This window comes from Helianthus annuus, chromosome 16 (assembly GCF_002127325.2).
Source record: "Helianthus annuus cultivar XRQ/B chromosome 16, HanXRQr2.0-SUNRISE, whole genome shotgun sequence".
In the NCBI taxonomy this organism is placed as follows: domain Eukaryota; kingdom Viridiplantae; phylum Streptophyta; class Magnoliopsida; order Asterales; family Asteraceae; genus Helianthus; species Helianthus annuus.
The window spans coordinates 20,763,588-20,835,676 of NC_035448.2; the positions used below are offsets into that span (position 1 = coordinate 20,763,588).

The 72,089-nt window shown below is 39.4% G+C and overlaps 1 protein-coding gene across 2 annotated transcripts; it reads right to left on the reverse strand.

Annotated features, from left to right (window-relative positions):
* Window positions 1–39,899: 39,899 nt before the first annotated feature.
* On the reverse strand, window positions 39,900–41,644 carry LOC110915925 (transcription factor HHO5). 2 transcript variants are annotated; one of them, XM_022160674.1, is made up of 5 exons: window positions 41,182–41,644; window positions 40,866–41,086; window positions 40,557–40,779; window positions 40,379–40,455; window positions 39,900–40,282 (listed from the first exon to the last, which is right to left on the reverse strand). In XM_022160674.1, exons 1-5 carry the CDS (start codon window positions 41,381–41,383, stop codon window positions 40,085–40,087), a joined length of 921 nt encoding a protein of 306 aa, XP_022016366.1. In that variant the 5' UTR covers window positions 41,384–41,644; the 3' UTR covers window positions 39,900–40,084. The 2 variants fall into 2 exon arrangements, with proteins under 2 accessions (XP_022016366.1, XP_035841981.1); XM_035986088.1 differs by having other exon boundaries at window positions 40,097–40,282; window positions 40,375–40,455.
* Between the last annotated feature and the right edge of the window lie 30,445 nt (window positions 41,645–72,089).

Sequence of the window (72,089 nt, forward strand, 5' to 3'; positions counted from 1 at the left end):
TTTAATAAGTTTCCTTTTTACACTTTATCAATTAACAAGTTTCCAACTAATCATACAACACATAATAGATCAAACATGCATAATCCAATGTTTTCTCAAGAACCCTAACCGAACCATACATGAACACAACTTATTAACATTAAATCGAATTAAACCTGATCATCAATCCGAGTTCTACTATCTCACAGCCGGTTACTTCAAGCATCAAGTGATTAACAACTCTAAATCTATCTATAATACTGTACATGTGAGCCGATTTCATGACAAGTAAACATGTATCAATCAATCAACATAATCAATCATGTTAAACAAGAACCCTATCACAGCCGATTGCTTATTTATTCGGTAATATCACAAGGTCATCAATTCTTATGTTAATCATACATGACATTATGCGAGCCGATTAGTAAGAACATCAACAACAATCAAACATTATCAATCCGCAAGCAAGGCATAGCAACATCAAATCGGTTCTAGCTTAATATCACATATACAATCCTGATCGGTTTTGTCTAGCATGGTATCATATCAACATTTAACAAGGAAACAATAACAAAATACTAACCGATTGGGAGGTAACAAAGGTGGTTCGAGCTATAAGAATCTTCGGTTAGAAAGAGGTGTTTTGCCGTCGGCTTCCAGAGGATGAAAGACTAGGGTTTGTGTGTTTGTAATGTTTGCAAATAATGGAGAAACAAAACCCTCAATGAGGTTTTTCTGCGGTATAAATATGAGAGTGGCCGAACCCCTAATGGGCTGCCAATGTGTTCCGAGTACAAGCAATACGGCCCAAGGGCTTGTGCGATTGGTTGTGTAGTGTTGTGCGGTTCGGGTTTGATTGTATACATACACGTAATACACATTGCACATAACATACACATATACACAATAGCATTCAATACATCAAAGTTCCTAAGTTCACATGATCACATATCATTCACATACGTTACACAAAGTAGGTTCGAAATACGAGTTGTCACAATATCATCTTCATAGAGTAGGTGGAATAGAATTGGAAAAAAAAAGAAACACATAAGATAGAAGAGAAACATGGCAACAAAAAAACACCGTAACATATGCTTGTACATTAAGCATACCAAGTAGCTCTTTTAGTTACAGTAAAGATCACTCGCAAAATTTCCAAATTTATAAAAAAAAAAAACTAATATAATAAAAATTATATAATAGACTCACTATGAGATTTTGTAGAATTTAAACTTCTTTTGTCAAAGTGGACATTCGCATCAGTTTAGGCTTAGATGGATGGGTGGTTGTTTGTCTTAAAGCATCTCAATTGCCAAGAAAAATATGACTTTGTATGATTTCATTTTTTTTTGTCAAAAACATTAGCATCACTTTAGGCTCAGATTGAACTAATTGTTTGTCTTAAAGCATCTCAGTTGCGACACCAAAAGTTTCGCATCTGGCCAAAGAACATTAAATGAAGGTTGCGGCAAAGGACCCTCAGCAACAGTTTAGGCTCAGATACATAGGTGGTTGGTTGTTGTAAAGCATCTCAGTTGCGATGCCAAGAATCTAGAGATTGCCTTACCAAGCGACATATAAGCTCTTAGAGTTTTCCAACTCCGAGATTACATCATCACAGCGTTAAACACTTCATCAAACATCTCACGTGCACACTTTCTTAGCCAACAGGTATTGACTATAGAAGTCTAGGCTTTCAGGATATAGCCTTTGAAACTGACCTACATACGAAAAGCATTTTGTCAAACAACTTACGTACACAGTTCATAAGTCTAAGATATTCACAACAGAGGGCTCAAGAAACCATCATAGCCCTTCAGGATCAGCCATGCATCATCAATTTGTTCCCAATCATCACAACCTCAGACATTTCATCAAATACTGCGTGTGCAAGGTTTCTTAGCCAACATGTTAACAGGCAATGTCAAAGTAATGACAACATCTACACATGAAAAGCATTTCATCGAGCAACTTACATGCATGGTTGTTAAGCTAACACATACTCACAATAGAAGGCTCAAGACACAGTGATAGCCCTTGAAGCTCAGCCAAGCATCATCGCTTCGTTCCCAAACTAAATCTGAAAGACACAACAAAAGAGCAAATAAAGAAACCAGATATCACCGTCCTTACCGGAAATCAAATCACAACACCCATAAAAACTTCAGTTATATTCACCAAGTCTTTCATCGTAAAATAAAGTTTTGAGTAACTCCGATTTGTAGTTGCCAGCTGCAACTGCAACTGGACAAAAACCCTAATAAACAAATCTAAAAACAAAATCGTATAATCCTGTATTCCGTTGATCATTAATATGCAATTAGGTCAAATAATTAATAACACTCAAACCTAGGGTTGCAACTCATAATGGTATAAACTACTGAACCTTGGTCTCCATCGATTGCATCAACGGTGAATCAACAGGTCCATTCGTAACTCCGGCACTGATGCTACTTGGCCAGAACACGTTGTCTAACCCTGGATATGCACACCGTCACACCACAAAAATAACGTCAACGCCACCGCCATAGTGTGACAACGTCGGCGTTTTCATCGGAGGAGAAGGTGGATTATGAGCGAGGTGAACTGACGCCTGGGTGGATTTGGAAATGCATCAGAGGATTACAGGAGGGTTTGGTTATAAAAAAGCACAAACATAGTGTCATGAAAGAGGTACAAACATTATAACTTAAGGTACTACATCAGATGCTAAGAACACCAATTAAACTTGTGTTATAACACCATATTGCCAAATTATACTATATATAAATGGTTCTAATAAACTTATCGTCACTTATTTTTTAGAACTACCTAAAATATACAAAGTGATTTATATATATTAGCTAAATTGATTTTTTAGTTCTTCCCTTCAAATCTCCCAATTAGTTTTGTAAAAATAAATGATGGAAGATAAATATGGGAAATAAAGCCATAAGTTACAGTGAAAAAAATCAAATTTTATTATTATTATTATTATTATTATTATTATTATTATTATTATTATTATTATTAATTCGGTATTATATCAGGTTGTGCTAAAGAAGACTCAAGAATAGTATAGGAAGGTTTTGGGCTGATATAAATGTGAGCCACTGGGTCGGAAGTAGACCTAATTCCAATTCTCAAGTCCCAACTATTTGGTAAAGATAGCTCAAAGCTCGCTCGAAAAAGCATAACTCGCTTGAAATCCACTTGGTTGTGAATGAGTTGGCTTGGCTTAGGGATGAGCTCAGTACCAATGGGTAGTGGTATCGAAAATCCCAAAAAACAGGTACCGGTACCGAAAATATCCAGTACGATATGGTACCGGTATTTGAAGGAAAAAAACCGGTAAATACTGGTACCGTACCGAATCGATACCGAAAAAAACACAAAATTTCGGTACGAAATTGGTACCAAAAACACAAAATGTCGGAACCAAATCGGTACCGAAAATGAACTAGTTCGGAAATTCGGTACCGGTTCCGAACTGGTACCCGATACCATTTGCTCATCCCTAGTTTGGCTCGGCTCAGTTTGTAAACAAACGAAGTTCAAGCTGAGCCTGGCTCAGAGTCATATGGATCGTTTAAGTTAAACCACAATTATAATCTTTATCCCTATCCACTCTTACTCTTTCTCGTCCACATTTTCCAACTCAAGTACCAAAACCAAAATTTACAGCTCAAGTGCCCAACCCCATACTTATAATAGTTTTGCCGGTTATTGGTGTAACGCTTCGCATTTCTGTACTTTCCATATTTAGAAAGTTGTATTCGTATTTCTTTTTTTTAAACTTGTATTTGTATTTCATTTCCAATCTACGTAGTCTCGAGACTTTGATCATAATGGGAAAACATTTTTATTCATGCTTATTTATGCATAAATACATGGTACTTAATCAATATCGAATACGTGCTTTTTATACGAAACCGAGTTATACTTATTGTTTAATTTTATTCGGAATCATACTCATATACATTCTTGATACTCACACACGTATATATCCCTTAAAGTGCCCAAAAAACACTAACCGTAGCCTACAGCCTACCAGCCGTAGCCTACGGTACTGGGCGGACAGATTGTTAAAAAAAGCACGAATTTCACCTCTTTTCCACCTCCCTTCTCCTCCAATCACCTTCCAACCTTCTTTTAACCCAAACCCTAATCCCCAACTATATATACATCACTTCCACAACTCCTCTACACTTTACAAACTCTCTAAACTCTCTCGAAGTGCAAGAAAAATCTGTTTTAGGCAGAATACTATCTTGTGTTCAAAGTGAGTTCTAACTCACCTTTTCTACTTTTCTTGTTATTTTCTTGTATCAATATACTTAGATGACCTTCAAGGATGTTACCCAAGATTCACCAAGGTGTAACAAGGTGGTACATCACTTGCATAAGGCTTCAAAGTCAGATTTGAATTCTGATTTATAAAAACTTTTACAAACTTGTCTCATTTCATTGTTCATCTTATGGACTCTTGTACCAACTTTGTCCTCAATAAAACTCATGGTTGTGGGGATTGTGTACGGTTGATTTCCAGAAGATTAGAGGCTCAAAAACCTCAAGAACCTAATACCCTAAAGGTTTCCAAACAACCTACAAAGTGTTGAAACCATCCAAGATTTTAACCTTCAATATTGAAAGACTTGTGTTTTGGTGAAGGTGTGAACAATGGAAGCCTTGGCTTTCCAACCATGATTCCACCTACCTCACTTGTTTTAGTGGCAAAAATACCTAAGTAACTTCCAAGAATCAAAGTAAGATAGTCCCACCTCGCCTCCAACATTTTCCATGTTGGGTATGACACGCCCGGGTTGTTCTTACTTGGATACTTAGCAACTTAGTTAGTTGTATCTTTTGTACTTTATTCATGACCTACCAAGTCATCAACTACGTTGATGAGTTTGTGCTTTGGTGAATCATATAAAGAGCTTTAATGAATGTTCATCATCCTACCTCCTTGCATGACCATTTTCATGGTTCCTTACTTTATATTCATCCATTATATATATATATATATATATATATATATATAAATCATGTGTTAAATTCTAAATCTAATCCGTTAACAAAAACCGCAACTCACACACCTTCGTTTCCCTTTAGGGTAACTTCGGCGTTCCAAAATCAAGAAACTCATCCAACTCACTTTGTGGAATTGCTATGCAAACCGTGAGTATACATGACCCTCTTTCCGTTTTCACACTTTTTGGTGCAATATATATACTGTATTAAAACTCACACTAACACTCATACGCAATTACATTATTCATATAAACGAATCCGTTAGTACATGCTTTATATGTTTATACTCTAGAAATACATGCATGCTAGAAGCCATTCTTGCACTATACTTTGTCATTAACTTCTTACAAGCCTCCCTTAACATATATAGCGCTATAGGAGTAGCACACCGCCCGTATTCTTGTGGTCATGTTAACTAATACAAAAACGGTCTTGTCGTTGCGACGACAAGATTACGTTAGTGGAACCTTTAGGTTGACACGTATGTGATGCATGCTAGTTCATGTTATGTTATGCCTTAGTATACGTTATTGCGTTGTGGATTTCATTAAATACGTTTTATACATATGCTAGTACACCAAAATTGTATGCTCACCAATGCTTTTGTGTTGACATGTTACTTAACATGTATTGTAGGAGCTTGATGTTGATGTGTTGAAAACGAAATCTAGTAGGATGGACTAGATACGCACTTAGTTAAAATTATGTTTTTGTTGTTTAAATTGTTGTGTTCTAATTGTTGTAATTTCCTTTGAAACAATGCATTTCTTTTAGTATGAAATGAAAATCGTTACTTTAAATACTTGTCATAAATAGTCATTATGAAGTCTCTTGCAATCTCATTTTCATCTCACTCCGATGTTTCCACCATCAGATAGGGTGTAACATATTGATATCAGAGCTATAACTATAGGGAATTAGGAAAATTACCACGATTTGACCTAGTCTATAGTTTAAGAACCCATACTTGACCGTTCTTGATTTTCATGCTTAAAATACTTGAATTCTCCCTAATTGTTTCTTATCTATTTCTTTTTGGTCTCAAATATACATGTCTTTCCTAAGACTAACCATAATACACACATAAAGACGTGAAGACACTCATATATCACAAACGAGTCGATCTTACCAAAGAGGCGTGAAAACCCTCACTTTTGGTGAAATCCCTCAAACTGCATATATCGATTTTCACGAAATTGTACCATCAAGTTAGGAGTGATATCCACACCTTGATGGAGAATTTCTCAATCCTATTCTAGTGGACCATTAACAACGAGTCGGAATTAGTTCCTTAGCTCATACGGTAAGTACTAACCACACATAGGGTACGATGTTGTCAAGTTAGGGTTGAAGCCCGCATCTTAATAACTAGTCCCACTCTTCGATTTTCAATCTCGCCAAAGTCTCAAACTTTCGTTTGACTTGGGACGTGTAGTAACCAGAAGGGTGAATACCGTTAACCGAAATTTCGGCGAGAGTATTCTACCTATTATGCGAAAACATCTTTCCGAAACTCAAAAGGATTGTTGACCACTTTGGAATAGTCTTAGCTTCGTTCCTAGACACTCCAAATTTTACATTGAATCTCTTTTATGACTAACGTGATGCAATCGTGGGTATAATTTTTAATATATTTTTAAGCACTTTTACTCGTTTATCAAGCTTTAAATTTATAAAACACGATATAACACAATCACTCTCTACAACACGCTAGGGAAAGTGCACCCATTGTTGGCGTAGTCTAGTGATGGTAAGATACCGAGGTCGTACAAGGACACAAGAGCTTTTAATACTGGGATATCATCAACGTCTAATCTGAACAATTTTTTAGGAAAAAGATGTTTTAGTAATTAAAAACAACAAAGGAAGAAACTAAAATATTAAAAAGAAACAAATAGACAAGATATAATCACTTGGTTCCGACTCTTCTTTTACGTATCCTGTGATGATTTCCGCACTTTGGGTTTTTAAGAGATTATCTTAGTTATAGTGGCATGTCCCTCTTTTAGAGGCAATGCTACCCTCGACCATATTGGTCTGAGTCAGCAGGGATACAGTCCCGCAAGGCCGGAATATTGAAAGATAATTAAGTAAGTTATTAATGCAAAATGTGGCATGCCCCTCTTTTGGAGGCAACGCTACCCTCGGCCATATTGGTCCGAGTCACCAGGGATACAGTCCTGCAAGGCCGGTTTAAAGTTTTAATAGTAGTTTATATATAAGGGATTCAAGTCGTTCTTACCTCCCTCGATTTGATGCTATCTGCCTCAAGAGAAGTCTTAATAAGCTTGAATCAAATCCTTGCAGAATCTATACACTGAACGAGGCAAGAACTTTACCCAAAACACCCTTCTAACCCCCTTCCAGGCAGTTAACGTGCTTTATATAGACCGTAAAGATACGAATTAGTGAATCAACAAAACATGAAGAGATGATAGAATAAAGTTCACTTTCAATAAAAAAAACTAGTTATTAAAGTCATTAATACATACCCAACTAAAAAGTTAACCAAAGCTTGGAAATAAAAAATAAGACATAAAAGATTTGTCTTCACCAAGTGATGTAAGAGATTAGTCAAGCATGGCCTTTGTTTGACAAAAAACTCTTACGATCAATCTTGGATCCCGAGACTACTACACACACTCTAAAGGTCGATGACGGAGGAATGTGGCGGATGATGGTGGTATTGTGGTAGTGGAGTGGTGACAGGTGTGAGAGAAGTGGTTTTCCAAGTGATGGTTTGCAAATGAACCAAGCATCCTTATTTATAGTTGGAAACATGCCTTTCACACGGCCCCGTGCCCAAGGGGCACAACCCCGTGTTTTCTTCTTCTCTATCTTCATTTAATGAGCTGTGTCAGTTCGTATGCACACACGGCCCGTGTTGTCAGAGGCACGACCCAGTGGTCTTGTACTTGTTGTACTATAGGAGATTTTTCATATCTAAGAGTTGACCACGGCCCATGTCTACGGGACACGACCCCGTGTCTCTTATCTGCTTCTGTTTGTCTTGAATTGCATGGACTATGGAGTGGAGGCATGGCCCCATGCCTTGGTGGCACGGCCCCGGGCTTGTCTTCTGATTTGTTGTTTTGGTCTTGGGGTGAAGCTTGGAGGGTTGGTATGGCACGTCAATTTCTCTTCTTTTGTATTTATGTTGGTTTTTGCCGTTAATAATTGGAACTGTCAGTGGTTATTTTTAAAGTTGAGACTGATGAGACCAACGACGAATAGTTGTGATTATTAAAATCCAATATTCCTATATAATAGAAGAGAACACCAATACTGAAGCATTATGAATGCACTAGCTAGGTTTGCTAACATGAGCCGACTGTTAATATATATGTGGTTTTTTTTCCTTTTGGTCAGTTTTTTAATATTAATTGTTTTATGTTCACAAAATCAATTTATTGAAACAATTAAATAGTTAAATTAGTATTTACAAAATATATTAAATAGGTTATATTAGTTATAACTTAGAGACTATGTTTGTCAAAATTTATATGTAAATAACATTTATTGTAATTATAATTATTATAATTGGAGTTAGGATTAGATTAGTTTTTTTTTTATTAAATTTGAATAACAAAATTGAATGAAGTTTCATAAACGATAAATGCATGTGCAAATATCATAACAAACCAATATGGATCGAATGGTGCGACCACGTGGCAACGCACGACCTACGTAACTCTAAGCATGTTTACTATCTCACGTTTTAGCGCAACAAATGACGCCCGCCTAACTAGCCGTCCTTACTATCACACACTGTGGCAAAACAAGTGATGCCCGCAACGAAACACGAGGTACTAAAAAAAGAGTTAATTACGTCGTTAGTCTCTATGGTTTGTGGAAAGTAACAACCTAGAGTACTAATAGTTTAAAGTAATATTCTAAGGTATTAACCTTTCACTTTGTAACAAGCTAGGACACTAAGACTTAACCCAATTTAATTTTAACCGAGTTCAAGGTTAATTATGTTCTTTTGCATTCTCCATTTATCAAAACTAATTAAAATAATGGAAAACATTATGGACTTATGCTATATTCGCATATATGTCTCTCGACTTTATTTTTGCATGATTAAATGAAATCCGCAAACTTTATTATAAGGACTTTGTTGCTGTATATAACCGTAAACTTTATTATAGCATCCGTGGGGGCGTTTTATAACGGGGAAGAGGGCCATGGCGCCCCATAGCATCACCCAACGCCGAAACAGGGGGCGCTATAGGGGTGCTTTTTGAAGTCAGTGGGATACATATAACGACGTGAAGGATCTGCACATTGTTTCCCCCACTCACACACAGATATATATATACATACATATGTATGTATAAGGGGGTAGAGGTGGTCATCACTCATCACTCACTCACAACTTCCAATCAAGTTCCGTCATATCATCAACCATTATTCCATCACTAGTGATGGATTTTAGTGGAAGTGGTCATCACTTGTGATGAAATTCCATCACTCACAACCTTTTTTATTTTTTTTTAAATTATAAATTAACAATAAAACACTAAAATTATAAATTTTAAATTTCATTTAAATAAAACCTAAATTACATACTAAAATAAAAAAAAAGAGTGAATTGCAAGTTTTGTCCTTTATCTTTATACCCAATTGCAGGCGCTGTCCTTTATCTTTAAAATTGACGAGTTTTGTACTTAATTTTTAAAAATCCTGCATGTTATGTCCTTTGTCCCTAACCCAGTTAGATTTTTCTGTTAAATCAAACAACACAAGGGCAATTTAGTCTTTTTACCTATATCCTTAAAATGATTTTAATAAAAAATCAAAAATAAACTCTTTTATAATATTTATATTACATATTTATCTTTTCACCCTTCATCCTCTCTCCCTGCCCACCTCTCTCATTTTACACTAAACCACCAGCCACCACCGCCTCCACAGCCATGCCCTTGTATGCTCGAAATCGGCTGATTCAGGGGCATAGCAGCAGCATCTAAGTTCAAGGCAACATTTGGAGCTTTCATAGCAGTTCCAACTGTTTGTTCGACCTCCATAGCAGCTTCATCTTCCAAGGATTGGGGTTTTAACAGCGAGGGGGCAAGGGTTTTCGGATCCGGCAGATTGGGGGGCGCCGCCTCTTGAGCAAAGTGTTGTACGTTAAGATTGGCGAGCGGCAGGCGAGTTCTATCAGCTTTTGAATGTTTAAGGTTACCTTTAGAGACGGGAATTGAGAAGCCTGATGATGATTTCCCATTAGTTCCATCCCCAACTTCATTATTCTTCAACGAACTAGACCTGGTAGACACACGACGATTCACAGAATCTCCACCCACAATAGAACCAGCTGAAGTAACTGGCGATGAATTTGGATCCGGTGGGGAATTCCCACCGGTTGAAGGACTCATTTTTGGATCAGAACAACAATGAGAAAGACATAAAGAAGAAACCAGAGGCTTGGTTGGTATAGTTTTAATTTTTGCTTATTATTTTTTTTTAGTTTGATTCTATTCGTTGCTTGGTTGGTATAGTTTTAATTTTTGGGGTTATTTTTTAACTTTGTAAATTGGGTTATTTGGTGTTCAATATGGTGTTTAATGTTTGGGTATTTAATCTATTTACATGTTTAGTCCTTAGAGAGATGAAATGACAAAGATACCCTCACATGTAAGTCACATGATCAGATTTAACAGAAAAGTCTAACTGGGTTAGCACTAAAGGACATAACATGCAGGATTTTAATACACTAAGTACAAAACTCGTCAATTTTAAATATAAAGGACAACGCCTGCAATTGGTATAAAGATAAAGGACAAAACTTGCAATTCACTCAAAAAAAAAAAAAAAAAACTAAACATTGCAAATAAAAAACCTAAAAAATATAAGGCATTTCCCATCCCAATTTTCACATATCTCACGTTTTTGTTGAATTATGACCGACTTAAACGGTTCGTCGAGATTTGTGTGCGGCTCTAACAAGATTTTTAAATCATTATGTTTTTCTTTTGTGTTCAATTGTCGAATATACACCTCCTCGCGTTGAAGTTTTGCCGTCACAGGTTTTTCTCTTCTATCAATGGCTTTGGTTATTTCCACCAATTTTGCCTCTTTGATTTCGGAGAGCGACCCCACCACCGATTCCTTTTCTTTACTTGACGAATCACCACTTTTCTTGCGGCGCGACCTTGTAGGTGTATCTTCTTCAATGGGTTTGTCAACGGGTTGATTGGGTTCGTCAACGGGGTCGTCGTTCAAATTTATTTGGGGCAAGTTATCCGGCGCAGAAGTCATGTAGTTCCCCGAGTCGGAGGTCTTTGATCTTTTGAGACCTCCTCTTTTTTTTGGAGCCATCGGCCCACCCATGTCGACCAAGTCAACCGGTACCCACTTCGGGTGATATCTTGAAACCTCTCATGCCGCCACGTGTGGAAAACTCCTCTTTTTGTATACCCGGCAATACTTGGCGGTGGCGGTTTGCATGATAGTCGCCTCACTCGCTCCACTTTGTGGATTTCGGTTCTACAAAAAATAAAAAAAATTATTTAAAACTGTTTTTCTGTTTCTTTTAAAACAGTCTTCTGTTTTTTTCTTTTAAAAACTGTTTTTCTGGTTTTGAAAAAAACTGCTTTTCTATTTTTTTTATAAAAACTGTTTTCTGTTTTTTTATAAAACCAGGTTTATGTTTTTTTAAACTGTTTTTTTATAAAAAAAATTCTATTTTTTATAAAACTGTTTTTCTGTTTTTTTTAACAAACAGTTTTCTGTTTTTTATAAGCAAACAGTTTTCTGTTTTTTTATAAAATCCGGATTTCTGTTTTTTTATAAAAACTGTTTTCTGTTTTTAAAATAAAAAAAAATAGATTTAAACTTATAAAAAAATGTACCACTTGAATGAAACAACCGTTGAATTTACTAATTTTCCGGTTCAAATCGCCCCACTTCGACGCCATGTGATTCGTGTTTCGATCCGTTGAACCAGGAAGTTGGCTAAAATGAGCCATGACTCGTCTCCAAAACATGTCTTTTCTTTGCTCGTTGGAATATTTCTTGTTTTCGGAGGTGTGCAAGTACGCCTTGACCAAGGAAACCTCCTCCTCGCTCATCCATGGTCTCCGAACGGATGTCGGGACAACTTCTTGAACGTCTTCGTCTTCTTCTTCTTCTTTTTCTTCTTCTTCTTTTTCTTCTTCTTCTTCTACTTCTTGAACGTCATCCTCATCTTTATCGTCATCGATATTTTGTTGTGGTTCGCGGTACGCACGTGCAAAATGATGGATGAGGGTGTCATCTTCTAGTGGGTCGACTTGGTGGGATTGGGTTTGAAAGAGTGGAAATAGTTGGGGTTGAAATTGGTGAGTTTGAAACGGTGGAACGAATGGTTGGTTTTGATACGGTTGTGATTGAAAAGGTGGAAATTGTTGGGTTTGAAAGGGTGGAAATTGTTGGGTTTGAAAATGTGGGATTTGGTCGGGTTCGTCTTGCAACTAAAAGCGCGTCGGCTCGCCAAGATTCGCTCGAACCTTGGGTCGTACGGGATTTTTCTTCGAACCCGAACCTCTTTTGCTCGAACCCGAACCTCTCTTGCTTGAACCTTCCATCTTTGTATTGAATTTTTTTGAATTTGGAAGAATGTTTGAATTTGAAGGAAGAATGTTTGGATTGAGTTGGAAAATTATTTGGATTTTAAAATATTGTGTATATATAAAAAAGTAGGCCTGTAAACGAACCGAACGAACACAAACACAGGTAAGTTCGTGTTCGTTCATTTAACTTTAACCGAACACGAACACAAACATGTAATCGAACACATTTTTTTGTTCGTGTTTGTTCATTAAGAAATCGGCATGTTCGTGTTCGTTTATGTTCGTTCGTTTAAAGCCTAAACAAACAGTTCACGAACATAAACGAACACAAACGAACATAAACGAACACAAACGAACATAAACAAACATAAATTAACATGATTGAACAAACATAAACGAACACAAATGAACGTGATTGAACAAATATAAACAAACACGATTTAACATTACTGAACACAAACAAACAAGTCTTATATATTATAGTTTATCCGCAAACACATCTAAATTTGGGTTCATAGATGCTAAAATTAAGTAGGATTTTATATAAATATTAAGTAAGGGATTAGTTACGATCTACGAAAAGTTTAACATTTCATTTTTTTACAAGAAAACTTAATTACTAATTAGTTATATTTATATAAGTAGTTAAAAAAGCTAATATTCATTTAAATATAACTAATTATGTATTTACTAAAATGTAAACGAACATAAACGAACGTTCACGAACATAAACGAACGAACACAAGGTGTGTTCATGTTCGTTCATTTAATTAAACAAACAAAATTTTGTGTTCGTGTTCGTTCGTTTATTAAATAAACGAACATAAACGAACTTCCCGCCGAACAAGTTCACGAACAATTCATGAACGTTCGGTTCGTTTATAGGCCTATAAAAAAGTTTCAAACGGTCAAATTGAGGTGGCAACGGTCAAGCCCAACGTTCGTTTTTTTTTTTTATTTTTCACACGTGATATGCTTAACGCGTTTTAAATTTAACGCGTGAAAAATTAAGGTGGCGGTTGTCTTCTCTTAAACATCACGCGTGATGGGGTGGTATAACGGACCACCCCGGGTGCCCTAATTAAAGGGTTATATAACCCCCTTATCACTACACCCCTTGTGATATAAAACCCCATAAAGCCCATCTCTTACGCATTTCGCCACTTGTCGCATAACGCCTCCAAAAGGGCTTTATGACTAGACAAGGCCTTATAAGGCTACACGGTATGGTGATGGTCCTCCCTTGGAGGATGATCCGCCACATAAGCGTCACGTAGGATGGGCGTGAGGATGGGGCAAAGAGGATGGAGGTAAGGAAATGGGGGATGATCCTAATATGCATATATATAAGTTGTATGTATAGGTGTGTGAGAGAGGGGGAGGAACGGCTCAAACGGCCGCAGGGGGACGGGGAGGACGTCGGGAAGGGGGGCGAAATGGCTGGAGGAGCGGCGCCGGCGGGGGATGATCCAAAGCCAATCCCCATACCGAGCAGCCTAAGGACTTTGTTGTTGTATTTGAAAATTCTAGAGGTTCATGTAAAATGAAAATTCCAAGAACCTGTATAATTTTGAGTTTTAATCATTTTGGCGGTTGCCATTTTTATAATAATCTTTTTTTAGTTTTTATGAGTTTTAACTGTGTTTTATTTGTATAAGCGTACATGTAAATGTATAATTTTTTTTATTAAATAACGTATAAAGTAGGGATAAAGTTATATAAAAGTAAGTAAATATAATATTAGAACTCATATAAAGTCTCATTTCATTTCTATAGGCCAATAAAACAGGGTCATTAAATTAATGACCCACACCATTACAATAAGTTATACCTACCTAATATATGCAATTAGTTAGCAGATTAACAATTTATCAAATTTGAGAGGGTAAGGTCCCAAAAACCTTGCTTTAGGTACTTAAGACCATACCACAACCTTGTCTTTAAGCCTTCTTAAATAGACCTTGCGCGGCCGCGCACTGGTTCTACAAAAAGAACTTAGGACGAAAATCATGTTTAACTCTACGCGCCAAAAGGAAACTAACAAATCCTTGCGCCGACCTCCATAGCAGATAGGATAAAAATCCTAGCAAACACTTTCGCATAAATAATATCCAGACTTGGATAAAAATAACTTCTCCGTTACCATGGAATTAACGTGAGGAAGAGTCACACAGGATTACAGTTGTATCCTTCTAGAAGACTCTATCATGCACCACTATTCGGTTATAACCGAATGGCCACATGGCATCATCCCAGGCTCCCACAAAGTCACGATGATGGCACGAAATTGAAGAAAGATCTACACTTGCCCACTTTCCACGTGGCAACACCCTAACTGTTGATCAAAATCACGATCCGTGTGCATACCCAAATCGTTAGAGATTAACGGGAGGGAAAAATAACCGCTCACAGAGAAGGCACTTTCCGTCAACCTTTCATCAACAAATTTTCCCGCCCAAACTCCGGCTATAAATAGAAGGATAATTCAGGTATAATTGGAAAGTTACAATTCACTTTACTTTCACTTCTTCTTCTTCATCAAAACCTGTACTTAGTCTCACGCCGGAGGGTGGTCACGGAGAGAACCTCCATTCTCCCCGTGGCGAGTCTAACGGCTGTTGTTTTGCAGTGATTGCTAGAGAAAGAAGATCATTCACGAATCGAACGAGAAGATTTAACCCCTTTTATGCAGATTCGAACCCCCTGGTTCAGTTGATTCTGGTCAATTAAACCAGTGTTTTTTCATGGGCGCCCACCGATTTCTCAGTTTTATTCATCTCTTTTCGTTTCGATTAACTTTTTCATCTTCGTTTTAAATGGAGGAAACCCCGACAAACCGTCAATCCGGCCCTCGGCCAAATTTTGCTCACAATACCCAAGTCGAAGGGATTGTGGAAGAGGCTTCGGATGATAACGAAGTTCAATATAATGATAATCATCCGAACGTTCCTGTCACTCCAGGAATTCAGCCTGAAATTCCAATAAGCTCAATTTTACCTCCCGGAGAAACCCCTATCTCCTGGTATGCCAGATCCCAAGGAGCAATAAATGCCGTATATGCACAACTCTGTGCACAGACTGCTCTTCCCACTCAATCACGAAGACCTACATCTCGCACATGAGCACCATCTGTGCCTCATGTTTCCCATCATGAAGCACCATCACGAGTTCAGTAGAAGACACGGAAGTTTACTCTAGATCTCCCGCAAGGTATGAGTCCACTCATTCCGAAAATCGACGAAGAGAGTATCACGATGAATCTCACTCTCACCGAAGGCAATCGATTCACTCCCGGTTGGGTCCACATTCCTATCAGAGGCGGGACACCCACACCAACGAGTATGACAGAACATACCACTAGGGAGATAGTACAAGTGTGTTCAGCTGGTTGCAACCGGATCACAAAAGTTATAAACCTCACACGGTTTATAATCCAGAAGCAGAACACGATTACAATTTAATCTACCGCCCGGCGGAGGCAGCGGAGAATTCCAAGTTAATCAGTGAGATTGCTTTAGCTCCCTTGGAAAAAGCAAAACTCCCATCCAATGTTGGCAAATTCAATGGCATGACAGATCCGGATGATCACCTTCGTTTTTTCGCTAGTGCAGGTCTGGTAGGAGGATGGACCTTGCCAATGTGGTGTCATCTATTCATCCAGACTCTCACAGGTGCCGCGCGGCTATGGTTCGATAACCTACCTGTCGGGAAGATAACATCATGGGTAGATCTGTGAGAGAAATTTCTAGTACATTTTAGCCAACAGCGGAGGTCCATAAGAGACACGGTGGACGTGATGAATCTAGTTGGAGGCGTGATGACGAGCGCCTAGAAGATTTTATCACATGCTACAACAAGGAGGTGCTCGAGATCAGAGATGTCCATGAACACTTGATTAGAGCACAGTTCAAGTATGTTTTCTGCTGCGATGCATGATCAAGGTTTTGTCCTGAACAGAAGGGCTACCAAAGAGCTGGGAGAAGCTAATGGCGGCAGCCAAAGTGTACGCCCAGACAGAGAAAAACCTCAGCACTAACAGACCACCACCACTGCACAGTCACCCATAAGATATGAAAGCGAGCAGCGGAAAAAAGTTCAAAAAGACTTGGCGCGACTCAAATTCTGGAACGTAATCATTTGAAGACGCGCGAGCTACCATAAACAAGCTCGCAGCACAAAGGGAGACAAAGCAAGAGAATAGAGAGCGGCAATGGACCCCCCTAACGAAACTCCGGTGGAGGTGCTCAGCACAGAAGACTATCAGTTTAAAACCCCTCCGCCAATGAAGAATAAGAGGGGTCAAGATCCGAATCAATATTGTGACTATCACAAGGATAATGGTCACACTACAAACAATTGTATCTCTCTCCGCACCGAGATTGAAAAAGTGCTCAAAAGTGGTGAACTCACCCACTTATTACAGAACGTGCGGAAGGATATAAAGCAAATTACTCGCGGCGAAGAAAGCCCGAGTAAGAAGGCAAAGAACTAAGTAACGGAAGAACCAAGTAGCATACAAAAGTCTCCTCACATGTTGGTCAAGTCCTTTAGCATACCAATCCATGGCAAGGACTATAGTATGAGTAAGTTAAGTTTCATTTAATTATCCTAAATAGACGACTTTGTACCGCGGCCTCTGCGCCCTATCATGAATCAAAACAAAGTTCTATTATTTCTGTGTTATTACAAAGTGCATGTAATTCCTTTTGGTAAGCGCAAAAACATTATGGTAAATACAACACAAGTCTCATGAGCGGTCAGCGATCACACACATCGCGCAAGGCCTTACGTTCACACAAGAGCTTAATACCACCTCTATTCGCCTTACCTAATCAAAGCAATTGTACTCATGCAAAATATTGTAAGTCAAAACACATTTCATACTAGTTACTGGCGCACCACACGCCTTAACAAAAAATTATAAACATACACGGCAGTGTATTAAACAAAGTTACTTGCGCATTAACAAGCAGGGATCCACATCCCAAAACCTAAAGTTAATCATCCATTGTTCATACAACCACAACGAAAACCTAAGTTAGGTCTTCATCTTCTTCTCTGACCGGGAAGATCTCTTTCAACTGTGTGACATGGTCTTCAGACTGCAACGCGACATTAATAAGATCCATAACTGGGAGCTGTAAATTATTAAATTGCATCTTCGCAGCAGCAAGAGCAGCTTCAGTATTAACACCATGAGTAGCAGACTTGCTAGTGTCCCAGTCAACCTTTAAAGCGTTAACCACATGGTGAGAACACTCCGCATACCCTTGGGCATAACCATCATTACGCGCAGCAACCAACAAATGCGCAACCGATCTATCTAGTTTTTCAAAATTAAGCACTGACTCGGCAACCTGTACAAAAGAAAAAGCAAAGTAAGAAGACGTGCAAACGTCTCCAAAAATTACCAAAGAAAGATAAACTTACACTTTGTAACACCTCGAAATTTTGTGTCCAATAATGTGTTAACACGTGTCATTAGTTTACACGTGGCATTAAATATAAATAAAGGACTAAAGTTGACAAACCTTGAAAGTATGTAAATTCGAGGGTTATAAATGTCAACAAAGGGTAATTATACTGTATAGTAACCCTAAACGATGCTCGTACCTTCAAACGAATAAATCATGGATCGTACGGAGCGAAACGCGGAAGAAAGTGAGAGATTACAAGCTACAGGGGTTAACTGTGTCAACATGTTTAATTATACCTCTAAGTGACCCTTTGACGAACCCGAGGCTTTGTAACAGTAAAATATACTCACTAGAATATACTATATAAATTTCGCGAAGTTCCGTTTTAAAACGAGAAAGTTAAGATCAAATTCGTACGAGAGGGGTTAAAAGCGTCAACAACGAAAGCTAAGGCTTTTCGGATAATAATTAAACTAACCGGGGACTTAATAATGCGAGTAAAGGTCACGAGGCCCTTAACGGTAAATAATCGAGGGCCAAATCGCAAAGTTACCCCTTCAAAACCGAAAGGTTAGGTTATTAATTACCAAAGATTTAGAAATCTTGAAAATTTAGTCTAATGCGGGCCGCGTAAAGGTTATGCATGAGTTGATGCGGGCTGCGAGCCACCTGCAAACACGCGTTCTGACTTGAGGATTCAGGCGGCCCGCGTACAAGTTGCCTGATCTCTCATGCGGGCCGCGTGAAAGTCCCAGATGCAGAAACTTTGGACAGACTTGTTGTTTGAAGTTGTGAACGACCATTTGAGCAATAAATGAAGCATGGGCGCCCTCTACATGACCCCTAGCACCCAGGGCCACCTGCTGAACATCCATGCTCCATGGTAGGGTGATGTGCAATGATCTTAAGCCCACTTTTTCACTATAAAAGGCAAGGCATTGTGCATAAGTGAAACACACCTCAAAACCTGCTTTCTGATCATTCTTGGAGCTCTCAAGCTTTCTTCTAACATCCTAAGTCTTGCACCAAGCTTCTGTAAGTTGCCTAACCCTTTGTGGTTTCGTTTTTCCATAGTTTTAGCCTAAAAGTCAATCCGTCGTAACTAACGGTTGACTTTGCGATAAATCACGAATGGTCCAGTGGTTTGTCGAGTCGAAGATAGTTATATGATGGTAATCATGTGGGCATTAAACCCCTAAAAGGGCACCCTCTGATTCCCACTCTAAGTAGATCAAATATCGAGTCAAACGTGCTTAGAAAAAGTCAACAGAAATGTCATTTTGCGATTTCTTGCATAATCTGTAATGTAGATGATATGTAACCTGTTTGAACACTCATAAAACATGATAATAAGTATATAAACTAGTCTAAGCTTGTTTGATCCGACCAATTATTGTTTTGACCCGGTTCGGAGCCGAAAGTCGCAAAAGTTTGACTTTTGCATTGACTTCAGTTCTGACTCGTTAAAGTTTGATTTAGATATGCCTTAGGACTCTCTTAGGACCAGGTTACATGATGGTATAACCCTCTGTAACCAGTTCGTTGTTTGTCCGAGTCTTTTGCACATTTCCGTTAAATGCTTAAAAGTTGACCGTAACGCCCTTTTTAAATTAAAACGAGAATTTCGGACAAGTGAAAGGATCATAACCTTGGTTACTGATTTCTAAGCATGTCCCTAAAATTTCATGTCAATCCACGGTCCAGAATAGGAGTTATGCTAAATAGCGCAAATTGCGAAACTTTAGTAATTAAATAGCGCAATTAGCATAACGCCTATCTAAACCCGGATTTCGACACCAAACCTTTTACTCACTGATGTAAAATAATATTTTGTGATTTTTAAAGATTTTTAATTATTTTTAACCTGCACATAACCTGCGGTTATGGCAACGGTTCGGTAAATACCGAATATACCCTTTTCGGCCATAACTTGAGTTCTACAAGGTCTTTTGACCCAATTCCAGTTGCCACTGATTTTAAATAATAAATAAAGTATTTTAGACTTTATAAACTGTTCGGGAAACTCAGATTTCCTGTAGAACTTAGAAACCTTGTTTATAATCTTTAAAAAGACCGAAATACCCCTACGGGGCATAATATGAACTTAAACTCGTTACGGGCATTATGGAAGGTATCCTACTGATACCACAACCTCTTTAAAGAATGTTGACTTAGGAAAACAGTGTAGGACTCTTACGGTTACCCATTGCGCCTTTTGCGCGCACGGTTCGGCTTATGTAACTAGTTTACATAAATTAGTCGAAACGGGTCAAACCATATTGTTTTGACCCCAAAATCCAGAGTATGATTATTATACCCATATAAAACAAGTCTTCAAACTTGTTGGGTCAAAGTCACACTCCATTCACGGTTTTCGCCTTTCACGCGATTAAACCATAACTATCCTTCGAAACTGACCGGTCTAGGCTACGGCTAAATTAAAGACCCGTTAGGATTCTAATAGGTTAATTTAAACCTTCGTTCCAGATTAAGGGACCAGTAAAAGCTATCTGCAATTTATTTCAATTTAAGGAATTATACTTGCAAAGGTAAATACTTTTAACTTATTTTCCGTTATACGGGCTTGGGTTACGGTATCTAAAATACCGCTTGGTCGGGCAATTGACCCCAACTCATTAGTAGTTGGGTATTATCAATGTGACCCGTTTAAAAACTTGTTTTGTTGGCTTTACGTCTTTGGGGGCTTAATGACCATGTCCCGGATATCCTTGGCAGCATTTACGAATGGCCACGACCTTGACATCCTGGTGGCGTACACCCGGCATTATGTCCATGATTATAAAAGTGTAGCCGTTGGTTACCCGCCACGGTTTTATGCTATGTTGTGGTGTGTCTATTAAACTTTAACCCGGCACGACCCGGGCGACCGAACGCATAGTAACATGTAATTCTTTACAAGATTTGATTATAAATTATCCCAAGTTATAAAGAGTTTGTGCCTTGAGCATTTAAACCAATTTTATTAAACGTTTTACAAAAGTGTCAGTTGAATGTATTTACCAGTGTAAACTGACGTATTTTCCCCAAAAAGACTAAATGCAGGTACTATACGTAATTGGCTGGGATTTCTCCTTAGCATCATTAGAAGTCTCGCAAGCTTAAGATGCCTGAAGTCTGTTGAACAATACTTTTGTTATTATTATTGATCCCCTGTGGATTATTATTTCAACAATGATGATACATTGATATTACACTAAATGTTGAAATATATTATCTTTATGCTTCCGCTGTGCATTCATTTATATTGTGTGGTTTGACTATAATGTTGCCAACTACGTCACGGTAATCCCCCACCGGGCCCACCGGTGAGACACGTGGAAATCGGGGTGTGACAGGTTGGTATAAGAGCCAATACTGGCCTTTGTGTTTAATCTCAGTTACACAATTGCACATACTTGAGTCTAGACAAGAACATAGGACAAATTCGAATTGTTATTCCAGTTTGTCTTTTTATTGTTTATTGTTATTTAAAGTTTTAAAAGAAGGAATATGCCACCTGCAATCAGACGAGGAAGGGGAGGAAGAGGCAGAGGAACGATCATTACTTACAATGATCACGAAGCTGGACCTTCAACCACGCGAGCTCCTTCCAGTACAAGAAGTGAGGAACCACAGAGACAAAGAAGAAACCTTTTTGAACCTGCGAGACATTCTACCTCGCATAGCTCAACACCCTCATACCGCCATTCATTTGGACCAGATTCGGAAAATAATCCCAATAACCCTCAACCATCCTTTTTACCTCTACAGCGATCTACTTCGCACCGTTCATACGGCGATCCATCACCTTTCTTCATAGGACAGTTTAACCCGGCGGATTATGTCCAAGAGACAATGGGGTATAACCCTCTAGGACCAGAGGATCACTTTTCTGAAGATAATGCAGTGGATATGGACGAGGATACAGACCCCGTCGAGCCTACAAGGGGTACTCCCAATCATCCAATCGAGATCTCGGATGGGTCATCCTTCCATGGAACGCCCTATCAAGGTCCCGATAGTTACCAGGCGAGGTTCGACCAATGTAATTGGTACTTTACACCTTCACAACATTACTCGCCTCATGATCAACAGCAACAATAGGATCCTTCTGAGGATTCGCGGTTTGTGGCAGTTACGCCACCGCCACCGCCACCGGTTCAACCAGTAATTCCAGATCCGCCAAGGCGTAGAAGGTCAGGCGCACGGATGTCTACCCGAGGAGGGGAATTCCATTTCAGCACCCCTCGCCACTCGAGTGCTAGTCATTTTCCGTCAGTACCTGAGGAAGAACCACAATTAGGGGAACCTTCTGGTCACCCTGCAGAGGTGAATTCTACACCAGTTGCACCACCTCCGCCACCATTCGGATATGACAATCCGATACCAGCGTACGGTGCTTCCACGGCGTACAATCCGTTTGAGCAGCCGACTCACACGCACTACAACTATAACTATAATGCCGATCCATATGTGGTAGCGGCAAATTATAATGCCCTTCATGGAACCTCTTGGAGACCAGATTACTCAGCTCATGGGTATCCAATACCTCCTAGACCTCCGGTTCAGCAACCGGCGCAGCAGCCACGTTTTTCTCCACCGGAGCAAGAAGAAATACTCCACCGTTTAAACCGTGTGGAACGAGACTTCGAACAAGAACGCAAGAGTAATCGTGGATTTCTCAAAGGCCTTGCAAACCTACTGAAGGGAAGGAAGAAACGAGACCATTAGTCTCCTTATGTAATGTTGTATTTGCAATTTAGTCCCTGCGTGGACATTTATCGTATTTCAGTCCCTACGTGGACTTATCTTTATGGTCCCTGTGCGGACATCTATCTTGTGTTGATCCCTGCGTGGACTTATTTTTCTATAAACCTCTGCGTAGGTACTTATTTAATTAAAAGTCCCGTTTAGGGCAGCGTGTAATCGTATTTGAAGTTTATGGAATGTTATGTTATAGAATTCATTTTTGTTATTACTATATATGAAATAAATCAAAATCATTCCTTTTAAATTAAATCTGCCTAAATAAAGAATCTTAAGAGTGAAACCTAGCCAGGTGTCTTTTTAGACCCGACCAAGATGGTAAGACCTGATTAAAAGATTCAGAATTACAGTTAACCTCTGTAATCATGTTAACGTTCATGGAAGATGTGATTCGTTAAAATCGCACGCGTCATTCTTATATAAGAATCCTTCTAAGGATTTCAAAGCCCAAATTAATGATTTAGTAAATCATGGGTTAAATCATCAATAAAGATGATCATTTATTAAACATCCATTAGTGATGTAGTGCCTACGGGCCGAATTATTAAGCATCCATTAGTGATGTAATGCCTATGGGCCATAATGATTGTCATATAAGACAAAAGACAGTGGTGGTCTATGACTCCCTGTCAGAAAGGGTAAAAGGACTACGGTTCAAACCTTCATACCTTGATTCTCTGTAATCTCGGCTAATATTATAAAAACGTCCTCGTGACTAGGCTGTTGTGCCAATAACAATATTACTTGTAATTAGGATAAGTATGTTCAAATCCTAAATAAAAGTGAGTAACAAATTAACCAGATATGGTCTCTGTTACCATGGTTAATGAATTGCCATAAAAGACAATTTCATAATAAACTCCTAAATAAAATTTTCATTATCTTCTGTAACAGATTCAAGTTACCATGGCTGATCCTAGTGGAGAAAATAGCCACTCGAAGGAAGACGAATATGATAACGCCCAAGTTCATCTGACGGGCGCAGAGTTCAAAGCTCTTGTTGATAATGCTGTCAAGGCAGCTCTGGATCGACAATATGAGGAATATACTGAATCTCGGAGCCGAACCATATCCAAACCACACTCCAAGCCGAAAACCCACTCAAAATCACACAGCAAGCCACCGTCCAAGCCTAAAAAGGACGATGATAATCACTCGTCCAATGAAAACAGTGTCCGTCAAGAGAGAGTGTATACTGATGCGTCTCGCGCCAGGGGCTGTACCTACAAGTATTTTGTATCTTGTAAACCCCGAGACTTCACTGGGGAGAAAGGCGCAGTTGACTGCATGACGTGGCTAGACGAGATGGACACCGTGGTAGACATCAGCGGCTGTGCAGAAAAAGATGTGGTAAAGTATGTGTCGCAATCATTCAAGGGCGAGGCCTTGGCTTGGTGGAGAGCGTTGGTTCAGGCCTCGGGAAAGGCTGTTCTATACAACATGACATAGGAGGAATTCATTTCTCTCATCAAGGAGAATTACTGCCCTCAACATGAGGTGGAAACGATAGAATCCGATTTTCTATCATTGGTGATGACAAACCTTGACTGCCAAGCTTACCTAACGAGCTTCAACACGATGTCCCGGTTGGTTCCATATCTGGTAACCCCGGAGCCAAAGAGAATCGCTCGTTTCATCGGTGGGTTAGCCCCCGAAATAAAGGCAAGCGTGAAGGCCTCTCGGCCAGCGACCTTTCGATCTGTAGCTGATATATCTTTGTCCCTTACTCTGGATGCGGTTCGACAAAGATCGCTAAGGAACAAAGAAGCTGAAAAGAGAAAGCGTGAAGATGAAACTTCACGGAGGTTGAGCAAGAAACACCATGGAAACGGTGATAACAAGAGGGGGTTGGAGTCAAGGAAGGATGGGCAACAGACTGGTGAGAAGCCCAAGTGCAAGACCTGCAAGAGACATCACTTTGGAAAGTGTAGGCTCAAATCCAACTCGCAGGCTCAGTCAAAGTCGTATGCTTGCGGGTTGTGCAAATCCAAGGACCACAAGACTGTGGACTGCAAGAAGATAAAAGATGCAACCTGCTATAACTGCAACGAGAAGGGGCACATTAAAAACAACTGCCCTAAATATGCCAAGAAGCCTGAAGAGGCCAAGAAGAACAATGCTAGAGTCTTCAGGATGGAGGCGAAAGAAGCAGTGCTGGATGATAACGTGATCACAGGTACTTTTCTCGTAAATGATATTTTTGAAAGAGTACTTTTTGATTCAGGCGCTGATAAGTCTTTCGTAGATCATAAATTTTGCAAATTGCTGAATTTGCCTGTCAAAACCTTAAATGTGAATTACGAGGTAGAGCTAGCAGATGGCACCATAGAAACCGTCTCCACTGTGTTAGATGGATGTGTGATATCCATTAAGAACCACTCTTTTCCCCTATCTCTACTTCCCTTTAAATTGGCCGGTTTTGACCTAGTGTCGGGTATGGACTGGTTATCTCACAACCAGGCTCAAATCGTCTGCAACAGAAAGCAAGTGGTGATAAAGACTCCATCTGGTGAATCGCTTACCATTCGGGGAGACACCCAGTACGGATTGCCTGAGCAAGTAACTATGCTCAAGGCTTCAAAATGTCTAAAGAAGGATTGTGTCATCTACATGGCACAGGTGATTATTGAAGAGCCTAAACCGAAGATAGAAGACATTCCCGTCATTTCGGAATATCCAGAAGTTTTCCCTGAAGATCTACCTGGTTTGCCACCAGATAGACAAGTGGAATTCAGAATTGATATCATCCCTGGAGCAGCACCTATTGCTAGAGCACCTTACAGGCTAGCACCAACCGAAATGAAGGAGTTAAGGACCCAGCTGGATGAACTACTGGCTAAAGGTTTCATCAAACCTAGTTCGTCTCCCTGGGGAGCACCTGTCCTGTTTGTTAAGAAGAAGGACGAATCGATGCGTCTGTGCATCGATTATCGCAAGCTTAATAAGGTCACGATAAAGAATAGATATCCTTTGCCGAGGATCGACGATTTGTTCGATCAGCTACAAGGGGCAAGTTACTTTTCGAAGATTGATTTGAGGTCAGGCTACCATCAACTGAAAGTCAGAGATGAAGACGTACATAAAACCGCATTTAGGACTCGTTACGGTCACTACGAGTTCCTAGTGATGCCTTTTGGGCTCACAAATGCACCGGCTGCGTTCATGGATCTCATGAATCGCGTCTGCAAGCCGTACTTGGACAAATTCGTCATCGTTTTCATCGACGACATTCTTATATACTCGAAGAACCGAGCTGATCATGAGAAACACCTTCGCTGTATTCTCAAACTTCTACTTCATGAGAAACTCTATGCCAAATTCTCCAAGTGCGAATTCTGGCTACGAGCAGTCCAATTTCTAGGACACGTTGTCAGCGAGCGTGGTATCCAGGTGGATCCCGCTAAAGTAGAAGCTGTCATGAATTGGCAAGAGCCAAAGACGCCTACTAAGATTCGTAGTTTCCTGGGGTTAGCAGGATACTACCGGCGATTCATTGAAAATTTTTCAAGGATTGCTGCGCCTTTAACTTCCCTGACCAAGAAGAAGATAAAATTTGTTTGGGGCCCTAAGTAGCAAGAGTCCTTTGATATTCTGAAGCAGAAGCTGAGCAACGCCCCTGTGCTGACATTACCTGAAGGTACTGAAGAGTTCGTAGTTTACTGCGACGCATCACACACTGGCATGGGATGTGTGCTCATGCAGAAAGGCAAGGTTATTGCCTATGCTTCGAGACAGTTAAAGGTGCACGAGAAGAATTACACCACCCATGACTTGGAGCTGGGTGCCGTTGTGTTCGCACTAAAACTGTGGAGGCATTACCTGTATGGTATCAAGTTTGTGATCTATTCGGATCACAAAAGCCTTCAACACCTGTTTAATCAGAAGGAGTTAAACATGAGGCAACGCCGTTGGATGGAAACTTTAAATGATTATGATTGTGAAATCACATATCATCCCGGCAAGGCGAATGTAGTCGCTGATGCCTTGAGTAGAAAGGAAAGGGTGAAACCTATCCGAATCAATGCCAAGAGCATTGAAGTGAAGAATAATTTAATTGAAAGGGTGTTAGCTGCACAGAGAGAAGCTGTGTTGGAAGCTAACTATCCTAAAGAGAAGTTAGGAGTAACCGAGGAGCAGTTAACTCTTAGCAAGGACGGAATTTTACGATTGAATGGACGAATATGGGTTCCGATTTATGGAGGACTACGAGATGTTATCCTCCAGGAAGCCCATAGTTCCAAGTATTCTGTTCACCCGGGAGCTGATAAGATGTATCAGGATCTAAAGGCAAATTATTGGTGGATAGGCTTGAAAAAGTCTGTAGCCTCTTATGTAGCAAAATGCTTAACTTGTGCGCAAATCAAGGCTGAGCATCAAAAGCCATCTGGCTTGCTACAACAGCCTGAACTTCCTGAATGGAAGTGGGAATGCGTAACTATGGATTTTATTACCAAGTTACCCAAGACAAGGAAAGGAAATGACACAATATGGGTTATCGTTGATAGGCTGACTAAGTCCGCTCATTTCTTACCCATCAAGGAGACTTATAGCTCCGACATGTTAGCCCAGTTATACGTTGATAAGATTGTAGCCTTGCATGGCATACCTGTGTCTATTATCTCTGACAGGGATACTAGATACACGTCGCATTTCTGGAAGAGTTTCCAGCAATCTTTGGGCACACGTTTGAATTTTAGTACGGCTTACCACCCTCAGACAGACGGTCAGAGTGAGCGTACTATTCAGACATTGGAAGACATGCTGCGTGCATGTGCTATCGATTTGGGTGGTAGTTGGGATAAGAACCTACCACTAATCGAATTCTCCTACAACAATAGCTACCATACCAACATAAAGGCTGCGCCTTTCGAGGCATTATACGGTAGAAAGTGTAGATCGCCTGTTTGTTGGGCGGAAGTTGGAGATGTCCAACTGTCTGGACCAGAGATAGTTTTCGAAACGACGGACAAGATTGTCCAGATTCGAGACCGTCTCAAAGCTGCCCGAGATAGGCAGAAGAGTTACGCAGATCCAAAGCGTAAAGATTTTCACTTCGAAGTAGGTGAAAAAGTGTTGCTTAAAGTATCACCCTGGAAGGGGGTGATGTGTTTCGGTAAGAAAGGCAAACTAAGCCTGAGATACATAGGACCTTTCGAGGTTATTGAACGGGTCAGGTCAGTTGCCTATAAGTTAAACTTACCGGAGGAGCTCAATGGAATTCACAATGTGTTCCACATCTGCAATCTAAAGAAGTGCTTCGCTGATGAATCATTGGTGATCCCACACACAGATGTGCATATAGATGAGAGCTTGAAATTCGTGGAGAAACCTTTGTCGATTGAAGATCGACAGGTAAAGAAGCTTCGAAGGAAGCATGTGCCTATAGTGAAGGTCAAGTGGGATGCCCGTAGAGGTCCCGAATTCACGTGGGAGGTTGAAGCCACGATGAAAGAGAAATACCCTTATTTGTTTGAGTAAATCTCGGGTCGAGATTTATTTTAAGGGGGTGAGGATGTAACACCTCGAAATTTTGTGTCCAATAATGTGTTAACACGTGTCATTAGTTTACACATGGCATTAAATAATAAATAAAGGACTAAAGTTGACAAACCTTGAAAGTATGTAAATTCGAGCGTTATAAATGTCAACAAAGGGTAATTATATTGTATAGTAACCCTAAACGATGCTCGTACCTTCAAACGAATAAATCATGGATCGTACGGAGCGAAACGCGGAAGAAAGTGAGAGATTACAAGCTACAAGGGTTAACTGTGTCAACATGTTTAATTATACCTCTGATTGACCCTTTGACGAACCCGAGGCTTTGTAACAGTAAAATATACTCACTAGAATATACTATATAAATTTCGCGAAGTTCCGTTTTAAAACGAGAAAGTTATGATCAAATTCGTACGAGAGGGGTTAAAAGCGTCAACAATGAAAGCTAAGGCTTTTCGGATAATAATTAAACTAACCGGGGACTTAATAATGCGAGTAAAGGTCACGAGGCCCTTAACGGTAAATAATCGAGGGCCAAATCGCAAAGTTACCCCTTCAAAACCGAAAGGTTAGGTTATTAATTACCAAAGATTTGGTTAATGATTACAAAAGATTTAGAAATCTTGAAAATTTAGTCTAATGCGGGCCGCGAGCCACCTGCAAACACGCGTTCTGACTTGAGGATTCAGGCGGCCCGCGTACAAGTTGCCTGATCTCTCATGCGGGCCGCGTGAAAGTCCTAGATGCAGAAACTTTGGACAGACTTGTTGTTGAACGACCATTTGAGCAATAAATGAAGCATGGGCGCCCTCTACATGACCCCTAGCACCCAGGGCCACCTGGTGAACATCCATGCTCCATGGTAGGGTGATGTGCAATGATCTTAAGCCCACTTTTTCACTATAAAAGGCAAGGCATTGTGCATAAGTGAAACACACCTCAAAACCTGCTTTCTGATCATTCTTGGAGCTCTCAAGCTTTCTTCTAACATCCTAAGTCTTGCACCAAGCTTCTGTAAGTTGCCTAACCCTTTGTGGTTTCGTTTTTCCATAGTTTTAGCCTAAAAGTCAATCCGTCGTAACTAACGGTTGACTTTGCGATAAATCACGAATGGTCCAGTGGTTTGTCGAGTCAAAGATAGTTATATGATGGTAATCATTTGGGCATTAAACCCCTAAAAGGGCACCTTCTGATTCCCACTCTAACTAGATCAAATATCGAGTCAAACGTGCTTAGAAAAAGTCAACAGAAATGTCATTTTGCGATTTTTTGCATAATTTGTAATGTAGATGATATGTAGCCTGTTTGAACACTCATAAAACATGATAATAAGTATATAAACTAGTCTAAGCTTGTTTGATCCGACCAATTATTGTTTTGACCCGGTTCGGAGCCGAAAGTCGCAAAAGTTTGACTTTTGCATTGACTTCAGCTCTGACCCGTTAAAGTTTGATTTAGATATGCCTTAGGACTCTCTTAGGACCAGGTTACATGATGGTATAACCCTCTGTGACCGGTTCGTTGTTTGTCCGAGTCTTTTACACATTTCCGTTAAATGCTTAAAAGTTGACCGTAACGCCCTTTTTAAATTAAAACAAGAATTTCGGACAAGTGAAAGGATCATAACCTTGGTTACTGATTTCTAAGCATGTCCCTAAAATTTCATGTCAATCCACGGTCCAGAATAGGAGTTATGCTAAATAGCGCAAATTGCGAAACTTTAGTAATTAAATAGCGCAATTAGCATAACGCCTATCTAAACCCGGATTTCGACACCAAACCTTTTACTCACTGATGTAAAATAATATTTTGGGATTTTTAAAGATTTTTAATTATTTTTAACCTGCTCATAACCTGCGGTTATGGCAACGGTTCGGTAAATACCGAATATACCCTTTTCGGCCATAACTTGAGTTCTACAAGGTCTTTTGACCCGATTCCAGTTGCCACTGATTTTAAATAATAAATAAAGTATTTTAGACTTTATAAACTGTTCGGGAAACTCACATTTCCTGTAGAACTCAGAAACCTCTTTTATAATCTTTAAAAAGACCGAAATACCCCTACGGGGCATAATATGAACTTAAACTCGTTACGGACATTATGGAAGGTATCCTACTGATACCACAACCTCTTTAAAGCATGTTGACTTAGGAAAACAGTGTAGGACTCTTACGGTTACCCGTTGCGCCTTTTGCGCGCACGGTTCGGCTTATGTAACTAGTTTACATAAATTAGTCGAAACGGGTCAAACCATATTGTTTTGACCCCAAAATCTAGAGTATGAATATTATACCCATATAAAACAAGTCTTCAAACTTGTTGGGTCAAAGTCACACTCCATTCACGGTTTTCGCCTTTCATGCGATTAAACCATAACTATCCTTCGAAACTGACCGGTCTAGGCTACGGCTAAATTAAAGACCCGTTAGGATTATAATAGGTTAATTTAAACCTTCGTTCCAGATTAAGGGACCAGTAAAAGCTATCTGCAATTTATTTCAATTTAAGGAATTATACTTGCAAAGGTAAATACTTGTAACTTATTTTCCGTTATACGGGCTTGGGTTACGGTATCTAAAATACCGCTTGGTCGGGCAATTGACCCCAACTCATTAGTAGTTGGGTATTATCAATGTGACCCGTTTAAAAACTTGTTTTGTTGGCTTTACGCCTTTGGGGGCTTAATGACCATGTCCCGGATATCCTTGGCAGCATTTACGAATGGCCACGACCTTGACATCCCGGTGTAGGCGTACACCCGACATTATGTCCATGATTATAAAAGTGTAGCCGTTGGTTACCCGCCACGGTTTTATGCTATGTGGTGTGTCTATTAAACTTTAACCCGGCACGACCCGGGCGACCGAACGCATAGTAACATGTAATTCTTTACAAGATTTGATTATAAATTATCCCAAGTTATAAAGAGTTTGTGCCTTGAGCATTTAAACCAATTTTATTAAACATTTTACAAAAGTGTCGGTTGAATGTATTTACCAGTGTAAACTGACGTATTTTCCCCAAAAAGACTAAATGCAGGTACTATGCGTAATTGGCTGGGATTTCTCCTTAGCATCATTAGAAGTCTCGCAAGCTTAAGATGCCTGAAGTCTGTTGAACAATACTTTTGTTATTATTATTGATCCCCTGTGGATTATTATTTCAACAATGGTGATACGTTGATATTACACTAAATGTTGAAATATATTATCTTTATGCTTCCGATATGCATTCATTTATATTGTGTGGTTTGACTATAATGTTGCCAACTACGTCACGGTAATCCCCCACCGGGCCCACCGGTGAGACACGTGGAAATCGGGGTGTGACACACTTGCAATCCCATGCTCTTCAACCATAGCATATCACTTTTCAACGGCTCAAGCTCACTCTCCGCCGTTGCCCGCGCAGTCTCAGAGTTCTCCAACTTGTCTTCTATCTCAGAAAGACGGCGGGAAGTTTCAGCCTGTTTGGTTCGTTCAAGATCTAAATCTTTTTTAACAGCATCAACCTCCGCTTTAAGTTGTTCATGCTCAGATAATAAAGTAATAAGTTCTTCTATCTCCTTCTCCTAAGAGCAAGGGTAGCACAGGTATGTACCTCTCTCTGTTCACTCCTCTCCCTATGGGAACGCGCCTCATCCCGCGCAGCCTCAGCTTCAGCTTTTTCTTGCTTCAATTTTTCAATCTCCGCATCTTGTTTCTTCAACTTCTCAACTTCAGCCTTAAGATTATTGATAACATTGCGGAGACCCATCTTCTCAGCATTATCTTCCTCGCAAATCTCTTTCCAATTTTTGCGCTCCTTGGAAAGAAGGGCAGCTTCAGCTTCTGCTTTTCTCTTCCATCCTGCAACTGACCATTCTTCAGTTTTTCGGTCATGATCAAACTTGGCCCGGTCAGCTTCCAACGCAGCTTTCAACTAGGCTACTCGGGCCTCATCTGCAGAAAACTTTTTTCTTGGACTCTTCATAAGCAGCCTACTCTTTATGCATGCTACGCCACCCACGCACTATGCGGTGCGTAGTATACGTATAAGTGACAACCTCTTCAAGATAGGCATGATAGGTCTGATCATGAAGATGCCCCTCCTGAAATTTAATCTCCCCAGGCGGGAAGGTTCCCTGCAACCAGTCTCGGCACACACGCCAGTCTGAAAAGGTGTCACCTTTCTTCAAGTTCCAAACAGGGACATGAATTTCAGAGGCGTTCTTCTCTGAGTAGGTTCTATAATAATAATCCCCCAAAGTTTCATCCGGGCGTATAGGAGAATTTTTATCAGCATAAGAAAAAGAACCTTGGTCCTCAGTAGGAATCTTTTCAATATTTACAGGCGCAGAACCACAAGCCGCAGAAGGAGAAGTTGCTACAGGAATATCTTGAGCAGACTTCCCTTTCCCCGGATTACGCGCCACAACTTCAGGAGATTTTGGATGTCCAGGATCAACATCCGTGGCCTCGGAGTTAACAACCATCTCCGATTCCACAGCAACCTCAGCAGGATTTTCAACCTCAGGGATCTCTACCTCAGCAGTCTTCTCCGCCTCATTATCGCCAGCAGCTTTAGTGCTCTCTAACTGCTCGCTAATCAGGGCGCGAGGAGAAGAGGGCGGAAGATCCTCATTAACAGCGGATGATGGCTCCGCATGAACAGGAAAATTCGATTTTTCTGCAAAAACAAAAATATATATTACAAACACGCAATGCGCATAAAAGGAAAACAAAGAAAAACACCTACCAAGAAGCGGGTTCGCGATAAAGGCATCAAGATTGCCTCTTCTGGTGATTTTCTTCTTTTAAACCTTCTTGACAGGCTGACCTTCAGCCTCAGCATCAGCTTGTTTTCTCTTCCCCGCCTTCTTCCTCAACAAATGCTCAGGACTTGACTCTAAATCAATAGGGTCATCAGGATTTGACAAAGGAACGTCCGCAGTATCCCTAGGTTCCAGCTTAGGTTTCCTCACAACTGCAGGCGCAAGACCCTCTAATGAGTCAGATACCACCACATAATCACACCAGGAGTCAGAGGAATGGCGCATACCTTTCTTCTCTCCTCTCACATTTTTGGCTTTGGAAGATTGAGTTTTCTCCACATCACTCCTTTTTGGCACAGCAGTGGCAGCAGGCGCGCGTTTTTTTCTTTTCAGGGCCTATGCCCAGGTTGGACAGTTCACCTACTGAAAAACACAAAGTTTACAAAAAGCTAGTCAACGCGCAAAAGCAGCAGAAAATAGTATTATAGTAAAATTACCAGCGCCAGTTGCGGGTTGCGCAGCCAAGTCCTCATCCCGCGGTAGAACGAAATTCTTCACAATCCGAAGATACCAAAGCTCCTCGTCAGCTTTTTTGGGAACAGTGGCCATCTTCCCATCTTCTCTCTCAAAAGCAACAACATACAAAGAAATAACTGCAGAAGAGAGAAGCAGAGACAAATTCAAAAAAAAAAACACAACAAAGGGAAGCAAACAGGGCAAACCCCAAATCTTACTTTTGCCATCTTCCATATACATTGGCTTCTCCTCCCGATTCATCCTCCAGTTCAGACTCATACTAGCATCAACCAGGGATTTCTCCAGCAGAGCAGTTGATGGAATGTCCTTCAAATCCTTGTACCAATTTTTGGAAAAAGGAGTCTGAATGGTCTCAGTTGGAACATCCTCTTTTCCCCTAAAAGTCATCCTCTTCGGAATCACCCCAACTTTAATAAAGAAGAACTTTTGTTTCCAGTTATGAAAAGACTTTGGGGTTGCAGCAAGATCTTCTTCGCAGATTCCCTTTGCACAAACGAGTAGAACCCTTGGGAACAATGCATCTGATGAAACACCCGGAAACGGGTAACCGTCGGATCGATATGCATTGTACGACAGACGAACTCAAAATGGCGAACCCTGACCATCCCAATAGGGTGGATCTGAGAAAGATGGAACTTCTAATACGAAAGAATGTCAAGAAAGAACTTCGTTGCAGGAAATCGAAAATTGCCTACAGAGAAAAAATCCCAAAATAAAGTGATATACCCGGTCGGAGCATCCGCCGCCGTCTGACCCTCATCAGGGTATCGAGCGTCCCAACTAGCAGGAAACTTGAAGTTTCGAACCAGACCATCGAAGGTTTCTTTAGACCACTTCAATGGTGGAAGACCAGCAGCCATTTCTTCAGAAGAATCTTCGTGATGGTCCCTGGTTGACATAGAGGAGAAAAATTACAAATTCTTTCAAGAAACTGACAAGGGAGATGAAGAAGAAAAGGTTTTTCAAAAGGCAATGATTGACGAGAATAAGCAATTGAAAGATTTATATACCCACCGCCATAAATAACCTAGATAACTGCAACAACACCTTTTTCGGGGTTGGCACGGTTACCCAAGCATCAGGGGCAAGTGGGAATAGGCAATAACGCGAGTTTACGCACGCGTGAGAGACACGATCAGCGACGTACAACTGACAGCGACACCCTATCACACGTCAACAGTCATCATTGTACCTTTTCACCTGCCAAAGTCAAGATTTTCAAAATCAGAATCATGAGCAAGAGTATCTTCTCCAAAAGGTTCTCTCCTTTCGCGCCAAAAACTCTACAGCAAAAGTACCCATCTCTCATAGTCCAGTGCTCCACTTATTTTCATAAGAGCAGCACTAGACTGGGGGGACTTGAAGGGGTAAGGTCCCAAAAACCTTGCTTCAGGTACTTAAGACCTTACTACAACCTCGTCTTTAAGCCTTCTTTAATAGACCTTGCGCGGCCACTCACTGGTTCTACAAAAAGAAGTTAGGATGAAAACTATGTTTAACATCTACGCACCAAAAGGAAACTAACAAATCCTTGCACCGACCTCCATAGCAGATAGGATAAAGATCCTAACAAACACTTCCGCATAAATAATATCCAGACTTGGATAAAAATAACTTCTCCGTTACCACGAAGTTAACGTGAGGAAGAGTCACACAGGACTACAGTTGTATCCTTCTAGAAGACTCTATCATGCACCACTATTCGGTTGTAACCGAATGGCCATGTGGCATCATCCCAAGCCCCCACAAAGTCACGATGATGGCACGAAATTGAAGAAAGATCTACACTTGCCCACTTTCAACGTGGCAACACCCTAACCGTTGATCAAAATCACGATCCCTGTGCATACCCAAATCGTTAGGGATTTAACGGGAGGGAAAATAACCGCTCACGGAAAAGGCACTTTCCGTCAACCTTTCATCAACAAATTTTCCCGCCCAAACTCCGGCTATAAATAGAAGGGTAATTCAGGTATAATTGGAAAGTTACATTCACTTCACTTTCACTTCTTCTGCTTCATCAAAACCTGTACTTATTCTCACGCCGGAGGGTGGTCACGGAGAGAACCTCCATTCTCCCCGTGGCGAGTCTAACGGCTGTTGTTTTCCAGTGATTGCTAGAGGAAGAAGATCATTCACGAATCGAACGAGAAGATTTAACCCCTTTTATGCAGATTCGAACCCCCTGGTTCAGTTGATTCTGGTCAATTAAACCAGTGTTTCTTCAAATTACATAACCATCACATAAAATAATTTTGCTAAGCTTTGAGATACATCATTAATTATGTTCTTTTTTTTTTAACAGCCAATAAAATTTTATTACTATTTCAAGGGCCAACAACGTATTAGCCCACACCAAATACATACACCAATTAAACTATCAACCTACTAACATTTCCTTGATACATCAAAATTACACCATTCCTCCCACGTTATATCTTTTAGATTCGAACGGCCTCCAATCCATAGAAAACCCAATTGCTTAATTTCATTCGTCATCCAATCCAATTGTATTTCTTTGTCATTAAAAATGAGATTATTCCCTCTCCACCATAGTACCTATATTACCACTTGCATTACTGCGAAAACTAGTTTCCTCCACTTCATGCTACCTCGGACATATTTATGCCAGTCCAACAAGTCTTTTGCTCGGAAAGCATAAACATTTGACACCTTGCACCGATGTGATACGAAATTCCAAACATTCAGTGCCATTTCGCAGCTTACAAATAGATGATGCACATCTTCTTCCTCCTGATTACAAATTCTGCAAAAGGTTTGACCGGTCCAAACATTCCTCCGTGCCAATGCCGCCAACATTGGAAGCCGTTCCAGCGATAACCTCCACGCCAAGAAAATCACTTTTATTGGTATCCAATTATTCCATACGAAATCATTTCCCAGATTTGTGAATCTTGAATTTTGTAACCAGTTCTTAAGGCTCTTAACAGAAAAACGACCTGAAGTATCCAACTCCCACCTCCACTGGTCCACACCGTGACCACCAGCCACCGAGAACAGAAGTTGGGATAGGTCCTGAACTGCTGCCATTTCTTCCGCCGATTCTGGTTGCCGCACCCAGCAAAAATTCAGTACCACCATTCCATTCAATACCTTCATTCGGTCCGCCACCATTGCGTTCTTTAGGCCTTCTAAATTGAACAAAACAAGGAACCTGCATTGCAACGTCCCACCTTCTAGCCATCGTTCCTTCCAAAATAATACTGAGTCACCAACCCCTGGTATAGCCCGAAAATAATCTGGTAAGTTTATCCCATAATCCACCATCTCCTTTGACACATTAAAGACTTGCTTCCACGGCCCAGGTATCGACATCTTCCTCGGAATCGGTTCCATGATCTCTCACTATTATGAATACTCCATATGACTTTCCCTAAAATAATATTCTTCACATTACCTACAGAACTTAATTGTGATTTAAGTTGTAAACTAAGCTTTGAGATACACCATTAACTATGTTCCGATGTTGTAAACTAAGCTTTGAGAATTATTAGTTTGTTCTGTTTCTTTTCTTCCTTTCCTTATTGTATGTTGTAGCTTCTTGCTACAGTTTTTGTTGTGATAATAAAGGGTTCCTTGAAGAAAATTGTGATTTAAGAAGTAGAACGCTGGTTCAAACATGCTCGTTAGCTCGTGAATATCCACCATGTTCGTCGGCGGTTGTGGGGAACGTAAGTTTAGAGGGAAGTTGTGGTTTCATTTGAGTTTATGAGGATAGAAGTTTTTATTTAGAGTTTTTAATTACTTTTGATAAATGAAAAATGCAAAAAGAAGTGATTACCCTTGAACTCAGTTAAAGTTAAACTGGGTTAAGTGTTAGTACTCTAGTTTGTTACAAATTAAAAGGTTAATACCTTAGAATTTTACTTTAAACTATTAGTACCCTAGGTTGTTACCTTTCATAAACCATGAGGACTAACGACGTAACTAACTCCTAAAAAATAGAAGAACTGAAAGAGTTACACGTTTGACTTCTTATTCAAATCTAAAGAAAAGAAATCTTTACCAACTTTCTAAATCCTGGGAATCAAGAATACATTTCCACTTGGAAAATTATATCATAGTAATGCGTAATGGATGGTGGTCCATTAGCAAAAACAAAACATTTAAATAACTGGTTTAAGAAGGGAGGTTTTAGGTTCAAGTACTTTTACATACGACAGAGATTAAAAGAAATTTATCGTTAGAAAAAGAAATTATATCATAGAGTCCAAAGTTTTATTTGGATTAGTTTGATGCTATACTTGCTATAATATTTTTGTTATTTAAAATCACATTTTTTAAAGAATATGATTAACTAGTAATTACAATGACCCGTTTTTTAGTTTTGGTTTGCAACGTGTTCAACTTATTACAGCATGAGTTTTGATTAAAGTATATCTTTTCCTCATTACAATGATCTGACAAACTCATTATGGTGTTACATTTAATTTATTGTATACTGATATTAAAAAAAACACTAGTAGCAAAATTGATACTAATACCTACGGGTCTAAACGAGTCAAGTCGAACCCGAGCTCGATCAGGCGTGAACACGAGCTCGTTTAACTTATGAAGGCTTGAGCTCGAGCTCGGCTCGTAAGTAGTTTTACAAGCTCGAGCTCGGCTCATTTTTTATTAATTAATTAATTTATAGTAATTATAATTATTATTTTATATATAATTTAGTTATTTTTCATAATTTTATAAATGGTAATTAATATTGTTTAAATATATATTTAATATATTAAATAAATAATTATATAAATAGTGAGCTCGTTAAGGTTCGCGAGTCAGCTCGAGCTCGTTAATTAAACGAGCTTGTTTTTAAGCTCGACTCGTTTCGAACTTTTGTAGCCGAACTCATGTCACTCGCGAGTAGCCCAGCTTATTTGCACCTACAATACCCTTCCCCATTATATTTATACATGTGTCATAAACCTACATATCTTCTTATAAATAGATCAGTTTTACAACATATTAGAATAACCCCCCATACAGAGAAAGAGACACCCAATTAGTACCAAACAAGCAATGAGATTGGCCTGTATTCATAAGATTTTTATTCTAAAAGATTCTTCTCCCACTTATTTTGTTTGGAAAAGGGACCATTTTTTTCATGCAAACACACCTAGAATATTGTGTTTTAGACTTTTAGCCTTTAGGTGGGATATGAATGGTTTGGTACAAATAATCAAAGAAAACTTGCACAAAATCAATTTTAAACAGCTTATTGACTATTCAATTTTAAGACCTTCTTTAAAGCTTTGTTTGTTTGTTCTTTGAATTTATGATGGACTCCACTTTTCATATACATTGTAATAGCATTAATAATACTAAATAATAATAATCATTGTTATTATAATGTATGGTGATAGTTCGAGTATATCGCGAGAACACAAGTCCAAAAATTAAGCTCAAAATCTTGCAGCAAACTCAAAAGTTAAACAACACAGGCTCAAAATCTCTCTTAAATATGTATTTAGTTGAATATTTAAATTTTAATTTATAATATTCAGATTCTCATTAAGGATAGACTCAAATATTACTTTAAGGGGTACAAAAAGTTATCATCTTAATCATGCAATACAACAAATTGGATGGCTTGTAAAATGTTGTATCTAATCTTAAAAGCCTAAGTTGACAACATGTCGTTGTCTTCTTTTTGTGTTCAACCTCTCATCATTATCTTGTTCCTATATCTATGAACCTTCTTGTGACTTGCTTTTAGACTTTCTTGTGCACCAAGTATCTCAAAATTCAAACAAATTTAATTACTTTATAGTTTTTAATACATATTGTTGACAAAATATAAGAATTTTCTATTTGGTATAGACGGGTTAAACACAAATGTATAGATATACAAGACCTATAAAGTTTAGAACTTTAGGTCAATGCATATCTATATAGTGTATCATGTACGTATTCTTATAATCCCAATATATCGACACATAAAGAGTAGGGTTTTAATGATATTTCAAACCCTAACCCGAAGCAGAAGCTTATAACTTGGGGGAAATGTATCAAAATCAAGAATTTTATAAAGAGAGAAATAATGCTAACAACATTTTATAATGTTAATCATGATAAAGAGGTACTTTCACATGGAACAAAAACTCTTTTTCAAAAGAGAATTTCTGGTTAAAATGTAAACAGAATCAGTGGTCAACTTTGTAAACCTGCGCACATTAAATTACACATGATACAAAAATACCCCCTTGAGTTTTAATTTAATCATCACATGTTTGACTTGTCAAAGTATCCACACCTACTACCTACTAAAAAGAATCTATTTTCCCCTTTAACAAATGAGTAGAGCCAAATCCATTCAAACACAAGAATGATTCAAGATTTCCCAAAGGTAAGATATGCATCAAATATTAATATATAAATAAATAAACAAACAAACATATGGTCCACTTTTGAATGATGATGTTCTCTTATCTCATACATATGTGCTTCACCTCTTGGACAAAAATCCAAAAACATGACAGTAATTCAAAGCAAGATAAGTTCAAATCAATCTAACCCTACAAAATTTTACTAGAAATTGGTTAAAGATTACCACTCCAACAATAATTTTCCGATTTATCGTCTTCATCATCAATGTTGTTCCCACCGTTTAGAAGGGGCCCGTCAGGAGAACCCGATTTAGAATTGCTAGATTTAGACATCCATGATCTTCCTTCTACATCAACACAAAACTTATTCGTTTTTGACGATGGAATTCTTCGTGTATGAAGCCTGTATTTCTACATTATAAGACAAATAAAAGGAAATACATTTAGTACTTATGAACAAAATAATGATATGGACAAAAAGTAAGGAAGTTAAGAACATTAACTAACTTGCAAATGGCTCTTCACTTCATCATTGGTGAGACCATCTACTCTCATAAGCTCGCGAATCTGCTTAGGTGTCGCTACTACAAAAGTTTTTGCAAGAATCATGATCAATGATACACCAATCTTGCATAAATATATGTTGCATGAATTTTAATGTATGACAATATGGTCTAAGTCTAACCTTGTGAACCACCTAGTTGTTGCAACGCATTGACAAATCGCCTATGCAACTCGTTGGACCAACATCTCCTTTGTTTCCTATATGTATGATGCTGAGGTGGTGCAACTGCAACCATAGTGCTACCAATTTGTATGTTTGGTTGAACACTTGGTATATAACACGAATTAGTCAATCGACTATTTTCATTAACCGTAGCTCGCCCTCCATCTTCTTCCTCAGTTTTCTGCAACCAAACCAAACATATAAATTCATACATTTTATTAGTTTTAAATAACTCCAAACACACCACTTTGTTCCTTCAAGTTTTACCTCTTTAACCATTTGATTAAGACTCTCATTAGTGTTCCATAAATGTGTAGAGCTCAACCAATTCTTCTTATCACCATTATCTTTTCGGTTTATAGCCGTTTCAACTTTTGCGTCATCATCATCAACAAACCTGTTCTTAAGCGGCATAAATTCTTCAAGTACCGGTTGTACATTCGACGATTTCTCCAACACCATTGCTTCTTCTTTCAACGCACCAATCGCTAAAAAATTACACATCAAACATGATCAAACTAAATTCTCAAAAAAAAAAAAAAAAAAAAAAAAAAAAAAACTGAATTAACAAAATAAAACAAACCATCATTAATGAGGATCATGCACAGGGGAAGTTCTCGTTCAAACGCTTCGATTTTACGCGTTTCTGACTCTAACCGGTTGACAAAATCGTTAACATGCAATAACTTCTGTGTTACGCTAGTGACTGTTGATAATTCTGTAAGAAAATGAGTGATTGATTTAGGGATAAAAACAGGTTGGAGATCCAAGCTTAAGGTGCCCATGAATAATGAATATAGAGTGGATTGGTTATGTTGATGTTGTTGTTGATGAAAAGTGGGAAAGTGATGAAGAGAGAAAATATTGTAAGAATATAAAGAATGTGAAGAAAGACAAGAAGAGAGAATCAAGGGGGAATTTAGATTCTTTTTTCATGTATCGGTTAGTCACGTATGTTATCGTCCCACAACCACTCTATCATATTCTTTAATGAATAAGAATCTTGAAAATTTTCACGAGATCAGGGGCTGTCCTCCCGGTGGTCCATGTGCGCGAGTAGAAAAATTGGGCTTCTAAGTTATAAACTTATATACGAAAAAATATACAAAAAATGGGCCCTTTCAAAAAGATTGATACTTACCTGGGTTTAAATTTTTAAGTTTTTAATTGAGTTAGAGCATTCTCATCCAAACCACCAAAATCTGTGTGGGGGGTTTTTTAAAATATAAGAAGTATAAAAAGTGGTTGTGAGTGGAGGAGAGAGAAAATGTTACTGTTCATCTGTATATTTGGGGGGACACTGTTCACCCCCTATATTTTTTTAATATATATTGAAAGTGGTTGTGAGTAGAGGAGAGATAAAATGTAATATATATTGAAAAGGAGAGAGAAAAAATATTTGTTTTTAGTGGAAATATATTGATATAGGACTTGTTTTTTAGTGGAATGTATGTATATTTTTAGTGGATTGGATGTGAATAGTGGTGCACAAATCGGGTTTTTTTAAAAACCGGGTTTCGGGTAGGATCGGGTTCGGGTAGGATCGGGTTTTAAAAAATCGGGTTTTTTTTAAAACCGGGTCGGGTCCGGGTCCGGGTTTTCTACCAAAAATGTATACCCTATATACCCGGGTTCGGGTAGGGTTCGGGTCGGGTTTTATAAAACCCGGGTATTATAATACCCTATTTCCGGGTTCGGGTCCGGTTCGGGTATTCATCGGGTAGGGTTCGGGTATGCATCGGGTTGGGAAAAAACCCGCACCGGGTATTAAAAAACCCGCATCGGGTTGGGAAAAAACCGCATCGGGTAGTGCGGTTGTGGCTGGAGAAGGCTAGACGAGTGATGCAGGTGGCTCAAGCAATTGCATGTTGAGCCGAAAAAAATCAAATGAGAACAACCAGGACCAGCCATGCATTGTCACGAGATTTAGTGGGGTTTTGGTTTAGTTCTTTTGGGCTTTGAAAAGAAATATGTGGATTACATAATTTTGTTCATTATAAGAACTAGAAACCTAATACTTAAACAAGATTCATTACATCAAAGTGCATACATAATTTTGTAAAATCATAAGAACTAGAAGTCTTAACGCATACATAATTAAACAAGATTACATCAAAATCGGGTTTTTTTAAACCGGGTTTCGGGTATAAACCGGGTTTCGGGTATAAACCGGTTCCGGGTTCGGGTTCGGGTATTTATAAAACCGGGTTTCGGGTATAAATCGGGTATAAAAAAAACCGGTTCCGGGTTCGGGTTTTAGATCAAATATGCATACCCGGTCCCTACCCTACGGGTAGGGTCGGGTTCGGGTTCGGGTATAAAAAACCCGGGTTTTATAATACCCGGTTCCGGGTTTTTTTTTCGGGTCGGGGTCCGGGTTCGGGTTTTTTGTGCACCACTAGATGTGAATGCTCTTACATTTACATAGGGTTGGTTGGGTTAATGAGTTTAAAAATCATGTGGGGTTGTAAATGTTAGTGGATTTTTAGATTTTATACACTTTTGTTATGTTTTAATTATATGAAATAAAAAAATAAAAATTTGGACTTCCCAGAAAGTGAGTCCTGGACGGTCGCCTCTTGAACGCGTCTCAAACAAGCGCCTTTTGAACGAGATTGATTAGGTGCTCATGTTCGTTTAATGCACGATTATTTTTGTGAAAATTTGTTATACGACGATGCAAAGTTTAGGCGTCGGTTTCGTATAAGCCGTCGTCTTTTTTTAAGAATTTCTAATGATCTTGCGGGCCAATATCCATTTCCACACAAAAAGAAAGTGCTAGTCGTAAAATTGGATTCTCTGGAATACAAAAGCGTACAGCCACAATCCGGCAACTTGCATACGGTACAAGTGATGCGTGGGATAAATATTTAAAGATGTCAGCCAGAAGTTGTCGTGACTGTCTTGATAATTTCTGTGAAGGTATTCGTTAATTATTAATTGTTACTTATATTATTATTGTTGTTGTTGTTGTTGTTGTTGTTGTTGTTGTTATTATTATTATTAGTGATACCCGTGTGCAAATACGAGTGGTTTTTAGAAATTCATAGATACCATATTTTAATAGAAAGTACAGATAGGTGTATAGATATTATAATTTTTAGTTTAGTTTTTGGTTTGATTAATATTAAAATAGTCATGAGTTATTCTCACAAATTTTGTGTGTTGATGCATTTGAACTCTTATATGCAACTAAAGAAAAAATCAGCCTAAACAAATAATCAAAAGTAGTCACTACCTTTCATCGTAAACAGTGAGAACTACTATTTTAAATAGTGATATCTGGTGGAAAGTATGTGCAAACATAGGTTGTTTTCAGAAAACCATTCATACCACAGGTTGTTTTTAGAAAACCATTCATACCACATTTTATCGAAGTTAGGAAGGTAGTTATGGGGGGTTTTTATTTGCAGAGCCATGATCGGAGAAGGAAGATGAGTAGGGTTGAACAAGATGATAGTGGAAACCGCTTTGAAGAATTTTGAATTCGAGACGGCATTGTAAGCTTTGTTTGGGGATGGAACATGGGTTTTTATAGGGTGAAAAAATGAAAGCTGACGTGGCATCTGTTTCAAAGATCTGATGGCTAACATCTGTCCACGTGGCAACCTCTGTTGGGGATAATGAAGGACATTTGTTAGGAAACCTCTATTGGAAATCAACAGAGGTTGGGAACAGTGGAATGAACAATGGCTGATTTTAGTCTATCAGTGGATAGACATCAGAGGTTATGAACAGTGGCTGATTTTAGTCTATCAGAGGATAGACATCAGTGTTTAGTATAAACAGAGGTTATGAGAACAGATGATACCTTTCAGGAGTGGATGAATTTTTAGCCAAGCAGAGGTTTTAAAAACAGTGGTTTTGAACAGACTTTAAGGATTTTTGAAAATTTTTCCAATCAAAGCTATTTTTTAAGGATAGATTTTTTATTTTCAGAAAACATTTTAATGCTTTTGATTGACCAATTCAGCAGGATTTGCTGGGTTCGAATTTGATTGACCAAGCTCTGATACCAATTGTTAGGATCTTGGTTTGATTGTTGTGACAGTTAAGATGATAACAATGGAAGAAGATAAAACAGAAATGGAAATGTGCAGTGGAATAATAAACTTTTAAATCACAACAATGAGAGGAATGTTATCATTATCATGCTTTTATAAAGATTGCAATTACAATGTTTACGTGTGCATGAGAATTACAAACCCCCCCTCAGCCTGATCACTCCTAGTTTGTTTGTACAAAATGTCAAGAGAAAAGTGATAAATAGAACAGTACATGCACTGTTCTATTTATAGTACAAACAAAACATCTGAAGCATCTAAGCTGACGTCACCTAGACAGCGACATCTAACAACCTAACAAACTCCTAACATTTGCTATTAGCCTAAGCACTATTACATTGATAACCTCTGTTGAGCAGCATCAGTTGAATATCATCTATTGGTCTTTAACATCTGTTGAACCATAGCGCAGACCTTTGCTTCTTCAGACTTTGTCTTCATCAGCAGAGGATCACTGACGGGTGGTCCATTGGACAACCCTTTGCGATGCTAAAAGACAAGTTTATCCCTCATTTATGTGTGTAATTATCTTGAATTAGATAACTACTATTGTTTATGTCTCAGGTACGGTTTGGCGGCTCAAATGGAGAAAAAATGCAGCTTTGAAGGCTTACAAGTTGAACGGGTTGAGAATGTGGAGCATAAGATGAACAAAGCACAAAATTCAGGCTGCCACCGTAAATCACGGTCCTACCGTAATTTACAGTGGACCTGAAAAGCATTTGGCTCCCACCGTAAAACAGTAGTGCAGCACCGTAACACTTTTATGTCCACCGTAATTTACGGTGGAGCCGTAAATTACGGTGGAGTCTGCGGAATTTGTGTAACTGCCACATTAAGTGAGTTTTGATGGTGTCTTTTCACCTATTCTCATCATTGGACGTTTTTGGAGCTTGCTAGGGGCGATTTTGGTGATCTTGCTTGGTTGTAGACATTATCTAAACATTTCGTTTGTGTTTTCGATCCGTATGAACATTGAACTTTGTGCTATGATGATTCACCAAGCTATATGTGGCTAAACTCATGGTGATCATCCTGAATTGAACGTTTGTTTAAGACTTTTGTGTTTGGATTCGTATTTCTAGAATAATAGACTTGCAATGTTTGTTTGTTTATTATGGTGTGTGGATGTTTGATTATAAATTGTTGATTGATGTTATACTCATATTCTAAACCGTACGTTCTTGGTGTCGTTGACAATCGAGATATCACGGGAGGGATTAGGGTTGGATATTAGTCAATTGGTTATCGGGTAACAACCTCGCATTGTCATAATCCGAGTACTTAGTTCCCTTTTATCACAACAAACAATTACACACGAATCATGTCTATGTGATTCTTTCTAGTGAATTTAAACACAATTGTCCAAAGCAAACTGGAAATTTAGGATGGTCGCTTGTTCCTAATCTGTTTACAAACTACGGTCTTTGATTTGCAATTTAATTAGTTAACTTTAGTTATTAAAACCAAAACAATCAAATCTTGAATTTTAATTTCTGCATTTTAGGTAATTATAGTTTAATTGCAAAGCTACACAATCGACATACTTTCCACATACTCCCTGAGTTCGATACCCTCTTACCGCTATCTATAGTTGTTTTTGGGATTAAATTTGATTGTGACCGCGACATCACGTCAAATTTTGGCGCCGTTGCTGGGGAGTAGTGCGCAACGTGTGTTATCTTGTGTGTTAGTTTGAAAAAAAAATAAAAAAAAAAACCAAAAAGATTTCTTTTATGTTCAAGATTTACACTTGGTAGTTGAGTTGTGTTGTGCAGGATGACAGGGCATTACACAAATTTCAGCTTATTTACGTGTAGATTATGCGGGGGTCCATGACATCCATGTATTGGTTGCCACGAGGCTCACTACAGGAGGGCACATGGAAAACCGGTGTCTTATGTTTCACAGCTTCCACCTCCATCATACGTTGACGATTATAAATTAGAAATGGAGGATGACTATTATTCATATGGATACGAGCGAGACGAGGAAGTTTATTATGAGGCAAGGATGGATGGTCTATGTTTTTGTTGCGGTCGCGATCACACTTATGATTATGATGTGTGCCCGGTGTATTCGGAAAACCCGAAGTATTGGAATAAAAAGATGATGGAAGTGCGCATCTATAGACCGTATCAGGGATATCGACAATATCATCCCGAAGAATATTCTGAGCCCGAGGGTGTTTATGTTTATGAGACCGAGGAGGAAAAAGAGCTTGCTGTATTGGAAGTAACTTTGTCCAAACTCGAGCAATATTTAGCAACACCCAACCTGTCCGATGTAGACCGAATCAGCTGCTTGGTTTCTAAGTGTCATACTTTAAAAATTGAAGATAGAGATAGAAGAACGCCTCTCACCATTACCTGACGATATTAGAGATTATTCTCACATGAAGGAGGAGGTTGTGGAGGATAATACCACACTAATGAGTCCTTTATCTGATGAAGAGTCACTTGTAGATCAGATGATGTGTGCAGATTATGAGGTAGAGCAGGCTGATGGGATGGATATGTGCACCGAACCTCTTCCCATATCAATGATTCAAATTAACAAGTGTGGGGAAGAGGGTTCGAGGAACAAGATGGGAAGGGTGAAACTACCAGACATTAAGGTATATGTCATGAAGTGGACTAGCAAAGCCCGTAGGAGCAGCTTTAACATGCCAAATATACTGACAAATCTATGGAGATGGCATGTAAATTTCCGGGCATTTGTTGGAAATGTTGCGGGTAAGTGTGCATTAAGACCACCATAACGCATATCAGGTATGGTCTGGCTGAAGACCTTTAAACTTAGCGCTCTCGGGAGGCAGCCCGAGGTTGTAGAGTATTGTATTTGTGTTTTGTTTAGTTTTGTTTTGCTTTGTTTGGTTTTGTTGTGGTGTTGTGTTTGTGTTTTGGCAGGTTATTACGTTTCAATCCTCGTGGATGCAATGATTCAAGTGTGGGGATGTTTGGCAACATCCCCATTGAGATATCTGCGAATCCAAGAGATGTTTATGAACCGGTCCGATTACCGCTGCTGCATCACTACCAACACTGCTGATTTACTAATCAGGTTGTGTCTTGTCCTCATTTTGTGCACCTTTGTATATATTCATGTTTAAGTTTACGGTTGAGCGGATGGGTGGTGTTTAATGTGTTTGATGTGTTTATGGATTGTGAAAGTTGGTGGTGTTTTTAGTTATATATATAAAAAAACCAAAAAGAAATTTGTGGTTTGAGTTGAACAGCTTTTGGGTGATGTTAAAGAGTTAAGCGATCAAATCTTCCCAAAACCGTACATTGGGGTCAATGTATCCCAAGTGTGGGGATGGGGAGAAATTTTGAGGTTTTTGAAAATTTTTAAATCAAGCTAAACAATGTGAGAATTTGAACACCGTGGATTAACCCCAAATGATGCACCGGCAACCCTTAATACCCTTTGTTCTTGGTGAGAGTTGAAGCCACACATGTAAATAAATAATACTTGTCTTGATGAGAGTGGCAACGGGTGGGGGTGCATAAGAACTTGTGCCTTAATACGGTTTGAGTCCTTAGTTGAATGTGAATGTAAAAAGGATAAGGGCAACTAGGTAGCCTCGTCTTGGTGAGTGCGAGTGTGGGATTTGGGGGGTTGGACCTCATTAATTATATATATGAGCATGGTTGCGAGAGGGGCGGGGGTTTGGACATTTAGTTGCCCATTTTGTGCCTAAAAGCCGATCATTTGTTACCCCTTAGCTAGTTTCCCAAAAATTTACCCGACTTAACCCGGTCTTATAGTGTTAGTAGTTGTTTTAGTAGTGTGTAGATATGTTATAGTGTTATGTTGAATATTTGATTGAAAAAAAAAAGAAAAAAAAAGAGAAAAAAAAGCAATGAAAAAAAAAGAAAAAAAGTGAAAAAGCAATGAAAAAGAAAAAAAAAGTGATGTTGAGTTGTCTTGTATATAGAAGTTATGTCATGTTTATTGTTTGTTTCATTGTGTAATAAAAGACCGGGTTAAGTCCTTCGCTACTACATATATATTCGATTTCCTACCCGTACACCTAGCCACGTTACAACCTTAAAGCCCTTTGATTTGCATTCATGTTTGGCACTTGTTAGGAGAAGGACCGATTTAGGTACAAGCCTATAGTTGTGAACCACCCGTTTGCCTTTTGTGTGTCTAGCTCATAGTTGCTAGTGCTTACTTGTTGCCGAGATGAGAGACATAGCGAGGGGTGCATTGGTTGGGTGTTAAAAAGGGGTTAGTAAAAGGATTGTTTGTTTTTGCTTGGTTTACATTGATCGCTTGTTTTGAAAATGATTTGTAATGGGTTGCTTGGGGCAAGCAACGGTTAAGTGTGGGGATGTGACGGATGGTGATGCGTGTCAGTGTGTATATGTTTTTAATATATAATTAAGCCCTTTTTACACTTTTAGCCAAGTTTTAAATTTATAAAACACGATATTTACTAACACTAAACACACATATGGGCAAGTGCACCCATCGTGGACGTAGTATAGTGTTGGTAAGATACCGAGGTCGTCCAAGGACACAAGAGCTTTTAATACCGGTTTATCCTCAACGTCTAATCAAATCAAAAAGTTAGAAAAATGATTTTAAACTAAGAAAAATAAAAACTAACTAAATGCTGAAAAATAAAAATAAAATAAAAACAGATAGACAAGATGAATCACTTGGATCCGACACGTGTATTAGTATAACCTTTGATTATTTTCGCACTTTTGCACTTGTTTAAGAGATTATCTTAGTTATTGTAGCAGGCCCCTCTTTTGAAGGCGACGTTACCCTCAACCCAGTAGTTTGAGTCAGCAAGGATACAATCCTAAAGGGTCGGATTATTGAAAGATAATGAATTAAGTTATTAATGCAAATTGTGGTAGGCCCCGCTTCTGGCGGTGACGTTACCCTCGGCTAAGTAGTCTGAGTCAGCAGTGATACAGTCCTAAATAGCCGGGTTATAGTATTAATAGTAGTTAACTTATGAGGGGGTCAAAGAGTTTGGATCCCCGCCATCCAATACCTATGGGCATTGAAGGAGATCCTACTAAATTTGACCAAGGTCCCAAGCAGGACCTCTAAACGCTGAACAAGGGCAAGACCCTTACCAAACCGTTCCCTTAACCCCCGACCAGGTAGCCAACATACCTCCATATAGACCGTGGAGATATGAATGGTGAAAATCTTTTATTTTATATAGACAGTAAAATAACGCCAAGACACCACGGACAAACGATAAGGAAAGATCACCTTCAACATAAGTAACTAGTTATTAAAGTCATTAATACAAAACCAAATAAAAAGTGCAAAAGATTAAAAATAAAAAGTATTATACTAAACACTTGTCTTCACCAAGTGATGTAAGAGACTTAGGCAAACATGGCCTTGATTGTCAAGAACTCTTACGATCAATCTTGGACCCCGAGACGACTCACACACTCTACGATGGACAATGGATGATGGTGGTGGATGATGGTGTTATGGTGGTGGTGGGTGGTGGATGAGGTGTGAGAGAGGTGGTGTGCCAAGGGATGAGAGAGAATGAAGCCAAGCTCCTCTATTTATAGGCTGAACAGAAGGCTGGACACGGCCCCGTGTCCGCTGGACACGGCCCCGTGCCCGCCTGACACTCTCTCTCCTCATTAATTGTAATTGCGAATTACAATTAATGCGCCTGCTGTACTTTCACCACGCCCCCGTGCTCGCTGGACACGGCCCCGTGGTGGGCAATGGAAGCTTCTACTGGTTTGTCTTTTCTGCTACTTCCTGGGCACGCCCCCGTGTTCGCTGGACACGGGGCGTGTTCAGACTCTGTTTCTTCCTTTTTGCTTTGGGAGGTGCCGTTGAGGGTCCGGGCAGTCTACTTTTGTTCCTTTTCTTGTATTTATGGTAGAATTAGTGGTCTTTTTGCTTCTTTTGTGATTTTGAGCTCATTTCATCCTGAAAATACAAAAGGAAGACAAAAACACTCTTTTTCCAACATTAGTACTTAAAAAGGGTTAGTTTTATGCCTTAATTGATGTGTTTTATATGTTGCATTTTACACACATCAAATACCCCCACACTTGAACTTTTGCTTGTCCTCAAGCAAAACTCTTTAAATGTGGCTTACACTCCCAAATGGAATAGGTAGAAGAAAAGTTTTTTTTTTTTTTTTTTTAGCTTGTCCTAGAGTGTCGGGAATCCAAGGTTTTTATAGGTTTTATTTTTATTTATTTACAATCCTATTCGTTATGATTTATTTTTGAACTTTTCATAAGATGAATTACTTATTTGGGCATAGCATGCCTTATTAAAATTCCATTTATATACAAGTTCACATACCTCACGGGAGATCACTCAACACTCGGCCGAAGGTGTATGTTTTAGTGAATCACTCGAGAGCGGCACGGAACTTATGTCTTCCATAGGCTTGCCAAGCAATCAATCCTCCTCCTTTTTAACTTTTTACCTTTGTAAATATCAAGAGGACTTTTTGGGTGAAGGCTTGGGTTTAAAGGTGGGTGGTTGGTTAGTGGCTTTTTATTTTGAAGTATTTCTCCAAACAAGCTTTTATAGCTTTTGTTTGTTTTTGACTTCATCATATATATATATATATATATATATATATATATATATATATATATATATATATATATATATATATATATATATATATATATATATTTCGTCACATAAAAAGGTGAGTTTACGAAAAAGCGAACTTGTTACTAAAAAAAAATAAATAAAAAGGTTTTTGGTGGGTAAAAAGGGTTTTGGGGTAATGAAATGAAAGGTTTAGGCTCAAAGGGGCTATCTAGGGGGATTTTGGGTAGGTAAAAAAATGAAAAATAATGGTTTTGAAAGAAAAATGGTTAGTCCTAATGCCTCCATCATTTACTTACTTGGGTTTAAGTTGGTAAGGACCGGGAATGTATCGTCGTGGCAAGTTCTAGATTCGTAAGGACCGAGCGGCTATTCACACAAGAAACGAAAAATGAGCATTTGATCTAAATATGTGTATTTTTATGCTCAATAAAGGCTCAAAACTCACTTTTGTGGGAATGGGTTTTTAATGTGACCAAGCATATATAATCGACTTTTAAACTAGACTTGTTATGCCGTTTCATAATTTTCTTATGTTGGTTCCTTTTTTATCACGACGCTATCGGTTGTAAACTTGTAAAAATATAACCTTTTTAGAACTTGTTATTCCCAACTTAAACTAAGACAAGTAAATAAAAAAAATGAAAAAGTTTTTGAAAAAATTTGGGGTGTTTAGCGGTTCCAATAGAGTTTTGTGTAAGGCTTGTGTTTAGGATTTTGCAAAATTTCAAGGTTTTAGCATCCCCCCCCACACTTAAATTACACATTGTCCTCAATGTGTCCAAAAATAATGTTTTTGGTTGATTAGAATGTATAAAAGTGGGTTTAAAAGCAAAGTTTTGTGTTACTGGCATCCTGGACACGGCCCCGTGTTCACCGGGCACGGCCCCGTGGTCAAGTGCCAGTAACAAAAATTACAGAATTGAAACAGAAGCCTGGACACGGGGGCGTGTCCGCTGAACACGGCCCGTGTCCAGTTACCTGAACTGGGTGATTTTTCTGCAGGGGCTCAGCACGGGGCCGTGTTGGTTGGGCACGGCCCGTGTTGAGCCTTCTGTGATGGAGATTTTTGTCGGGTTGCTCTGTTCTTCGTGCATGGTTCCATTTTTCTCGTTCCCTTTTTTTTCATCCATTACCACCATGAGTGTGTTCTATTCTCAAAACAACCATCAATCATAAAAACCATCATAACATTGCAAATCATAGAGAGACATTACACTAAGTTAGCTAAATAACTAGGGGATACATAAGGTTATCATAAGGGTTCTACTTATTTAAGAAAATTTCGGGAATAGCTTCCCGATGTAGTAACTCTCTCTAGCCGATGGCTCCTCGGTTGTCATTCAAAGCCATTCTTCTATCTCCGTAGGGAGGTAAAAGGTAGCTTCATTCTCTTCGGTGTCTCGAGGAGGAACGCTCACCGGGATTCCTTGCACCACCCTCGGTTGAGGTACTTGGTGCATGGCGTGCCATTCTGCTGGAATGATAACCTCGGGTACTACATTCCACGCCCTTTGGGTTATCACCGGGACCAAAGGCGGGGAAGCGAGAAGGTTTAATCTCTGGTGCAGGAGATTTACTTCTCGTAGGCAACCCTCCAAACCTACCGTCAGATGATTAATACGATCCACCAAAGCTTCTTCTACTCCCGTCATCTCGTCTATGGCTTCCCTCAAAGCGTAAACGTAGTTTACTAGGGAATCCTCTGCCGTAGACGACCTCCTTCCATTTCGGTTATTTCTTGAAGATGTTCCGCTGTTTCTGCTGGCCATTTTCTGCGAAATAATCCGAAGATAACTAAACTTTTGCAAAACAGTACCTCGAACACGGCCCCGTGCTCAGTGAGCACGGCCCCGTGTTCAGCTATCTGCAGGATTTTTGTCTAACGACTCCAGGTTTTTAAATTATTTTAATACACTTTTATCGTGTTTTAAGCTTAGATAATTTAAAACAAAGTTATAGAACTAACTTTAGACAAGAATCCGTGGCAAAAACTCCTACAAATCTTTCATAGAAGGTTGGAATCATGGGTTTCCAAGCTTCCATGGAGGTAAGGTTTGAAAAATTTTTGGAAGAAGGAGAAATGAACAAAAGTGGAAAAGACAAGATGGTCCTTAGGAACCTTCTTTTAGCACTTACCTAGGATGGTATATGTGAAGATCCCAGGAATCTCTGCTTGGTGAAGTGGTCAAAAATGAGCAGGATTCAGGCTGCATTTAAAGAAAACGACAGCACACTGGACACGGCCCCGTGTCCGCTGGACACGGCCCCGTGTGCAGAGAAAATCCTGACACATTTTGTCCGTATTCTGACAGAATCAGCAGAGAATCTTCTGAGTGAACACGGGGGCGTGTTGACCGGGCACGGCCCCGTGTCGGCAGGCTGTTTTATGGAGTTTTGTTTCTTACTAAGGAGCTAATCTATATCGGGTGGCTCTTGACTTGTTGGAACAACCCCATAGTGCCTAAGATACCTTAATTGTCCTATACTAAGGCGAGAACGCAAGAGGTTGTCGGTGAGGGTAATTCCTATTTTCATTCTAGGTGGACAAGTCCAACCCTTTCCCGGGCTCTCGTTAAAGAAGGTGTATGCCGAATCGCTCAGGTCTATGTATGCATCGAACGAAGTCGATGGGGAGTCCTTCACGGCACAATCGACACAGGGACGACTATCGTCCGCGTCTTTTCTAGGTAAGAAGGTATTTTCGGGAGCAACGAGGTTGTCGGAATGCGGTTCCAACATTTCCTCATGGTCATCATCTTGGGATGAATCTAAAAAATCCTTCCTAAGTTCTTTTGACCAATTAAGAAGTAGTTCTTCTAGTTGAAATAGCTCGTCAAGGAGCATTTCTCCTAGAATATCTGGCTGGGCGCATTCGAGGGAGAAATAGTGCTTATTTTTACTTTCGCCCCTCTTAAGGTTACAAGGAATCGGTGGGTCTATATAGTGGGGCCTATAAGTGAGGAAAAAACATTTTAATTCCTCATGTTCGCCTCCACATATTCGACACCACAAACCATAAGAGTGCCGAAAGTAAAAAGAATTACTATCACTCATGTTTGTGTCAGAAATTACCAACCGCCGGGATCTAACGGTTCTGTTTTCAGTAACTGAATCTTGGGCACGGGGGCGTGTTGAGTGGACACGGCCCCGTGTTCAGCCTACTGTCTGACTTAAAACAGGATTGCCAGTTCCAATGATTGAGCACGGGGCGTGTTCAGCGGGCACGACCCCGTATTGAGCTCTGCAGAAGCTAAAAATCTAAGAAAAAATCCTAAAAAATTAAAGAAAAATAAAAATATGATTAGGCCGTTGATTCCTAACTTTCTTAAAATCCTTGTGTCCCCGACAACGGTGCCAAAAACTTGATGCGTGTCAGTGTGTATATGTTTTTAATATATAATTAAGCCCTTTTTACACTTTTAGCCAAGTTTTAAATTTATAAAACACGATATTTACTAACACTAAACACACATATGGGCAAGTGCACCCATCGTGGACGTAGTATAGTGTTGGTAAGATACCGAGGTCGTCCAAGGACACAAGAGCTTTTAATACCGGTTTATCCTCAACGTCTAATCAAATCAAAAAGTTAGAAAAATGATTTTAAACTAAGAAAAATAAAAACTAACTAAATGCTGAAAAATAAAAATAAAATAAAAACAGATAGACAAGATGAATCACTTGGATCCGAGACGTGTATTAGTATAACCTTTGATTATTTTCGCACTTTTGCACTTGTTTAAGAGATTATCTTAGTTATTGTAGCAGGCCCCTCTTTTGAAGGCGACGTTACCCTCAACCCAGTAGTTTGAGTCAGCAAGGATACAATCCTAAAGGGTCGGATTATTGAAAGATAATGAATTAAGTTATTAATGCAAATTGTGGTAGGCCCCGCTTCTGGCGGTGACGTTACCCTCGGCTAAGTAGTCTGAGTCAGCAGGGATACAGTCCTAAATAGCCGGGTTATAGTATTAATAGTAGTTAACTTATGAGGGGGTCAAAGAGTTTGGATCCCCGCCATCCAATACCTATGGGCATTGAAGGAGATCCTACTAAATTTGACCCAGGTCCCAAGCAGGACCTCTAAACGCTGAACAAGGGCAAGACCCTTACCAAACCGTTCCCTTAACCCCCGACCAGGTAGCCAACATACCTCCATATAGACCGTGGAGATATGAATGGTGAAAATCTTTTATTTTATATAGACAGTAAAATAACGCCAAGACACCACGGACAAACGATAAGGAAAGATCACCTTCAACATAAGTAACTAGTTATTAAAGTCATTAATACAAAACCAAATAAAAAGTGCAAAAGATTAAAAATAAAAAGTATTATACTAAACACTTGTCTTCACCAAGTGATGTAAGAGACTTAGGCAAACATGGCCTTGATTGTCAAGAACTCTTACGATCAATCTTGGATCCCGAGACGACTCACACACTCTACGATGGACAATGGATGATGGTGTGGATGATGGTGTTATGGTGGTGGTGGGTGGTGGATGAGGTGTGAGAGAGGTGGTGTGCCAAGGTATGAGAGAGAATGAAGCCAAGCTCCTCTATTTATAGGCTGAACAGAAGGCTGGACACGGCCCCGTGCCCGCCTGACACTCTCTCTCCTCATTAATTGTAATTGCGAATTACAATTAATGCGCCTGCTGTACTTTCACCACGCCCCCGTGCTCGCTGGACACGGCCCCGTGGTGGGCAATGGAAGCTTCTACTGGTTTGTCTTTTCTGCTGCTTCCTGGGCACGCCCCCGTGTTCGCTGGACACGGGGCGTGTTCAGACTCTGTTTCTTCCTTTTTGCTTTGGGAGGTGCCGTTGAGGGTCCGGGCAGTCTACTTTTGTTCCTTTTCTTGTATTTATGGTAGAATTAGTGGTCTTTTTGCTTCTTTTGTGATTTTGAGCTCATTTCATCCTGAAAATACAAAAGGAAGACAAAAACACTCTTTTTCCAACATTAGTACTTAAAAAGGGTTAGTTTTATGCCTTAATTGATGTGTTTTATATGTTGCATTTTACACACATCAGATGGTCCATGGGATAACCCTTAAGTGTGTTAAAAGACGAGTGAATCCCTCATTTGATCATGTAATTGTCTTGAATTAGATAACTACGGTTGCTTGTGTTTCAGGTACATTTAGAGCTTAAAAGTATGGAAATAAAGCTTCGAATAGACACGACTGGATTGTAGATTGAAAGACGGAGAATAAATGAAAAAAATAAAATTTTGGAATTGAAGAATTAAGAAGATAACATGATAGAGGATGAAATTACGAGAACGTAGGCGAAAACGGTGAAGAAAACGGAGTTGAAACGAGAAAGTTATGAAGAAAACAAAAATTGATTGCTGAAGCCTACCGTAACTTACGGTGGTACCGTAATTTACGGTAGACTCTGACAAAAATTGATGCCGTAACTCAGTTTAACTCCACCGTAAACCATTTTAAGCCACCGTAACTTACGGTGGTACCGTAATTTACGGTGGAGGCCAGCGTGAAACTTGTAACTCCCTCATTTAAGGTTGTTTATGGTGCCTTTTCATTATCTAATCATTCCCATTCGTTTTGTAACTCCTAAGGGGGCGAATTTGGGGTGTTCTAAGGTGTTCTTGAGTGATCTAAACATGAAGACTTTGTTTTTTATTCCAATGGACAAAGGTTCGATTGTGATGATGGTTCATAACACTATGAGCGGCTAGGTTTGCTTGGTGATCATCTCGGATGTAAGGTTTTATTTGTGAGAATTATGTTTGTTCTTTAATTTCTGGAATATAAGACTGTGCATGTGTTGTTAGTTTATTATGGTGTTTGATTGGTTGTTTGTAAATTGTTGATGTATGTTTGATCATAGTTCTAAACCATATGTTCTTGGTGCCGTTGGCAATCGAGATATCATGGGAGGGATTAGGGTCGGATATGTGTTGATTGGTCATCGGGTAACAACCTCGCGTTCTAGGAATCCGAGTACTTAGTTCCCTTTCATCACAAACAATTGAACTTACATGAGCCATGTCTATGTGGTTCTTTCCAGTTGAACATGAACATTAGTTGTCCCTTAAAACCTGAAACTCGGGATGATCACTATCCTCTTATCTTGTTACAAAACTTAACCTTGATTTGTATTCTAATTTAGTTCAATTTAGACAATTAAAACCAAACAACCCAAACATTGAAATTTACATTTCTTGCAATTTAGATTAATCTAGTTAGTTAGACATACATTGAGATAGCACATAATCCACAAACTCCCTGTGTTCGATACCCACTTACCGCTAGCTAATTAGTTGTAATTGGATTAAATTTGATTGTGACCACGACATCACGTCAATCATTTTGGCAGACCTTTTGATCAGCAGACTTTATCTTCAAGCAGATGTTCTTTTTTGGCAGACTTTGGCTTTGGCAGACCTTTGGAGTAGCAGATGTTGAGTCTTTGTCATTGGGAGGAGCAGATTCTTCAAAGCACTGTTATTCATGATCAGATGTTGTAGACTATTTTGGCTTTGCAATCATCTGATCTTTTGTGGGGTCCACTGGAACCAACAAAAGTAATAGTACTGGCCTTACATCTAGCTTTAGCAGCCCTTTGAACATATGTTCAGGCTTAAACCAACCTGAGGGATTTAAACCTCTGTTAACTTACCAAACATCTGTTCAGGCTTAAACAGATGTTTGGCATTCTATATCAATGCCTTGTCTCTAACAGGGTGTTGCCCTTTGAACAGACTTTTCTTCTTCTTCAACAGTGCTTTCATGTTTGGCATTCTATATTCAGACACAATTTAACATCAACATAAACTAAATCAAATTCAGACAAATTTTAACATCAACATCAATATCGATCTGCAATCCTCAGATTCTATATATATCAATATAATAATACTTATGCTTGCTAAAATAACTAAAAGTAAAATGTGACAAGAAAGATTAATACGATTAAAATTTATGGCATTAAAACAGTAACAATTACATCGAGCACTGAACTAAGAAACTTTCAAATCTAACAATAACAATCAAAAATTTAAAAATCTAACAGCAAGAATTAGGAAATTTTAGTTTCAACTCCATCGAGTGTTAAACCTCTCGATGTATATCCTTGAGCCTCGCCATGAACTCCACGTCTCTATTACTGCACTATATTACTGACGACACAAAGGTCACAAACGGAAGTCGAAGGCATCGCCATCAGGTTTCTGGAACACAGATTACAACATTCGTATTGCTAAAAAAAACTTACCTTTAAGAAGTCTTTCACTCACAGACCGTCTAACTGTCTTCGTTTGTGTGCCATCCCCAACATCTCCGGTGCTTGCTCGTTTTCTACTGCCGGGTGGAGGAATCTTCCACAACAAACAACCTTACTCCTCCTGCACACAAGAATTAAATACTATGACTCGTAAAATGTATTATATTAAATCGTCAAGGCCAGTCAAGCGTCAAACGTCTAGAGATGTTTTGAATAAAACTACGTTAAACATTGACTAAAAAAATACAATATACTGATGTAGACAGACCAACACTTTCATAATATATGACTAAGTAAAGCGTGCTATCTTGCTGACTTAAATGACTATTACATATAATTATATATTTACGACGTCTTAGGTTTCGATGCTCGTTACGGACGACTTCGACTATATAATATAAATATTATATATCTACGACGACTTACGTTTTGACGCTCGTTACGGACCAAATCGCGTTACGGACGATTTCGACTAAAAATATAAATATTATATATTTACGACGTCTTAGGTTTCGACGCTCGTTACGGACCTACACGCATTACAGACGACTTCGACTATATAATATAAATATTACATATTTACGACGACTTACGTTTCGACGAACGTTCCTACCTACGCGCGTTACGGACGATTTCTACTAAAGATATAAAAAAATATATATTTACGTCGACTTACGTTTCGACGCTCGTTACGGACCTACGCCCGTTACAGACGACTTCGACTATATAATATAAATAATATATCTACAACGTCTAAGGTTTTGACGCTCGTTACGGACCTACGCGCGTTACGGACGATTTCGACAAAAAATATAAAAAATTATATATTTACGACGTCTTAGGTTTCAACGCTCAGTACGGACTTACGCGTATTACGGGCGACTTTGACTATATAATATAAATATTATATATCTATGACGACTTACGTTTCGACGATCGTTACAGACCTACGCGCGTTACGGACGATTTCGACTAAAAATACAAAAAATAATATATTTATGACGTCTTAGGTTCGAGGCTCATTACGGACCTACGCGCATTACGGACGACTTCGACTATATAATATAAACATTATATATCTACGACCTGTTACGTTTCGACACTCGTTTCGGACCTACGCGCGTTACGGACGACTTCGACTAAAAATATAAAAAACTATATATCAATTTCTACTTACAAGTTAAACATTTTTTAAAAAAAACCAAGATATAAAACATTTTTATACTTTATAAAACATAAAAGAAAAAAAAAACATGAATTTTGAATCAATACGATGCGTATAGGGCCATACGCATCGCATCAATTCATCTGATGATGAAAATACTTCAAATTTTGAAGCAATATGATGCGTATAGGCCCATACGCATCGTATTACTCATCTGATAATGAAACCCCCCCCCCCAAAACCCACTATTTCAACCCCAAAATCACACAAATTCAACGGATAAAATGCATAATTGAAAACGTATAAATGATAAGGGTTCGGAGATGCATACCTTACTAGTTTTTTATCTTGAAATCTCTACCGTATACGACCGTATGTATTGGCACCGTATGTGTGTGTATTTTTGTATTTTTGTTTTTGGATCGTATCAAACCCCCTGTTAATCAGGGAGTTATATCGTACAGACTATTAATGCGTATCGTATAGGCCCATACGATGCGTAGCGTAATACAGCCCCCTGAATTTTCATTCAGGGGGTACTACGCATCGTACAGGCCTATACGATGCGTATTATTCCCCTAAAATTACTGAAATACCCCTATTTTTTGAGAAATTCAGGGGTATTTTTGAGAAATTCAAGGGGTAATACGCATCGTACAAGCCTATACGATGCGTATTAATCTACTATACGATACAACATAGGCCTATACGATCGTATATGGCAAAATAAGAAAATTTGTTTTTATCGTGTTTTCCTCAGTTCGACGCGTATACGTGTCGTTTTTTGACGAACTTTCGCAGATTTTGTCATTTTATGACGTATACCTTCAACATGTGTCGTTTCGGTGACGTTCGGTTGCGTGTGATTATCGTATTCTATGATTACGTACAATTTTATTTGAAATCCACTTGTATTGTATGGTGCCGTGTTATACGTATACGCGTGTTGAAGTATCATTAGTTGCGTATTTTGACGTATTTTATCGTATTGTTGCGTATTTTAGAGTATTTTGACATATTTGAGCGTATTTTGACGTATTTTAGCTGATTTTTAGCAGTTGTAGGATCCGTACTTAAAGGTCTCTCTAAAATACGCAACCGAGACCGCCTTGTTAATTTTAATGAAGCAATGAAGATTGAATGTGCAAACCGCAACCGTTTTTTACTATAGAAACGGTGGCTATGCGAAATACAAACCGCAATCGTTTGTGACTATGGGAAACACTAGCAAAAGAAACAAATATTTTTAGAGAAGCATTGGGATTCAAGGGTTTAGTTAGAAAATAATCCTAGATTGTCTAAAAAAGCGCTTTTATCATGTGTCGTATGAATGTAATTAAACGAAAACTATCAATCGAGACCGCATTGTTAAATTTAATGAAGCAATGAAGATTGAATGTGCAAACCGCAACCGTTTTTTACTACGGAGTTGGAGCATGAAGAAACGAAACCCTAACATTCGTTGAGTGAGAATGTGTGCAGACTGAAACATCTTGACACGATATAATTGCAAGACTGTTTGTCGGGCTTCCAATGCTCACACAGGGTGATAAACAACGCTGATATGAACACATACCAACTGATTCAGATTTAAACAATACACGCCTCAATTCATCTTTTTTACTCTTTTCTTTGATTTCAACAAATCTTTTCAATAACCAGTATGCAACAAATCTCTGTGTAGTTATTCGGAATGTTCGAATCATCTTACAAGACGAAACTTCAGCAACTATTTTTCCTTTTCCTTCAATTTCGAGAACATTCTCCGTAACACGAAGATGTGTTGGGTTCTTCTGCTAGTGGTTTCTATAACCAATTGGGAACCACATATTTGCTTCAAGATTTTTGTATCTGAATCAGGTTCTCAAACAAACACTACTAAAGATGAGTTGGTATTGAACCAAGAATATGAAGATCACGGTGCAAAGAGACCGCCTTATTATTTTAATGAAGCAATGAAGATTGATTGTGCAAACTGCAACCGTTTTTTACTACGGAAACAGTGGCTATGGGAAATACAAACCGCAATCATTTGTGACTATGGGAAACACAAGTTTTCTTTTTAAGCTTGATGGATGTCCGTTATCTCAACGCTTCTCCTTAAATTACTGATTTGGAATTGGAGAACCGTTGTGTATTTGCTTACTGATCTGGAATTGGAGAACCGTTGTGTATCTGAATCATGTTCTCAAACAAACACTACTAAAGATGAGTTGGTATTGAACCAAGAATATGAAGATCACGTTGCAGACACGTGGGAAGAAAGTCATTGGACTGCCGCAGATGAAGTCAAATGTGATCAAACTTGGAAATCAGACGTAAATCTTGAAGCAAATATGTGGTTCCCAATTTGCGGAACATAATCCCAGATTGTCTAGAGAAGCGCTTTTATCATGTGTTGAAACCGGAGTTATTATCTCGGTTGTTGAGTACTTTTGTGATAAATACAATGTTCATCTTCGTTATCCTTTGCTTTCTGCAATTTAAGCAGGCACAGATGCTAAACGTACTGTTATTACATCTGAGACGATTCAAGTGAGTCCTATGAAGCAAGTGTCTGTCTATTTAATTGAGATGAATCATTGCATTACATCCCCGTTGAAAAACAGAATCGACAAATTTAGGGAAAATGGGGTTGAAATATGATAACCCAACAGTGGAGGATCTCATTCTACAACTTCGATAAATTTAGGGGTATTCTCAAATAATGTTTCCTAGATGTTTGAAGACCAACAAATGTCCAAAATGCTGCTTCTTCGTTCGCGTGACGGAAAGCTACCGCGTGACATGAAGCTACCTTGCAAAATTAAAAAATTAAATCGACACCTTCAATACGCATCGTATAGGCCTATACGATGGGTATTACTTTTTGGTAAGGGGACATTGTCAGCCTTTGACTGACAAACCTCAATACGCATCGTATAGGATCGTATAGGCCTATACGATGAGTATTACTTTTTGGTAAGGGGACATTGTCTTTGACTGATATACCTCAATACGCATCGTATAGGCCTATACGATGCGTATTGAGGGTGTCGATTTAATCCCCCAATGTGTGCCAATAGTACAACCCATACATAAAACTATCTAAGTCAAATGATGAGTTGCCATCTTGATCAGATCAAAGCCCAACATGTCATGCCCAATCTAAGTGGGCCAATTTTTGGTAAGCCCGAGTTAGGGTTGCCCATTAGGGTAAATGCTCGTTTTTTTTAAACGGATGTTACTCTACCACAACTCGCTCCTAAATTACACCAAATTAATTATAATCTACTCGGTATATAAGATTGAACCCAATACCTCCCACATAAGAAGCATGCACCTTATCATCTGAGTTAGTCCCACAATGGATAAACTCAAATAACCTCCTATATATAGAATGCACACTACAACAACAAACGAGTTTATTCTCTCTTCTCATTCAAAACTCCGTTCTCTTTATACCATTGCATAGATACATATTGATTCTACAATGTGGCCCCACTTAGTTGAGTGTCTGAGTGCTCACATGGCTTCAAGCTCGTGTGCCCTCTAACGGGTTTCTTGTAGTTCCAACTTATGAGAAGAGGAAACCGACACCACAACGATACCAAGATGAAGCTAAACCGCGGTTGTCTTCTCCTAACATTGTTATCCAAGTACATAACCTCAATGGTATAGTTGTGGGTACCAACATCAAGTTCTTGGAACAATATCAGGTCCACAACTATAAAAACGCTAACATGTCAATTCAAATACTACCACATATTACAAGATAGCAGGTTTATTAAATTCGACATTGAGCAAACACTAAGGGTCTGTTTGGTATGGTGTAATAGAATACATGAGGGAATGGAATGGAAGAGGTAATGGAATGGACAAAGGAATGAAATGGATCATTCCATTCCATAGTCTTGTTTGGTTACCATGCAGGAAAGGAATAAATCATTATCTTGTGTTGTTTGGTAGGTAAGAAAAGAGGAATGAATTAAATCGTTGATGGGTGGTGGAGGTGATCGGTGGCGGCTAGTGGCGGTGGCAGTGATGGGTGGCGGTGGACGGTGGTAGCGGTGGTCGGTGGCGGTGGTCGGTGGGTGACGGGTGTTAGCGGTGGTGGCGGCGATGGTTGGGGTTGGCGGTGGTCTGCGGTGGCAAGTGGGAGCAATGGTGGTGGCGGCGATGATGGGTGGTAATGGTCGACAGTAGCGGATGGTGGGCATGGAGGATGGTGGTGGTGGTCGGTGGAGGGTGGCGGTGTTCGGTGGTTGCGGGTGGCGGCGATGGTGATCGATGGTGGTGGCGACGACGACGGTGGGTGGTGGTGGTCGACGACAGCAGGAGGTGGCCACGGAGGGTGGTGGTGGCCGGCGGAGGGTGGCGGTAGTGGTCGGGGTGGTGGTGGTCGGTGGTGGCGGGTGGCGGCGATGGTGGTCGATGGTGGTGGCGACGGGTGGTGGGGGCGACGACGCCGATGGGTGGTGGTGGTGATGGTAGCGGTTGGTGGCAGCGGAGGATGGTGGTGGTTGTCGGCAGAGGGTGGCAATAGTGGTCGGGGTGGAAGTGGTTTGCGATGGCGAGTGGCAACGGTGGTAGTCGATGGCGGTGGCGGTGGCGGCGGGCGGCTGAGGACGATGGTGGTGGTTGGCGAAACTTGGTTGCGGGTGGTGACGACGGCGGGTGGTGGTGGTAGATGGTCGATGTGATGGGCGGTGTTTGTGATGTAGGCTGAGAGTGGGAATGGAATGGAAAAAAAATAGGGGGAGTGGATGGAATGAATTTGAGAGAATGGAATGACTTATGTAATGGGTGATTCCATTACGTTGACCAACCAAACACACTTTTTTTCATTCCCTCGTAATTGTTCATTCCATTCCACCTCTCATTCCTGCATACCAAACACTACCTAAAAACCTGACTATGTTACATTATTTTTTTAACCAAAGTTTAATAGAACCAGAGTTTTTCAAAGCATTGAGTTCTATTATATTTAAAAAGTTCATTTCTTTCAAATGGTGAATATTTAAAAAATTAAATTGGATTTTACTTTCAACTTAATTTAACTTTAATGTTTTATACATGGTCTAATCAACTCAGGTTACTCAATACTCGTGTTAAGGTAGTGTTCATTTCACATAATTGAATGAAATCTTGATGGAATTGGATTTGAACAAAGTAAGAAAAGGGAATCCATGAATCTACATTCCAATTCCATCGAGATTCCATTCCATTTTGTGAAACAAACACATCTAAATTCCAAATCAAATTTCAATTTCTGCGCAATTTCCAATTGCATTACAATCCACGAAACAAAAGCTACCTAAGGGTTTCTTCTCATGTAGTACAATGATTCGCCCTAAACATTCACATGTTCTACCCGACCCTTTAAGTTAGAAGCCAATAAATTCACTTATGCCACATTTGCTATTTTTATTTTCCTAAACAACTTTTAATAAGACTTTTAAATCGATTATAAATAAAATTTACATCGACAAGTTTCTCCATATTCGCATCTCCTTCATAATTTGTATATGCTCCTTTATATGAATGAGTTCTTGTGATCGGCATGGCAGTGATAACATGTAACGTAGTGATTGTTTACGTGACGATATGTGATAGAATGATAATCGTTGCCCTCTTTTCATTAGCACCATTCAATATATATAATTACAATTGAGATCTCATATTTTAGGGGAGAGATATACATTCCATATTACATATATCCTAATATCCTATTATCTATTACATCCCTGCAGTCGAAGCGAGAGGAGGCCAAATGCTTAGACTGGATCTGAAGTAATTGAATAGAACCTTGGGTAACCCTTTAGTGAATATGTCGGCCACTTGAAAACGAGCTGGAATATGGAGAACTCTTATCGCCCCTCGTTGCACAAGATCACGAACAAAGTGAATGTCCAACTCGATGTGCTTCGTGCGCTGATGCTGAACTGGATTTCCTGACAAGTAGACGACATTGATGTTGTCACAGTAGACTAAACTAGCATTGGTCAAGGGTTTATGAAGTTCCAGTAGTAGATTGCGAATCCAGCAAATCTCAGCTACAACATTAGCCACCCCACGATATTCGGCTTCGGCACTAGAGCGGGAAATAACAGCTTGGCGTTTAGAGGACCAGGAGAGAAGATTGGGGCCAAGATATACACAATAGCCGGACGTGGATCGGCGGGTATCAGGACACCCCGCCCAGTCCGCGTCAGTGTAGGCACGTAAGGAGAAATCAGAGGATGAGCCAAGTGTTAAACCGTATGAAGAAGTGCCCTACAAATAGCGAATAACGCGTTTCAAAGCATTCCAATGATCAATGCGAGGGGAGTGCATATGCATGCAAATCTGCTGAATAGCATAGCTAATGTAAGGTCTTGTGAATGTTAGATATTGTAAGGCCCCGACTAGGTTTCTATAACGAGTTGGATCATCAAATTCAGCCGTTGAAGTAGCACTTAGTTTTGGTTTCGAATCCACAGGTGTGGCCACTGGTTTACAAGAAGACATACCAGCCCTATCAATAATGTCCTTCGTATAAACTTGTTGAGACAGAAATAACTGACCACCCTGTCGACTAACATTGACCCCCAAAAAATGACTAAGTGGCCCAAGATCCTTCATCGCAAATTCATTAGCAAGTTTAGACATAAGTTGTACCCGTAACTGATCAGTAGAGGTCGTGAGAATGATATCATCAACATAGATGAGTAAGTAGGTCGTCAACTGTCTGTGATGATAATTGAAAAGAGAGTTATCACACTTACTCTGGCAAACCCAAATGTGAGCACAAAATCGGTGAACCTTTGATACCACGCCCGCGGTGCCTGTTTCAAACCATAAAGGGATTTCTTTAATAAACACATATGGTCCGGAAAATCCCGATGTCGAAAACCCATGGGTTGATACATATAAACTGTCTCATTAAGATTGCCGTGTAGAAAAGCGTTAGTAACATCCAATTGGTGGATAGGCCAGGACTGAGACAGTGCAAGCGACAAGACTGTTCGTATAGTGGTTGGTTTAACAACCGGACTAAACATTTCACCACAATCAACCCTAATCTGTTGATTACTCCCATCACACACTAACCGGGTCTTATAACGTTCCAATGTGCTATCTGATTTAAATTTATGACAAAATAACCACATGCTTCGAATAACATTCATATGAGGCTGCCTAGGAACTAGCTCCCAGGTCTTATTTTTAATTAGGGCATTAAATTCGATGGTCATAGCATTATGCCATTCTTCATTGGACAAGGCTTCCTTAGGATTTTTAGGGATGGGGACAACAGTAGAGGAGAAGAGATTAAGGATGCGCTTAGGTTTGGAGATCCCATCCATAGCATGTGTACAAATGGTTCGTGCAGGAAGGGGTGGTGGAGGAGATGGAATGAGCGGTGGGGTTGGGTTTGGGGGTGGTTCGGTTGGCGGTTTCAGTTTGGGTGTTCGGGAATAGGTGCGTAATGGTGGGGAAGTGTTAGGATTGAACCCTATCAGAGGAACAGATAATTAAAGCCAAAACTGGATCAGAGCAGTGGATCCTAAATAAGCAGTTGTTTACATACAAATCTCTCCCCTTGAAAGTGATTTCAACAACTGATGACCTCCTATCTGCTGATCTTGCTAAATGCTGACCTGCAACTGCTGCTCATGTAAAGACCTGATGAAAGACTAAAGCCCTGCTGATTCAATCTACTGCTTTGAGTCAAGCTCTGCTGATCCGGACAAGTGCTGCTGGGTTCACAGCAGTAGAAGGTTGCAGCAGCTGATCAATAGTCTGTTTTGTTTTATAATATAATAGCAGTAGTTAACACAGCAGTGTTTGTATAGATCAGAGGTTAGAGTTTGTTAGGAGGTTAGATGTCACTTTTATGGTGACGTCAGCTAAGATGCTCAGTAGTTTGCAAGTGCCTATAAATAGTTCAGCACTTTGTACTGTTCCATTAGCTCTTTTGCACAATCGTCTTCTTTACACGAACAAACAACTGAGCTCTGGCTGAGGGGGAGTTTTCATTCATTCATCAATCATTGTAATCGTTATTGAAATAAATTCAATCTTCCGATTCATTGTGTAAAGATGTTTGATCAAAGTATTACTCTCGTTTGATTGTATGCAAAGTTTGTTTTCATCTTAATTCCGCTGCACACTCATCCATTTTCACCTTAATTACAAACACAAAATACAATCAAAATCAAACTCAGATCCAACAATTGGTATCAGAGCCTGGACAGCCAAATTTGATTTAACAATCATTTTGACGTAAATAGTTCAGCTCATAACAGTTGATACTGATCGTTTGTTCGTTTGTTGAAAAACAGAGCAAGGATTAATCACCATTAAAGTTGATTTCTCAGTGTCTGTAAAACAACAAGAATGACGTCACAATCTCAGGATGATAAAAACAACATCGGCTCTCTTTTTAAACCACCTATGCTAAAAAGAAATGAGTACAACATCTGGCAGAGGAGGATGGGTCACATCCTCGCTCAACAAAGCACAGGTTGTTGGAGGTCTGCCGTCTTTGGTCCCCATGTTCCTACAGTGCCAAGCGCTGAAGATACTAAAAAGTTCGTTCCAAAACCAGTTGAAAACTATACCGAAACCGACTTTCAAAAGATCGAACTAGATGCTAAAGCGTTTAGCATCATAGCTTCAGCGCTGCCCAATGAAATATATGCTGGACTGTTACACTGTAACAGTGCCAAAGAATTATGGGATGCGCTTAAGGAACAGTTTGGGGGAACCGAAGAAGTCATAGAAAACAATAGGGAAATCCTGAACCAATAGTATGAAACATTTTGTCATGTTAAAGGTGAATCACTGACGCAACAATTTGAGCGTTTCAGTTGTCTCATCAGTGAACTGAGGCTTGTTAAAACCACTTTTACAAACTCAACTCAAAATAGCAGGTTCCTCAGGTCACTGCCAGAAAAATGGGACACCATAGCTTTTGTCACCCGAAACTCACCTGAGTTCAAGGATCTGACCTTGACCCAACTCCACGGTCGACTCCTGACCTACGAAAGGGAGTTGAACCAGAAAAGGAAGTTACAAGAGTCAGGAAAAACCGTTGATGATTATACATTCGGTAACACTGCTCTTTTGGGTCAAGAAGAATCTGGGAGTAGTGGTAAGGATCAGGGTTATGATCACTTCATTGACATAACTACTGGTGCAAATTTTAACAACCCTGATCCTCACTCTACAAGTTATGCATTCACTGCAAACGAAAACCAGATGTCAGACAACCTAAGCTTTGAACTCAATGATCTACAGCATTTTGACCCCACTGACTTAGAGGAAATGGACATCCTGCATCAACTGGCCTTGCTAAGTGTTAGAACTAGCAAATTTTATAAAAGAACGGGGCGAAAATTCCCAGGTTTGCATGGGAATCTAAGGGTTGGGCTGGATAAATCGAAAATCAAGTGCTACAAGTGTAATAGGTTGGGACACTTTGCTAGGGAATGTAGGAGTCAAACTACTGGTCCCATAATCACTCATCCTAGCTCAAATCCTAGACCTCAAAATCAAGGCACTGTGCACTATGCCCAATATGCCCCAGCAGCTCAAGTGAACACTGCTCACTATGCTGCTGCCCCTGTGCCAGTGCACTATGTCCAAGCCACTGTTCCACAGATCCAATATGTTCAAACCCCTGTCCCTCAGGCACAAGTGCAGCCTGCACCTCAAACCACTGCTCCAGCAGCAGTACAACCAGATCAACAAAGTTTTTTCACTCAAGGGTTTGTTGACTGGAGCAGTATGCCTGAAGACCTCAGTGATGAAAATTTTGCACTATATGCTTCCAATGTTTCTTCTAATAATGAATTTTGTTTGATGGCATTAGAGTCAATACAGGAGGGGGTCGAAACTGAGGAGGAACAGCTGAGTATTGAAACAGTGGATGAGGTGACTGAACCAGTGGTTGCTGTTGTGGCTGATGAAGTACTGTTGGGAGAAAGTTTAGGTACACTGATTGAACCACTGACAGACCCATGGTCCGAAGAGAACAAGGAAGAAAAGAAAGAAGAAAAAGCAGGTGAGAGAGAAGAAGGAGCTGAAGATGAAGAAAATCCTCAATGTGATTGTGCAATGATGGCTGCTGCCAAGGTAACACCTCAAGTTCTTGAAAAACTGTGTTCTGACAATTGCATTATTGCTTTTGCTGACATCAAAGAGGTGAACGAAAACCTTCGGGATAAAATCTTAACTGATGAAGTCAAATTTGAAAGATCTCTAAAAGAACTTAAAAACAAATTGACTGAAAAAGACAAAGAGATTAGCAGCTTGAAAGAAGAGCAGAGCATAACCAAAAACCAACTCCAAACTTTGGTAGAAAAATACCAAGTTTGCAAAAAGGAGTTAGAGTCCACCCAGATCACATGTGAGAGATGGATGGAATCATGCAAAGGGTATGAGGTTATGCTTGAAAAACAAATAAAAAGCAATGTGAAATTTGGGGTTGGTTATAGAAAACATGATGATGAAAACACTACTTTTGAAAAATCTGTTCCAACCACTGAAACCACTGATGTAACCACTGAGTTCATCCCCACAAACAAGAATGGCCAAGAAGTGAAAATCACTGACAAACTTGGTAACAAAATCACACTTGACAGACCAATGGGATCCTCTACTTTTGAGGAGCTTGAAAATCATCAGTTTAAACCAAAATGGTCTGATGAGTGTGATATTCTTGAAAATTTCAAGCCAATGGACTTTACATCAACTGATGGTGTTAAAGCTCCAAAAGCTAAAGTCATACCTCTCAAAGACATCCCAGCAGTGGTTAAAACCTCTGTTACAAAGGAGTCTGAAAAGAGAAAGAAGAAAGAAAAAATTGATAACTTGTTTTGTGAATTCTGTGAGAAAAGGAATCATCTAACAAAAGACTGTTTCCACTTAAAAGCTTATGATATAAACAAAACAAGTATCATAGTTCCAGCTGAAAGTTGCATTGTTTGTGGTAAAACAAACCACAAAACTCAAGCATGTGTGTATCTCAAAAACTTTGATGTGAAAAAGAATGAGTACCTTGCTAAAACATCCTTGAGTCCATCATCATCATCATCTGTCAAATTCACCAAGAAACAACCACTGTTTGTACCAGTTCAAACAGTTGTCACAAAACAGCTGAACCAAACATCTGTCAAAAGAGATGTTCAGGTTACTGATGCACCCCCCTGCCAATCAGTTCAGAAAAGGCAAGGAAAAACAGTCTTACCAAAGGATTCCACACGTTTATGAGGTCTACAAAAAGCCCTCTAAACCTAGAGTGAATAGGCATCCTTTTGGTTATCACTAGGTGATTGGTCAAGACCCTCAACGGTGGTTAGCAAGAAACAGTACTAAAACTGTCCAGACCCCTGACCTAACCACTGTCAATCACTCTGCATCCATACCAGACACTGTTGAATCCCTATCCAAAGCCCTGTTGGCTTTGGAGCCCTTAATGAACTAATCCTTTTACTTCATGTGCAGGGAGCTTCTGCATGCTTTGATAGTCTTTGGTATGTAGATAGTGGAGGCTCCAGGCACATGATAGGATGTAAAGCCCTCCTCAAAGACTTTAAAATCCATGGAGGGGGTGATATATCCTTTGGGAATAATAGTAAAGGGAAAGTTCTAGGGTCTGGTACGGTGCAATCTGGAAATGTGAAATTTGAAAATGTCAATCTAATAGATAATCTAAAATTCAACCTTCTGAATGTATCACAGATGAGTGACAAAGGGTTTGGGTCATTCTTCACAAAAGATTGTTGTAGGATTGTTTGACCAGAAATGGTCAAAAAGATTGAAGCAATAATCAAAACTGGTCAAACTAAACTTTTTGCTCAAAGAAGTGGCAATGTTTATGTTGTTGATATGTCAAAAGAGTGTCCTAGAGCTGATGCCTGTCTGTTCTCAGCTGCCTCTAACAAAGAGACAGAACTTTGGCACAGAAGGCTGGGGCACACAAATCTTAAGACAATCACTGAAATTTCAAAAAATGGTTTGGTGAGAGGCCTACCACAAAAATTGTTTTCATGTTCTGAACATTGCATTTCCTGTTTAAAAGGAAAACATCATAAAAGTTCTTATAAGTCCATTGAAGAGTCCAAAACAACCCAGTGTTTGCAAATGCTACACATGGATTTGTTTGGCCCAGTTCAAGTCATAAGCCTCAAAAAGAAAAGATATTGTTTGGTTATAGTTGATGACTTTTCTAGGTTTACATGGACTTTCTTTTTACACTCAAAAGATGAGACTGCAGGCATCTTGCAAGACTTTGTGACACAGGTTGAAAAGCAATTTGACCTTCCAGTGAAAAGCTTCAGGAGTGACAATGGCACAGAATTTAAAAATAAGGAGTTGGATGCCTTCTGTGTGAAGAAATGGATTGTAAGGCAGTACAGCATCCCTAGAACACCAGAGCAAAATGGGGTTGTTGAAAGAAAGA

What these genes read in the sequence shown, in the direction of transcription:
- LOC110915925 (XM_022160674.1), bottom strand. Translation starts at nt 41,383, where the DNA reads ATGGGCACCTTAAGCTTGGATCTCCAACCTGTTTTTATCCCTAAATCA. An exon ending in CATGATCCTCATTAATGATG is followed by an intron (nt 41,087 to 41,181) that starts GTTTGTTTTATT and finishes GTAATTTTTTAG; the next exon opens with CGATTGGTGCGTTGAAAGAA. An exon ending in ACAACTAGGTGGTTCACAAG is followed by an intron (nt 40,456 to 40,556) that starts GTTAGACTTAGA and finishes AAACTTTTGTAG; the next exon opens with TAGCGACACCTAAGCAGATT.